Consider the following 69,068-nt stretch of genomic DNA (forward strand, 5'->3'; position numbering starts at 1 on the left):
GGTCCAGGGATCAAGCCCCGTATCGGGCTCTCTGCTCAGCAATGTGCCTGCTCCCCCACCAATCCCGCCTGCCTCTCTGCCTACTTGTGATCTCTCTCTGTGTCAAATAAATAAGTAAAATCTTTAAAAAATAAAAAAATAAAAATGTCTTTGAAGATATCATGCATCAAGTAGAGACTTGACTTAGGTCACTTCTACATTACCCTTACACTTTATAATCCTATGACGATCTATGATTCTATGAGAATCATTTCCTAACTTTTTTGGTCCACTGAATTCTCTCACTTTTTTGAGGTCTTTTTTTTTTTGAAATATATATTTGTATTGATATTTGAGTTTTCAAGTTCCTTCTCATTGAGGTAGTAAATTTCACAAGTACAAGTAAATTGCACAAGTACAAGGATGTCCCTTGCACTTGTGCCTTACTGCTCTCTCCCTAATGCACCCAGCATTGTGTTGGATAGTCATTGGTTGCTCAATAAAGAAGAGTAAGAGGGGAAGGGGGCATCCAGACAGGTCTTGCCTTTAGAGAGAAGAGCTCCCATGCTGAAGTGGTTGGAGCTGCAGGATTCCATCCCCTTCTCTCCTTCAAGATAAACCTCAGCTGCATAAACTGACACTTAGGAAGGAGAGAACCACAGGAACACTGGAGATCCTATGCATCACTGTTTGAAATATAAAGTGAGGCTCCATCATTTCTTAAGGTATCTTCCAGTAGAAGTCATTAAAAACAAAACAAAACAAAACAAAAAAACTCATGTGAATGAAAGATCAAGGTTAATGATCTCTGAAGAAAACTTACCTTCTCATATTAAGTAATTTTTTCACTGTAGAGCTTAAAAGGTGATAGTGTGAACAGACCGGTTTTATTTAGAATTTAAATAGGAATGAAATCCCCCATCATTATGGAGCTTGTCCCACAGTCGTAAATCTGGAGGCTAAATACATGCGTTTGTTTGGATATAAATCACCCTTGAGAACCCCCTTGTTATTAATCCCTGTGGGTTTCAGGCAGGTTGGGCAAGTCCCATAACAGTCTCTGTAAAGGAAAGCTGGAACTGCCCTTTCTATTTCATGCAAATGAACAGGCTTGAATCCAAGGGGAATGAAAACATTTGTGGTGGAGGTAGGGCCCCAGAACTTGGCATGGAACAGCTAGGTGGATGCCCCCCCCCACCAAATGTTTAACTCTCAGATTCTTCTAAACTCTCTGAGCCCGCATAATTAGCCTCCCTCTCCCTATTAAGAGCTATCACTACTGTTTCTATTCCCACTCCCACCTTGCTTGAAGACAGTTCAAAGACCTCTCCCCTCCATCTCCCCTCCTAGTATCTAGGCTTAAAACTAGGGTTAAGTCATAGCATAACCCAGCTGGGATGTTCTGGTATTGGAAGAAGTGTGTTAAAAAGCAAAAATCAACTGAATAAGTGGAAAGATCTAATTGGCTTTATTTAATGATCTATGAACCATGCAGCATCCCATCCTAGCAGGTAGAAAGGAACTCTGAGGAGTTGTACAAAATGGAAAAATTTATAGGCAGGAGGCAGGGCAATGAAGTTATTCCAGCAAAGAGTGAACTGTTTCAGGCAAGGTCACCTTCCTTTGGGGGAAGGCAGGGGTCTATCGGGCAGGCTCCCTCACTGATGCTGACCAATAATTCTAGACTGACTGATTGAAGGTCACATTCCTGGGAGAGACTGAAACTACAATTGTTAGGTAGTAAGTCTTAGTTTGTTGGTATGGGACTTAGCATAAGTGACTCCATGTTAAACCTTTGTTGTTGTTGTTAAATAAAAGAACTATACCTCAGATGAGCTGTTAAGTCCTACTCAGCAGGTACCAGCAAGAGTCAGAGGAGTTCATATGGTACTAGATTCTGAAAATGCTGGATCAAGGGAGGCTGAAACACAAGACAAGATAAGGAAGAGTGTGTTAATTTGGGCACAAATCCAGAGATACAAGTTTTAATGCCTGGCAGGGACTTCAGGAAGAGTATGACCAAGCTGTTCAAATGGCTCCTAGAAGTATGGAAAAAGTGATGACCCAAGCTATATGAAGTTGAAATGCCAGAACTGCCCTAGAAGGCAGTGGAGGAAGAAATGAAGAGGCTCAGGAAATGAGAATGCTAGAGTGGATGTACTGGAAGACTGGAAGACCTACCAGATGATTCTGATCTATAGGAAGACCCGGGCAATACATCATTCACAAAGCTAAAAGAAATGGACTGGTGAGAAGGACACCAGCATCATCAAAAACTCAACCAAGACTCTCTTCTGGAAGCCAGGGCTGAAAGCAGGAGAGGTAGGCAGAGAGTTTGGCTTAGTGATATCAATGGTGATGATAGTTCCAGATGGATGCAGTTATTATGATGAACAACAGGGTCAGAGTGGCAGCCAAAGAGGCCTGACTCACAGACAGTAATGAGGATGATTAAAAGAACAGGGTATTCCTAGAGGCAAAATGGACACTTGGCCAGCAAAGCTGTTTCTTAGCTTGTACCTTTAGAAGAAGTTAATGATGGATGACAAGGAGTCTAAAGGCAGTGGCCCAATAACATGGCGTGATCTCTTGCCTATTTCCTGGACCTGAGCCAGTTTTCAGACTCAGCCTCAGCCAGATTCCCAGGAGACAAAACCCTGCAACACTATAGCAAGCAGACACAGTAATGATTCCATAAGTCCTTTCCAAAGGAACCCACAGTCATTTATTTGGGGAAATGTGTACTGGGGAAGAGGGACTGCCAAGTGTTTGATATTAGAACACAGAGTCCAAGCTGACATGATACCCAGAGAACCAAAGCATCATCATGGCCCCTTATTCTAACTAGCGGGATATGGGGGGCGGGGCTGGTAATAAATAAAACCCTAGCCAAGGTCTGACTTAGAGTGTGCCCACTTCTAATGGCCTAATGGTAATTTCTCCAGTCCTTGAATGAATAACCGGGGTGGACATGCTTGTTAGTTGGATTGCTGGGTCTTAGGCTTCGGAAATAAGAACTGTTGTACTGAGGAAAGTCAAGTGGCCCCACCCCTCAGCCAAGATAATAAATACGAAACAATACCACAAGGTGGGGAGGATGACTGATTCTAGTATCCCACTTAAGGACCTAAAGGATACAGAGTAGTAGTTCCCATGATGTCTCATTCAGTTCAATAGTTGGTCTCTGCAGAAACCTAGCGGACCCTGGAGAATGACTATAAATTAATGCAAACCCAAACAAATACTGGCCCTAATTCCAGCCACTGTGTTCATTTATCTACTACAGCAGAGTCAACATGGCCTCGGGCCCATAGTATGTAGCCTTGACTTGGTGAATGCATCTTTTGTTACTCCCTTCAGAGAAGAGGATGAGAGACCATTTGCATTTATATAGGTAAATCACACATAATTTACAATTTTCCAAGGCTATGTTAACCCTCTTGTCCTCTGACATAATATAGTCCAGAGGGATCTGGACCATCTGGGCATTCTGTAGGAAGATTTCAATCTTCAGTGGATTTCAATCCATTAATTACTGATGATCTTATGCTAATCAGGCCATGTGAACAAGAAGACACATGTTGGCGGCCTTAGGTGTGGATGTCTCAGGGGCTGGGAGGTAAAACCTAGGAAGATCAGGGGACTGAGCACATCACATCAGTAATATTTTTCGGGGTCGAGTGATCAGGGTCCTGACAGGAAACCTCATCCCAAGTAAAAGACAAGATGCCATCTTGCACCTCCCACCACAAGGAAGGAAGCACGTACCTGGTGGGCATCTTGGGTTCTGCCACACCCACAGACACTGCCCATACACTCAGTGGCGTGAACTGCTTGGTCAACCTTGAAAATAAAATGGCAGGTTATTTTACCAGCAAAATAAGTTTATTTGGAAATAAGAGAGAAATTGCAATTCAAGCAAACTCTGTTGAACCATAAGCAAGTTCAAACGGACAAAGGGAAGGTCACTTTTTATTAGGTTTTAGGAGGAAACTGGGGAGGGTTGTTTTCAACAAAAGTTCACTGGAGAAGAAGTGTTGGACCTCGTGGCAGGCTCTCATTGCCATATGGGGTGGCTGGTGCATTATTGCTAGGCGGGGAGGGATCTTCCTTCTTTTTCTTAAAAGGAGGAGAGAAATTTCTATGTGAAACATGCCCTCCCTTGTCCAGATATTTCTTACCACCCCACCCCCAGGTAAAGCCCCTAGCAAGGCAGCTCGTTCAGCAGAGCGCCCCCTTCAGGGCTTCCTGGCTCCACTTTTAAATGAGTGTTTCACAGCTCCTTCCTTTGTTTTTGTTTTTGTTTTTATTAATACGTGTATTTTATTTTATTTTATTTTTTAACATTCTAATTTAATTTTATTTTTTTCAGTGTTCCAAGATTCATTGTTTATGCACCACACCCAGTGCTCCATGCAATACATGCCCTCCACAATACCTATTACCAGGCTCACCCAACCCACCACCTCCCTCCCTTCCAAAACCCTCAGTTTGTTTGAACGGGGCCCAGAGCAGGGAAAGGCTCTGCAGCAGGTCCAGCTGACGTGTCATCAGCCCTGCATTTTCATTATCAGAGGTGTAGGTGTTGGGGAGAGATACAGTATGGAGCTTATGGCAAGTCCCTCAGAGAGAATCACTACGTAGTCACATAGTCCCCTGGGGTCCTTTGGCAAAGCCATGCTGTGTGCAAGGGAAATTAATGTGTCTTTTGAAAAACGACTCCTGGTGTGATATTGGGTCCCGGCAGAGACCTAATCCCTGAACACAGAACCCCAGGGGAGTGTGCGTCTTTCAACTGCCCATCATGGGCCGAAAGCTATTATTACCTGCACGGAGTCATAAGGTCCGACCAACCAGCAGCGGTTGATGGTGAATTGGAAGGGGTATAGCTGGGTCTGAGATCACAAAGGACATGAGGGCACAAGCAAACTGCGTGAGGGAGTAGCCCAGCCCCCTCACTTCAGCTACACCATTGCACGAGTGTCCCCCCACCTCCGTTCATGAAGGGCCACATAGGAGCCTCCCTAATAAGCCACATGGCAGTGGAAGACACAACCCAAGCTTCACTTGTGGATCAGTTGGTCCGGTATGTGCGTTCACAGTGAAAGTGAACAGTAAGTGGATTACAAGAGCTGGTCTCAAAAAACAGTGGCAAGAGAAAGTCCTTCCAATAAGCAGACTTTGGGTTGATGTTCTGCTTTGTGTGGAAGGAAAAATGGCTTGACGTTAGGACAGATACAGAGGCCGGATGGAGAGAGTTGGAAAGAATGGGTGGGGACACACGGGTGGACGTGGGAGTGGGGTGAAGTGCAAAGCTCTTTAAGTCACAGGCTGATGCCCCACAGAGAGCGCCCAGCATGGAAGACGCAGCCAACCACAGGCACTGGCCACCGAAGTGCTGGCCCAAGGGACACATGAGGGACGGGGCTGTCCCCGGGCTCCCACAGACAGCACAGGCTCCTATGAACCCCGCTGAGCTCAGCCTTGTTGCTGGTGACCATCCGACTTCCCAGCAATAGAACAGAGCACCCGGCCCCCCATCTAACACCATTCCTCAGTGGCAAGTTAATTACTGGGGGTCCCTTCCATCCAGCAAGGACTCAGGACTCATTATCGCAGAACAATGTCTATTCCAAATAGCATCATCATGAAATAACTCCAACCGGTCAGAAATATGTGTGTTTCAGTCTCCAGACTTCATCACTCCAGAAAGATTATGCTAAAAGCTGTTGGTCATGATGGCCTGACTCCTATGAACTAGGAAATGATCTCCTGGGATTCTTTCGCCTATGCTTTTACCAGCGGTCTCTCCATGAACTTAAACTATCACAGCACTTACCCAACTGCCTTTGAGAGGTCTTCTGAATTTGGAGGGCTGTGAATGTCGCTGGATTGCAATCTTTACTATCAGCTAAATGATGTGGAGGTTGTAAATGCCTACTAAATGTCATTATAAAATGATTATTCATGCTATCCAAATATTTTCTCCTCTTATCCTTTGGAGGAGTGACAAGTCTCATAGTTCACCGTCCTCTATGAATTTCTAAGTGATCAAGGCCTTGTAGTGGCGATCCAGGTGTTTTTAAACAACGCTTTCATTGGCATCTGGTATTCTCACCAGGACTTGAGTTAGGGAAGGGGAGAAGGGCTGTGTCTCTCTGGCTAATAATGAGGATGGAATAAAGCTTCCAGGAGCACTTGGGGGGCTCAGTCAGTTAAGCGTCTGCCTCTTGGTTTCAGCTCAGATATGATCTCAGGGTTGTGAGATTGAGCCCCAAGTTGGGCTCTGTGCTCAGTGTGGAGTCTGCTTAAGATTCTCTCTCTCCCTTTGCACCTCCTCCCACTTTCTCTCTCTCTCTATAAAATAAACTTTAAAAATATTTTAAAAAAAGAAAAAAGCTTGCACATGTAGGTATAGCAAGCAGAAAACTTTGCAGTGATGTGCAGTGCTCTTAATTTATTCATTAGAAAACATGTTTTGGAGAGGGAAGAGATCAATACACATTGTGTTATAGCACAAGTGCCTTTCCTTGCCTTGGTTAGCTGGTTTCTGATTTTTACTTCGGTGTGTCTGTTTAGTCAATAAAAGCCTTTGCTAAAATTGGGATTAGGGGATTGGAGGTGGGGGGCAGGGAGTGGGCAAAACTCTTCCCATATCTCATATTTCGTCTCAGTACTATTATTTTTTTTTTCTGGAGTCTGAGACCTGGAATCAGAAGGTCAGCGTGTCGTAAACCTAGGTAAGGAGGCTTCCTATGGCTTTGTGCTAGGCAAAAGAATTCAGTTATACTCAAGAGGAGTAGCTAGTACAGAGTTTTCTCTCCCATAAAGCTTCAGAGAGGGAGCTACTCTGTGGCTCCGGGTCAGTCCTCTGAAAACTGGCCCAGTGCTTTACAGCTAATTGGACCTAACTATGGTTTATGTCTTTAGTATTCAGAAGTCTCCAAAATGTTCAAAAGGAGATAAACTAGAAAATATATGCTTAAGGATGAAAAATGACGGGGTGCCTGGGTGGCTCAGTGGGTTAGGGCCTCTGCCTTCGGCTCAGGTCATGATCTCAGGGTCCTGGGATTGAGCCCTGCATCGGGCTCTCTGCTCGGCAGGGAGCCTGCTTCCCTTCCTCTCTCTCTGCCTGCCTCTCTGCCTACTTGTGATCTTTGTCAAATAAATAAATAAAATTGAAAAAAAAATGACTGCATGGTTTATAAAACAATGCAATTTGACAAATATTTATTTTTAAATGTAAAACCAATCCAGACATGTTTTCAGACAAATTGATTTATTTCTAATCTTTCAAATGCCAAAATGATCAAATGCCCCCCCCAAGAAAAGAAAGAAAGAAAGAAAGAAAGGAAAAGAGAAAGAAAGTAGCAAAGCACTGAATAGATGACCTTCAAAAAGGACCTTTTCTGAGGCTTTGATCATTAAAAGATATCTGTTCTCTATTGCTGTGAGCTAAGCTATTAATATTAGGGGCTGAAACTTACTGAGAATTTGATACATGCAGGGAACTTTAAGTTACATGGACTGTCACACTTAATCTACAAAATAACTTTATGAGGTAGGTGCTATTATCTCCTGTTTTCAGATGAAGGAAACAAGGAGTAAAGCTATTAAGTAATCTGACCCATATCATTTTTCCAGTAAAAAGTAGGGCTGGGATATTAACTTGGAAGGAGTCTTAACTCCAAAGTCTATGTGATCAAAGCACTATGCTGTACTGCTCCCAAAGGAGCTAAGAATGGAGAATTTAGCCAGACCTTAATTGTTTCTACCACCATTCACTTCTGGGGATAAGTAGGCCCACCATATACAGTTCTTCAGGTTGTGCTCTGCTTAAGGTTGCCACAGCTAAAGGGATGCCATTTTCATCGTAGATGTCTTATAACTTATATGAGAGGCTGTTAGCGTTTGTGAAGATCTGGACCTTCTAACCAAGTCCTGGGATAGTGTCACATACCACTGTGCACTCAGAAACTGGCACACACACTTAAGATGACCTTGTCCCAGCCACACTCCAGACAGCTCATGGGATTGTTTCTTTTCCTCTCTTATTGCTTTCATTAACACAGTTCCTACCCATAATCTGTCTTCAAACCTGGAAGGGGGAATGCACGGACAATACACGTTGCTATCCATGGTTATTGTGCAACAATCAGCCTTGATTTTTCTGAAGAAGAAGTACCCTTTGTAACTGGCCCAAGGGTGCTGCAGTGTCCAACAGGGGCCCTGGTGAGAGTCCTTCAATCGAGTCCGCAATACCTCCATCCCTTGGAGCTCCTTAGTTGTCATTCTGATGTCCATTTAAAACCAGCAGAGGTAGGAGTTACATCTTTTATGAGGAAGAGAACCCACCCATGGCTTATTTTCCAAAGCAAAATGTTGGAGTATTTCTAAGCACGTGGTTGTCCTCCAGGATGAGCCACGCTGGTCAGGGATCTTTTTCCATGGAAATTATCTCATTTCCTGTATTGTGCTTCATGCAGAGCATGAATTAGGGACTACCAGGCATGCAGTTGACCTGGAGTCTGTGCCCTACACTGGCTCTCCTGGGAGCTGGGAGAAGGCACTGGCTGCCCAGCCAGACTATAGGGGAATTCCTCCCCTGAATTTTCTCCCCTCTCCAGATTGTTGCACCACTTATCCTGAAGGGGTCAGCTAAACTGGGGCATCCTGAGAAATCTGGGACCCAGGACAGGAGGGGAAAAAAAAGATGGAAGAATGTGGATCCTTGACGTCACTGTCACCACCCCTGGAAAAGTTCTGTAAGAGTGTCAGTGAGGACCACAAGGAACCGGGACTGGCTCCTTCCTAGGGCTAGCAGCCAGGGCCGGGGGTGCGCTGACTTGCTGCAGGGCTGGAGAGGCGAGAGGCAGAGCTCTATCTTGCACTTGGAGCTTCTTGGGGCTCCAGGTGCTTTTCAGCCCTCCAGGGCTGCCTTCTCAGTCTCAAGGTTAAAGAAAAGAAGGTAGAAGGTATTCAAACACCAGCATCGCAAAACGGGAGAGAATAAAAAGAAAAGTCCAGGTGGATATTATCTCTGGACTGAGATGGCTGGAGAAGCCTCGGCTAAGCCAGGAGAAAGACAGGTGAGACTCGGCTTTCTCCCCAGAAGCTGGGGTCTTGTCTCCCTCGGGATGGGGGGCAGGGGGTGGGGACTTGCAGTAGCAGCTCTCCAGTGTGCATTCAGGGGTCCTTCTCAGAGCAGGCTGGGCTCATGCCCAGGAGGCCAGGGAAGGACCATGGGGTTCAGGCCACAGCATTTCCCTCCTGCCTCCCCACTCTCCTGCTCCCCTGGACTCTCCCTCCCACCGGAGTGCATGATTCCTTTGAGGCCCTGAGTCATGTGAAACCAACAAATGTCAGAAAGAGAAGGAGACATGGAGATCACACAGCCAAAGCTCTTCTGCTGTAGTGGAGACAAGGCTGCCTTTGCTCGAGGTCATTCCATCAGCCACTGGTGAAGTGAAGTCCCCTGAGTCCTGGTTCTGAGCACTTCCCTCTACATCACGAAGGCTCCCTCGCTTTCGTGGCTGCTGCCCCTGGGTAGGAATAGGAGGGAAGTGGGCCTCAGGGGGGCTGTAGGGATTTGGGGAGTCATACACCAGCCTGTGCTGGAGATGAACAGATGCCCTTCCCAGTAGGATGGGGGGGACCAGAGCAGCCCCCCCAAGTGGCCTCATCCCCTAAAATGTTGTGGATTATTACAGAGGCCTGTAGCCCCAGGCTGCTGAGCTGGGGCTCTCTGTATTCTGGAGGAAGGTTTTCTGAAGGTCACTTCAGATATTGTCCTTTCAGCCTCCAATCAAGGCTGATCACTCCCGGGAGACCTTTTATCTCATACCCTGTGCTTCCTCATTGCCTCTCGGGGGTGAGGCGGCTTTTGCTCCCGAGCCTAGAGATTGCTGCACCGGTAGACTTCCGAGGAACTGGGTGGTGTGGTGCTAAGACTTTGACCTCAGCGTGGGCCGTGTCAGCACCTAGTGCCCTAGAAAAACAAGCCCCGAGGAAGCCGGGCTTGGTGGACATTAAACAAACAGCAGATTAGGCGTAGGCACACCTGGAAGAACCTCTGGGTAAAGGCAGACAGCCAGAACCCTGGACGGCAGGGGGGAGGCGGGCAGCTTAGGTGGCCATGGTGGCACCCAAGGCAGGGGCATCGCTAAGAGGGCACGAAGGAGGCATGAGGAGCCCAAGGACTCTTCCAACGTTCCCCACCCTCAGGGCTCCACCTGGTAGAGCAGGCCAAGGCTTTAGGGGCGACGGCTGGTGGAGCCAAGTTGCGGGGCCAGCTCGCAGCTATGGGGCCAAACCATGGCTTCAGTCATTCTCGGGTCCTCTACTCTCTCTTCCTTTCCTCTCCCCCGTCTCCCTCTTGCCTCCCCCATTCCCTTTTCTCCTCCTTAAGCTTATGTCCCAGCCTGGCCAGCGGCCTTGCGTGGTTTAGTCTAGCTGGGCGAGGGTGGGGGGAGGGGGTCTCCAGCCCCTGGGTCAGACCATTGATGGTCTACACCTGTGCTCAGCACTAGTGAGGTCGGGATTGGAAGGAGAAGGAGACGATGATAGCGAACTAATTTGCCCTTTCTCTCTTTCTTTCTTTCTTTGTTTCTCTTTCTTTTTTAAGTATATAGGTCCTAAGAACTGCAGGCAGTAGACAGATTTAAAGCACAGATTTTTAATCAACCCAAAAGCATCCATGAAAACACTAAGGGGGACTACAACTGCGGTATAATGTACAGTCTCAGTCTTTATCATCAGCAAGCAGTAAAAGGCTAGTGAGTGGGGATCAGTATGGCGTCTCTTCTGAGAGTGGTTGGTCCTCGCTCCAGCACCGTGCTGCATCCTGTCCTGGGGTTAGAGCAATGACACACAAAGTCCCACCAGGCCCACAGGAGAGACCAGAGTAGGGGGAGATCAGCATGCGCTGGAGGACAGGGAGAGCCTTCTAGAAGCTATGGAGAAGAAAGAGAATAGAACTCTTGTGCTGACAACTGCTTGTCCAGAGAGTCTGTGTCTAAGTCCTTGTTACTGCCAGGAGAAACCCCACTAGCTTCCCCTTGAAGGAATCAATTCTCTTTCTGCCAAAAAGAAGGGGTGAGGAGGGAAGGGGGAGGGAGCAGCTCTGTACCCAGCACACTGCCAGCACTTCTAACACAATCCAGTTTCAGTTGTGCAACAAGCCCCTGACGCATGTGTTCATTTCCCCGGGGAGGAAACTGACCCCCCGAGGCCCCACAGCTACCGCCTACGTTTCAACTTCAAGCACATGGTCTTTCCACGACCCAAGGCTCCCCCAAATTCAGAGCTCCGGGGCTGGCAAGTGGCGGGGTGGGGGGGTATGGGATCCTACAGAGGGGGTTCCAACTCTTCTGAACACAGAAACCCCAAGGGTAGAGACCTTTTCGCCTTGGTGGTCGTGACCCGGGCCAAACATGCGGGCTTGCGGGTGGGAGATGGAGTCATGTTTCTCTCAAGGAGGGCAGTTGCAATCCTGCTCTGGGTGAGACACGGCCCATCAGGCACAACACTGAACACACTGAGGTCCTCGAGTGAGAAAGGGCTCACCTCAGCCCAGGTCTCCCTGGGTTCCCCTCAGCTTCTCAGCTGCCCCCTTGGGTTTCCTCAGATACAGTGTTTTTTTGCAGGTCGCCATCCAGAGGGCAGGATGGAAAATGCCCATTCTCCTCATATTGTTGCTCTTGCAAGGTGAGTTCCAAACACCACCCGGATGTGGTGCTGGCAAAGCCAGCCCAGAGCCTCCCAGTCTGCGGGGTTTGCTGGCGGGCCTCTCAGCAATGTTCAAGGCTGCCTCGACACTTCGGACTTTCTACCCCTGGCTTTCTCTCCCGGGATCCCGGGCCATGCAGTGCATCCAGGGAAGGGTCAGGTCTGCGTCCAGGGGGAAGGAGAGAGGCAAGAGCCCATAGGAGAGGGCCAATGCCGGCCATGCTCACTTCTAGAATATTCCCTGTTCTGATAGTCCCAGTGTCTCTGCTCTCTTCCCTTCCAGTTGACTGAAAGTCGTCTGCATTTGCAAGATGAGGGTTCCAGGGCACAGAAGGGGCACTGCTGATTCTCCCTCATTCCAAAAACACTCAGTGCCAGGACCAGGACTCGGGACGAGGGCAGACCTGCCCTCCTCAAGAGTGTTCAGAGTCTACAAAGAACCCGGCTGGGTAAATAAAATTTGCATTTCTGCATCTACTGATTTAGTGGACACACGTTTATGGAGGGCTGACCACGTGCCAGTCACAAGGGACCGGCGGATGGAGGACAGAGTCCTTGCCCCATAGGTCCTGGCAGGCTGGTGGTGAGGCTGGCCAGGTATAGATCAGGCTCAGATGACGCACGGCCCATCTCCAGGCTGCGGTGTCTAGATTTTATTTTGATGGTGATGGGGAATCATTGAGAAATGTGATAAATATGTCCCCAGAGTGCCTGGTCCTAGAACCTGGTCCTGAGTAGAGACTGAGCAAATAATCATTGAATGAATGAAAATGCTCTGGTAACACCAAAAAAAAAAAAAAAAAAAAAAAGAAAGAAAAAAAAGAAAAAAGAAAGAAAAGGATGAATAATTGTGTTTGGTATATAAACAAATCAGAATCTTAATGAACCAAAAGTCCATTTTGAGCAAGAACCCTCTGTCATATAATCATTCTACCTCTTTAATTGAAAATTTTAAAAATTTTCAGTAGACGCGGGCATCTCCTGCCCCCAAGCAAAAACTCAGGCAGGCCCATGATTTTTTTGCTAACATATTAGTGTAGGTAAGAGTCCTAACTCAATTCCCTTAAGTTTTAAATGCTGAATGTATACTTTTAAGGGTGTAGTTAAAATACTTCAGTCTTCCTTCAAAGATATGTCCCCTCATTCACCCAAGGCCTGTGGTCAGGAAGGCAGTACGGGGGATGGAGGCCCTCTCCTCTGTTCCTCCCTTTCCTCTCCATGTCATGTGGGACCCCAGCAGGGTCATAGGAGCCGAAGGGAGGTGCGGTAGAAGGCAGGGAACACTTATTAGATGGGGTGGCAAGGGATTGAGAGCTGGCTCTTCCTTTTGTGGTTGTATTTGTGAACTAAGATGGTCCCCTGATGGTCCATCTCCTCCCTTTGCCCAGGTTCTGCTTTGACCCCCCCCCCACAGGAGACCCCATCTCAGATGCTGGTGGAGTGGCCCTCTCCCCTCCAGGCCCCACCTCTAGGCCAGGGAAACACTCATTCCTTTCTCACTTCTCTGCCAGATGGAGGAGGCAGCCACTGCAGGTGCAACCGCTCCCCCTCTGTCCAGCTTCAGACCTCTTGTGCTCGCTCAGACCGAGTCGGTCTCCCATCCAAAAGCCCCCTCCTTTTGCAGGCCCCCCTCGCTCCTCCCCGGGGGAAGCCAGAGCCACAGACAACTGCAGGAAAATAATGGGGTCCTCGACTCCACTGCAGGGCTGAGAATATGCATCAGGGAACCGAGGAAGACACCCCCTTTATCCTAAAATGCTAGCCCATACCCAATAGATTCTCAATTATATATAATATAATCTGTATACACCTTAAATATATGTAACTAAGAGCTACTGATTAGGTATTCACCAAATGAGTTCTCAAGGGCAAGCAAAATTTGGTATTTATGTAAGAAAAAATGTTCGTTACAAGAGCGCATTCAGGATTCTTATCAGCCTTCTCCTGAGAGGTCAGACTGCCCCATCCTGCTGATGAACAGGGCAGAGAGCCTCTCGTATGTGCCACGTGTAGACTGCAAGAATTTCTGAGAACAGGGTATGAACACCTTATCAGGGCACCATCACTGTTGTCCCGAGACGGTCCTTGTTTAAAATTGTGAATATTCTTGACGTTTAAAGAAAAGCTGCCATTTAGCTTTATTAATAGCAACATAGCTGGTGGCATATCATTTAATTAAACCTACAGTGAGCAGTGCTATAGTCATAGCATTTCCTATAATTAGACCTCAAGACATATGCAGCAGGCAGGCCGGCTTCATGAGCATGTGCCCTGGGCAAGCACAGGGCCCCATACTCAGAAGGGGCTCGGTTTAATGCTCTGCTAGCATCACAGAGAGCAGGGCTTACTAGCCTCTGAGCGGGGAGTTCTGGACTTTCATTTTGCACCGGGCTTTGCAATTCTATAGCCAGTTCTGGCAATGGGATATTAAACCTGGATACTGAACTGAACCTTCTTGGGGCACCAGGGTGGCTCAGTCGGTTGAATGTCTGCCTTCAGCTCAGGTCATGATCTCTGGGGTCCTGAAATCGAGCCCTGCATCGGGTTCCCTGCTCGGTGGGAAGTCAGTTTCTCCCTCTCCCTCTGCCCCTCTCCTGCTTGTGTGTGCTCACAGGCGCTCTCTCTCTCTCTCTCTCTCTCTGTCAAATAAATAAATAAAATCTTTAGAAACAAACAAGCAACAAAAACTGAACCTTCTCAGCTTCAGATGGCCCTAGAGACATAGAGCAGATCGATCGAGGCCAGGCAGCCACATCTGAAAGCCAGATGTTTAAGCACCTGTGCAGGACCGTGGAGAGACTGCCGAGTGGGCTGTGCCAGCGACAGCCCCTCACGTAGCCATCTGAGGAATCAGGGGAGGGTAGCGAGCTCACCGAAGAAGTGCTGTGGAGAGAGGTGTCAGGGTTGGGCTCGTCTCCACCTGTCCCGGGGGGCAGGAGGGATCACTTCCCCCTCACGTTCTCTCAAATAAGAGAAGGAACTTAACAGAATGCCATTCGCCAAGCTGTCCCACATCCTAGCTGCTCCAGACAGTAGGACGAAAGCGTGCTTCCTGTGATCAAATATGGGACCTACAGAAAGGAGCTGGCCCTGGGGAACCCTGCCACAAAGGCCACCCAGAAAGGGCTGTGACTACAGAAAGAAGGGCAGGTGGCCCAAAGTCATAGGTGTGGTTTTAGAGGAGGCACAAGAGGCCCCAGGAGAGGCAGTTCTTACAAGGAAGGAACTGCGGCCAGAGGGCCTGGAACAGTCTGGGAGGCCAAAGATCTAGGAAGAGCTCTGGATATCCTTTGTGCCCGGAGAGTGTGCGCACAGACCGCAGCTCTCCCGGTCACCCTCCCTTCTGCCCCGCCACAGGCAATCCCCGCGGGGCCTGACCTGCAGTTTTGAACAGAGGAAGGAGCAGAGCAAAGAGACTGGAGTTGCAGTCAGTCCCGGAACTGGGCTGCATATATAGGTGTTGACCATACTGGACTTTTTCCAGTCTCAGTGAGACTGTGAAAGTTCCCGCACCTGAAATCGTGCCTGAGATTTATCGAGGAGCAGAGCCGGTGTGAAGAGACAGCGCGAGAACAAGCTCTGTTTCTGCCCGCGTCGGGTCAAGTTCATGTCACTCAGTAAACAGGCCGCGGACGCGTTCAGGCCTGACGTTCGCCCCTTGCCAAAGCAGACTTGTTCACGGTGCTGCTTGTCTGTGCTCTGACGGTGGTACGTGGCTGTCTGTATTTCTGCAGAAAAGTGTCAGGTGTGAATATTTTTCAACTGCCTGGTCCACTACATGGACCGCGATTCTGGTGTTCAGGGCACCCTTCCCTCTCAGGGGAACGCACACTAACCCACCCTCCCCTACTTACCTCCTCTCTTGTGTGTTCCATCAAACAAACTGTAGCCCCTTCCGTCAGATGCTGACCCGGCTCTGGAAGGACGTGTCTGAGAACGCCGGGCACGCGACGGACGCTGGCTAGATAGCTGGTGGGAGCATTCTCGCATTTCTGTCTCTCGGATGGGGCCTTAGGTGAAGCTCCACCCACACCTGGGGCCTCCTGAGCTCCCAAGCGTCCACGTGCATTCCTCTTCCCTTCACTTTCACGACGGCATTTTCTGACCTGTTCCCTGATTCCCGCAGAGTCTGGAGCTTGTAACCCGCAAACAGTGGCTATAGCCAGTGCTCCATTTCCTTTGACTTTTTTCTCCCCTGCGCTCTGCCCACAGCTGCAAATGCACTGAAAGGCCCGAGGCTGGTGTCTGGGGGACCTGGGGGAGCTGTCACCATCCGCTGCCGCTACAGCCCCTTGTCCATCAACAAGCACGCGAGGAAGTACTGGTGCCGCATAAGCCCGGTGACACGGGTCTGCCACACCGTCGTGTCCACCACCAACTACACTCATCTCAGCTACCGCGGCCGCGTGGCCCTAGCAGACTACCCGCAGGGCGGCTTGTTTGTGGTGACGCTGTCCCAGCTGTCCCCGGAAGACGTGGGGCGCTATCGCTGTGGCATTGGCAACAGAAACAACATGTTCTTCTTCAGCATGAATCTGACCGTCTCCACAGGTACGGGCTGGTGGGTCAAGTTTGGCGAAGGGAATGCGGGGCGGGGGGCGGGGGGGGAGGTGCGGGAGCAGATCGACAGGTCCAAGAGGGCTTTAAGCTTGAGGAGGGGCGGTGATGAGGAAAAGCTGGGGGTGAAGCAGGGACTTTAGGAAGTCGGCTTTCATTTCAGAAAGCAATCACTTTCAGAAGGAAAGCAGGTATTTGGAAAACTACCTAAATGAATGCAAGCCAGCTGTCCTGCCCACATTCCCCCAAATTCTGTGGCCTGGACGCTTGGAGAGGACTCCAAGAAGGGGGCAAATTGAAAAATGCAGCTTCTCAGGCTCACGAAGTCTCTTTGTTTAGACAAGCAGATGTGAGATACTCAGGAGAGAAGTGGTTTTTCCTGAGACCGAGCCTCTTGGCAGACATCCCACAAGTTACCAAGACCATGCTCTGCCTGGCAGGTTCCAGAGACGTGACCTGGAGTTGGGCACCCGGAGTCCACAGAAGGGGGCCCAGGCAGTGGCCGGCAAGGACAGGTGGCATGGCAGGGAGCAGGCAGAGCCTGGGTTTGCATGTGTCCGGTGAGATGTTGCTACACATCTGCTGAGATGGCCTGCTGTGTCTGAGAAGCAGTACGGGGCAGGCTGCGGAAAAGGGGCCACGTGGGAGTATGGGACGACTCAGTAGAGAGTATGTGGGCATAAAACAAGGAGAAAGGACCACAGAATGTCAATACGTGCAACAGGCTAGAGGACACGCCTGGTTTTCCCTAATTTTTATTTTTTCCAACATGTTAACCAAAGACTGTGTGGCTTAGTGAGGACACAGTCCTTGGAGCAGGCACACTAGCCTGGCATCCTCTGCTAAATCCTGCAGGCAACCAGGGTAGCCTTCCCATGTGGTCTCCCTCTGCCATTCACAGATCCTTCCAGCACCAGCCCCTTGGCCAGTCTGGCTACAGGTGAGCGCATCACGAGATCCTCTGAAACAGCATCACCAGCGGCCAACAGACAGACCTCAGGAACCACCCAGACTGTAGAAAGACAGGGGACAGGATGGGACAGAATTGCTCTGCCTCCAGGAACCAACAAAACAAGAGCATCAGCTGAGGGAAGGCAGACCCCAGGGACAACTGTGGCCATAGCTGTAGGAACAGCCAGCCAGGGAGAGGGCTCTGTCTGGGCAACAACAGTCCCCATTCTAGAGAGTCTGGCTTCAACAATCCGAGGCGTGTCCAGAACGACAGAAGGTATTTGGGTGTGGGACACCAGAGGCTCAGCAGTAAATACAGGTAGGCCCAGTGAGGAAAGGAAGGAGACAGCCACTGAGGCCGATGGACCACCAGAAGATACAGACTGGGTCAGAACAGCTCTGGATGTCACGGGGAAAGTCCCAGGGACCGGTAGGCCATCGACTCTGGTCTCAGGAAAATGGGTGCAGGAAATCCTGTCAGAAACAGTGACAACTGCTGCTCAGCCACAAGCCCTGGGCTCCAATGAAGGAAGCACCCCAGCTGCGAGTGTGTGGACCCAGGGACCCACCAGCATAGAGATGGCGTCTGAGCAGGAAGCCACCAAAGGGGACCTAGACATGCCTGTTGGAGACAGCGATCCCCAAGCCACACCAAGCCAGGCCCCAGCTGCTGGGTCCGTGATGCCCATGGGCAAGAGGTCCTCCATGATGAGGTAAACTCCCAGACCCTCGTCTTGGCCCGGGCTCTGTATCTGCCCCACTCCCGGCATGCTCCCCCGTGGGCTGACGTCTGTACCCCCCAGTCCGTGTGCTCACTTCTCTCTTTGTAACCCCGGGACAACGAAGGGCAAGAACCATAAAAATCACAGACCCTCCCTTGTTCAAGAGTCCTTGCTAAGAAACCCAGAGTATTATCACGTGGTTTTCAAGTAAAAATCTAAACATTAGGAAAACAGAATATTTAGGTGGAACCTTTGGGACTTTTTTTTTTTTTAAGATGAGGAACGAAAGCTCTAGAGAGGGGAGGTACTTGCCGAAGCCACAAGGAAAGATTGTGGCAGAGCCAAATGCCCAGGGCGGGTGACATGACTCACTTGGTCCTCTTTCCCACAGGCCCCCAGGGGGGGCCCACACCTGGGCAGTGCAGTGGGGACCAGGATTCAGGGCTTGGAAACCTGAAGACAAGGGTTCTGGTCCCAGCCCTGCTACTAACCCGCTGTGGGAATGAAGGTGGCCAACTTCCCCCACCTTAGCCTCTCACCTGTAAGCGAGGGGCGAGGACCATATGCCCTTCAGTCTCCTGTCCAGCTCCAACCGCCCCCCCCCCCCCCCCCCCCCCCCGTGCTCTTTCCCTCCCACTTCACTCCAGCGCTTCTCCAGGAGAGAAAAACATCTCTCGGATCCTGATTCCCGTCTCCACGGTGCTGTGCCCCCTGACCCTTGTGGCTTTTGGCCTATTGCAAAAGAAGCTGCGGACAAAGGAGATGAGTGAGTGCAGTTGGAGTAGCCCCGAGGCTGGGGAGGGAGTGTTTGTTCTGCTCAGACACTCTCAGGACTGGGTCGGAGTCGGGGCCAAGACCTCTGGAGAGGGAAATGCTAAGTTCTAGCTTGAGTCATTTCACCGCTCCTGGCCTTGGTTTATCGATGAAATGGGGGAACCTTCTCTGTACTTATGCCTCAGTGACGTCCCAGAGCTGGAGCAGAGGCTGAGGAGAGAGGAGAGAGCTGAGGAGCCTCTCCTTGGAGGAAGGCAAGACAGACATTCCCCACAGGCATGCGAACGGCAGGACCAGTCCCCCGTGGAGGTCCCAGATGTGGGAGCGAACTACGCTTGTGCCCTCTCCGCGGCCTGCCTGAAAGTCTCTTGAGCCCACGTTTAAATGCTCCCCGAATGAGTGCTCCACAGTGGTTAGCTCTGATGAAGAGAGGGTGAGATTTGTGGGAGCAGGTGGAAGAGACTACGGTGATCACAGCCGGGACCCCAAAGGCCCAGCCCCATCCTCTTCAGTCAAAGGGCTCCACTGCGTTCTTGTGTGTCAGGAAGTTCCCAGAAGGGGCAGGGGTTTGGGGTTCTCAGGGAATCAAATTCAGTCCCCAGTCCCCTCACAGTCTGCTCTGTGTCTGTGCAGCTCAGGAGACAGAGAGGGCAGCAGCGGTCACCTTGATTCAGATGACATATCTCCTGGATCCGAGCCTGCAGCCAGACCAGCTGTCCCACATGGAAAGGAACATGCTCCGGGATGACTGTCCTCCCCAGGTCAGTCTGACTGTCCCAGAGACACACCCTGGACCCCGACGAATGGAAGCATAAGCTCTCTTTCCATCACCAGGGAAAGAGAACCAGGATGAAGGACCATAGCTTCAGCCTTTCCTCGTCTTTCCTCTGCCTGTACGAAGCAGAGCGAATGGAGTGGGCACTCCTTCTGGGGAAGCAGAGGCTTCCCTTGGGCCACCCTTGGGCCCAAGAAGGTCAAGCATTTCCCCCAGCCAAAGGGGATGCATGACTCAGAGAAGGCTTCAAGAAAGGTTTGATTGAACCCTGGTGGAGGTCACCTAGGAAAGTGTGAAATTTCCTTTCCTGGGATTTTGAAAATACATGAGTCCTCCAACTGCTGTAACTTCTTAGCCACCATCCTTCGCCCTTGCTAGCCGCCTTCTTTTCTGAAGTCCGTTAGCGCTCAGCCTGCTGCACACATTTCATCAGATTCGCGTACATGACGCTTGCCTTCTCAAGTGCACTCTGAGCTCCTGTGGGGCAGTAATCATGTTAGACCCACCTCACTAAGTCCCCAGAGGACCTCCAGCTCTGTGGGGCCCCCAGTAAGTATTTGTGGTTGAAAGGCTGTACTGGAGGGCATGGGCTCAGTGGCCTCTGAGATGCTGAGTCCCCTTTATTTGGGAGTTCCCCTGGTTTACTCCAGTGGCAGGTGCCTTCTCCATAGAAACCAAAAAAAAAAAAACAACAACCCCCATTCTTCAAATCACCCCTTCCCATTTGAGCCCATACTCATTATGCCACAGACCTTTTGAACCAGGCAAGATTTTCTGGGGTTTTCCTAAATGCATGGATGAGGAGGGAATTTTTCAGTAGATTCTCACCTTCTTCATAAAGCTCCTCTTGTTCCGCTGTTTATAAATCTTTACTATCCAAAGGACTATTGATGAAGCTGGGAAATGGTCATTTTAAGGGGAGGGTGGTGTTCACAGAGAAGGTGGCCAGAAGGAATTTTATGTGGATTCTGCTTCATAAACACTTCATTCCATGTCTATCGGAAAACTTTCACTCCACCCTTGGTCCCACTGCCTTTTCCGGGGTCACATCTGCTTTTTTATTCTGCCAAATCTGTTAGCCAGCTGTCTGAACTTTGCGTCTGGGCAAAGCAGCCTTTGAACAATGGGAGAGAAAGAAAGGAAGGACTCCGGTGTCAGGTTGAGAACTGTCAGGTCGACATTTCCAGAAGGATCAGCCCTGCCTCCATTGCTGTCAACAGCGCCAGAAACCCTCCGTTAATACTGCCTCACAGCTGGTGCCCAGCACAGGCGCTGTCCTCCCAAAATCACAGAGATTTAGTCTTCCAACTTGGTGAGGGAGACCCCATTGTTTTGGAGAAGTAGGGAAGTTGGATGTGTCTAGCCGAATGGAATCATAGGCTTTCAGAGCTAACAGAGCCTTACAGTCCTGGGTGAAATAACTGAGGCCCTATGGGGAGAAGTAATCTGGTTGAAGCTAGTGAGTAATAGAGTAAGGATCCGAAAAGGGAACCCCTAACTTTGATCTAGTGCTTTCTCCTCTTCGCCATTGCTAAACAATGTTTCAAAGCAAAACTAATACCATCAATGACGTTGCTGTTTCTTGCCCCAGATCATTTTTGTGAACACTCTCTCAGTTCTCAGTGACCCTCCTGCACGGTCTGTAAGAGGGACAGGGAAGCCAGAAGAGCCACATTACCCCATTCAACCAATGAGGAAGCAGGCGCGGGGGCAGAGGCTGTCCAGCCAAGGTCACTCGGCCCATTAGAGACAGGGTCAGGCTGAGAACTCAGGCGGTAAAGGATCATTCCACCTACCCAGTGTTTACCAGGGGCGTCCACAGAAGGCAAGCTTCTCAAGATCGTTAAGAGGTGTTCTGAAGGAAGAAAAAAAGTTGAGGTGGTAGATCAAACAAGTTTGGGAAATGCTGGTTAAACAATAAATGGGTTCTTACGCATACGACTTTTTGGAGTCTTTGATACACTAAGATACCTTGTGAATAGCCCTGGGGTGTGGGGACGTTAGGAGTGTTTCCCCAGCATTTTGGACTCTGGTATCTTGGTGAGGCAATCTCCCTGGACTGGGTTCCTCAGATCGCTGTTTGGGAAAGCTGGGTGCGCTAAAGTCGGGGTCTGCAAACCTTTTCCGTCAAGGGCCTGAGAGTAAATACTTTACACTTTGTAGGACACGTAGGCTCTGCTGCAACTAGGCAGCTCTGCTGTTGTGGCCCCAAAGCGACCAAGGACAATACTTAAAGGAATGGCACTGGCTGTGAGCCAACACAATTTTATTTACAGAAACAGGTGTCAGGTTGGATCTGGCTCTAGAGCCAGGATTTGCCAACCCCTGAGCTAAGCCATACAAACATACCAGACTGTCCTGTTACCACTCTGATGTCAAGGATCAGACCCCACTCTTCTTCATAAGCTTCCCTGCCTCCCCCCTGCCTCCCCCTAAATAACCCTCTCAGGGACCTCTCCTTCCTCCAACCTCCTGTAACAGTGTCTGCTTGGTGTTCAGCAGGGAAGAAGCCCAGTCTGACAATGCCATCTTGGGGAAAGAGGGGAGCAGCCCGGCAAGGGTGTTCGCCAAGTGGCTGGAGGCAGGGGTGACTTCCGGAAGTAGAACCGGTTGGCGCGTCCGGGTGCATTAGGGAAAGCTGAGGTCTGCCAGGAGGAGGGCCAGCAATAGTTCAAAGTGTCAGAGCAGAGTCAAGATCAGAGTCTCAGGGCCTACCGTTTATTGCTGGGCAGAGATAAGATCAGAAGGAAACTCTCACCTGGAAAGAAATGGGGCAACCCCAAGTCTCTATAACTTTCATCTATGGGCTAACTAATGCCTGCAGTGGCGCAGGAGTCAAACAGACAAAGTGGGCCAACTCCACCACGTGGCATGGTCAGTGGCTTGGCTTTTATCTTCTATCCCCAGCTAGTGTGGTAGTCACATCACTGGGATGAGCGGCAGGGAAACATCCATCACTAGGCTAGAATCAGGGAAGTCTCCGTGGAGATTTAAATTCAAGATGCAGGGAGCGCCGACTTTCCCGTAATCAAGCAGGTTCCCCCTCGAGAGGGCAGAGCTCTTGTTGTGGATGCTCCTTGCCTTGGTATCTCTACGTAGCAGGCACCACCCTTGGTTTTCACCTTGCATTTGATGCAACAGTTCTGTAAGGCAGGCATGAGACTTCTCGCTCTCCAGATATAAAAGCTGAGGCCAGAGAAATGAAGAAGTTAGACCCCTAGGGAAAGGGCAAGTGGAGAATTGAACACAAAGCAGTCTACCCTCATGGTTAAATCCTTGATCCATACCCCCCCATGCCTTCCTCCTCACTTGGGTTTATGCCCTGGAATCTATTCAGGTCCTTTCCTGTTTAACCTTCGAGAGCTTTCTTTGTTTTCCTGTCAGGCCCGTGTGTAGAAGGTTTTATAATTATTTCCAGTGATTTGTTTTCTTTGGTCACCCAGCAGTGGATTTCCAGCCTGGCTAAGCGAAGCGTACAAGTTCATGGAGCTGGAACAGAGAGCTGAAATTTCAGTCACTGCCCCGAGGTCCTTCCCGGCATTATAGAGCCGAGACTTTCACTCCCTGTGGGGATGTCCATCCATCTTGGGTAACCCAGGGCAAATGCTTGACGACCCAGGAAACTTGTCACTGTTCTCCACTAAGGTTTTGGGGCTTTCTTCCCCTCCTCCAGTAGCCAGTGTGGTCTGGGAACTCCGGAATCAGCTTAAACACAGCTTTAGTCAGACACAAAAAGGAAGGTATTTCCACGGAATGATCTCTAATGTACTTAAGCCGAGTGGACATGAATTGTGTGATTATTTTCCAAGGGTACAGATACCCCAGGACTAAGGGATTGACAAGTGTTCGATGAAAATGCAGATTCTACACAAAAGGCAACAGACCCTCTGGCAGGGTCCAGCCCACCAAGTTCTTCCCTTCCCATTAAGGGATGCCACTTGGCTCGCGGGCTACTCCCCGCACCCCCGGGACCAGCCTGCTCCCTTCACTCTAAGCAGGAGGACAAATTGTCATCCCCCTGCCTGCTCCCCAAGGGGTCAGCAGAAACCCAGAAGGACAGCAGAGGGGTAGGGGAGGACACTATCCCACACTTCTGGAGGCATGTAGAAATCATGAACACTGGGGCACTGTCCAGTCAGCCACTCTTTGTCCCCTGGTCCCATTTTGTTGAAGACACACATTCCCTGGTTAGCATCCAGAGCCTTCTCTGTTCCGCCTTTTCCAACCTCTGGCGGAGTTCCCAACCTTTGCTTATTTGCTGACTTGGTCTAGATCTACCAGTTCTGCTCTGAGAGAAGAAGGTCAAAGAAAGGCCACTCTTTTCCCTAATGTTACAAATTCCTGACTCCCCCGAGGATCTTAGTTAAGAGAGGAAATGCCAAGACTATCATAACCAAAGGTGTTTTCCATGTTGCCCAGAAAGGTCAGTTGTTGCCCTTGAGACGAGGGTTCAGGAAAAGAGCATTGGGGAGCTTTGCTTCTGTAGAGCCTGGCATGGGAAAGGGCAGATGGTTAGTGAATGCAACGGCCTAAACTTCATTTTGCCAGCGCACGACTCCACCCGCACAGCACAGACAACTAAAAATTAATTACAGTACCTATCCCCAGAAAAAAGTGGATTGTATACCATTGCACAGATGGGAATGTTGAGGCTCAGAGGGGCGTGGGCCACAGGGGATCACAGGGGATGTTTTTCCAGTGGCCGTCCGACAGGCAAACTGTGGGCTGAAGGCCAGGCTCCGATCAGGAACAAGGAAACAGCACTTCTGCAGAAGGACCCCAGTGGCTTATGAGAGGGGCTGGGCCCTGTTACCTGACGCTCTGCCTGTTGACTTTGGATGTCTACTCTGAAAATCTTCCTCCTTCCGCCCCTCCCTGTACAGGGTATGGAGGTAGGAGAGGGAAAGAGAGCAGTTTGGAAACTTCAGAAGAGGTGGTTCATTTGTTCCTGCCTCTCAAACCAAGAGACCAAAAGTCTCCGGGGCTCTGGGATTGGCCCAGGGAAACTGAGAGCGCCTCCGGACCAAGGCCAACTCTCCAGCCCAGCGTCACTCCTCCCTGCTCTGCACAACCAGCTCTTTGGGACAAGACCCCGCCAGTCTCAGGAGGCTCCCACCGCCGTCTTGGCCTTCATCGCTCCGTCACCCAAATGACGAAGGCAACCCCCACCCCACCCCAGGACCCCCCCAAGGAATGTTGTTTTTCACTCTCTGATTCAGAGTGAACAGAGCTAGGAAAACAGGAGAGGAGTAGGACGTGTGGACAATGACACAGGGAGGCAGGTAATCAGGGAGAAGGAGGCGGCTCAGTGAGTTCATGGGGAAGAAGAGCGCCCAGCTCTCATACGTCCTTTGTCCAGCAAGCCGCCCTCCCCGACACTCTGCGGTGACCAGAACCACCTTCTATCCACTCTCCACGCATCCACCACCCAGATGGCCATTGTCCGACTTTTCACTCCTTCAGGTTGTTCTTGACATGGACGTGACACTGCCAGTCCCAGTCCCAGATATCAGGCTCTGAGCTCCTTGAGAAGGGCCTGGAGAGCCTCTATGAAATCACTCCACAGCCAGGCAAATACAGACTATTAATAGCTCCCTAACAGGGAGGCTCACCTCGAAAAAGGCTCGGGCCTCCAAACATATGTGGGCGCTCAGGAGCTGCCCAAAGGCCTACCTGAGCTCAGCCAACTAGACTACGGCAGGGCCCGCTTTCACGGTGGGGTCCCAGGCGGCGAGCACGCTACGGCCTGCCTTCCCAGCCTGCAGCACTCAGCTGAGCACCAGCGGCGCTAGTCCCCGTCCCGTGGCTCTCTCCAGCCCAGAGCAGGAAGTGTCCCTGCTGTATTCCTGCCAGTGCAAGACAGCTAGGGGCAGGGATGACTAGAGTATTACCTGCTGATGACCAGGGTAGGGCTGCTTGGACATGATAATCCCACATAGTCAATATCCTTAAAGACGGTTGGGGGGGGCCAGAGAGGATTTGATACTTAGTTTTGGTAGATTCACAGTCATGATTCTACTTTCCCAGTGATGGACACTGACATGACTGTATGACCAGTTTGCTGAGGGATGCTGGGTTTGGGGGCCGGCTGGCCTGGGATTAAACATTGACTCTACATGAGGTTAAACATTGACTCAGCCCAAGATCTGCACTTGGGAGCAGAGAACTGGCAGTAAACAGCCGCGATAGGCTGTTTCATGTGTCCGCTCTTATCTCCCTCGGCTGGCGAAAGCCACACTCATAGGAGCCATCTGCGGGGAGGGATGCCAGGATGCCAGAAGGACAGGGGAGGTCTGGGAAAGGACCCTGCAGCTCAGGCCTCCCCTTCTCTCTCTGGGTGGCTGGGTCAACCCAAGGTCTTGGAGCGCCCAGCTGGTGATGCCTGCCTGCAGGGTCGGACCTGCACAGGCCTGTATGTTTGGTCCTCTCCAGTCTTCCCTAAATTGACAGGAAGTGCAGATTGAAGCCTGTTGCTGCCCATGCAAACATGATTCAAAAGACTCTTCTGGAGAGTGAAGGCTCTGGGAAGTAGAAGAAACTTCCTAATGCTAGAAAACCTTGGTTCTCGACCCATCTCTGCCATGACCTCATTGTGTGACCTTGGGCAAGTCATTCCCCTTCTCTGCCCTTGGTTCCTCACTGATCAGTGGGAATTACCCCTGGTTCTGAAAGCCTGTAAGATGCCAGCCTCTGCACATATCATACTTTGTAACAAACACACAGGCTAAGTCTAATTAGGCCCATTTTGTAAAGGAGAATACTGAGGTCCAGAGACCCTAAGAAACTTATCAAGGGTCCCCTGGCCCAGCAGGTGGCAGGGCTTGGATGTGAACCCAGGCATTCTGGGTCTGGAGCTTGTGACCTTTCCCCAAGGCTGCCTCAGCGCACTGGCTACTGCTCAGCTGGTGTTGCCCCTTGGCAGTGGTGTGTGGGGTGACGGCTCCTCAGGTAGACCAGATGCTCTTGGGGAGCAGAGAGGCGCACAGCTAATGTCTGGACTCTCCCTGGACCTCACTCAGACTACTATGCCCTCACTCATGGGCATAGTAGATGCTTACAGTTGGCTACAAAATGTACCCCCAAAGACATGCTCACCTCCTGATCCCTGGGATCTGTAAATGTTACCTTACTTGGGAAAAGGGTCTTTGCAGATTTGATTCAGTCCAGGCACTTGAGATGAAGAGATCATCCTGGATTATCTGAATGGGCCCTAAATGCCCTTGTAGGAGAGAGTGGAGAAACATTTGAGGCACACACGGAAGGCAACATGAGCACAGGGACAAGACGGGCATGATGAAGCCACAGGCGAAAAAATGCCCGGGGATCCAGCAGCCGCTGGAAGCCAGAAAAGACAAGGAAAAGATTCCCTCCTTGAGCCTCCAATGGGAGCACGGCTCTGTCCACTCCTGATTCAGACTCTCGGCCTCCAGAACTGAGAGCATGTTTCTGTTCTTTTAAGCCAGCAAAATTACAGTGATGTGTTACAGCAACCATAGGAGTCAAAGGCAGAGCTCACTCAAAACACGGAAGCCTAGGCCTGGAAAAGCCTTGGAGACCGCGTGGCCCAGGCCTCCCATTGAACAGAAGAATCAACCACAGCCCTAAAGGAGGAATCGATTTGGCAAAGGTCACTCAGCAAGTGAGAGGCAGAGCCAAGACCAGGACACGTGTTCCGAGTCCAGACTGGTGCTCATGTTGAGTCCCAGGGTCACGAAAGTCAAATGAGAAGCCCTAGTTCTTATTATTAGTATATTCTTCTCCTATTATTATTTCAAGATGGAGGGGAGAGCTTTAAAGCACGTGATGGGATGTCAGTTTCAGAGGGTATGGTTACCGCTCTCATCATCGTTGTGGCTGTGCTGGGCAGTTGGACCCTCCTGGCCAGGCCCCCGCCCCCAGGACTGAGAGGCAGGGGCCATGCTTTAGGGCCACTAAGTTCCCTATAGGGAAGCCACAGTGAGAGAGGGGAAGTTGGGTGGCTTCAATCACACCACTAGCATGTGGCTGAGCCCAAAATAAGATGCAGGGTTTTGACTTTCCAACTCTTCCCTACGTCTTACTTCTTGTTTTCCCTTTCCCCTAAGCTGGATCAGTAGGCCCTATGGGTTGTGCTTATGTGCATGTATGCTAAGACAGTTTGGGGGGTCCCTGGGAGCACACACCACAGGAAATTCTCCTCCATGCAGAATAAGGAAATGGAGTGGGAGATCTTGGGTTCCCGAGACAGCCTGACAAGCAACCATTCTATGGGTGTTCTTCCCTCCCTCCCTGCAAACATTTATCAGGCTTCTGTTCTTGGACTCAGTGGGGCTCCCTTAACTCCTATTCTAGCCCAGACCACTAGATCCAAGTTATCCCCTGCCTTGGAGAAAGTGAGTTAATGCAAAATAAGAGAAGAAAACCTACAGATATCTGACGATTGGGTTTGAAAAGAGAGAAGCATAAGAAGGAAAACCTTTGAAAGGCGTTGTAACCTGGCAGAACCAGGCTTGTCCTATCCCCATCCGCACACCGTCTCCATCTCCCCTCCCACCCTCCCATGGATAGCCACCCTGGGCCAGGGCAGGAGAACGACTGCTTAGCTGTTGATGCGCCTGTGTGCCCTTCCACTCACCACGGTGGAGCTTACTCCAGGTTACAGGTGGGAAGTGGAGATGGCAACGGTGGAGCTATCCAGAACAATTTGGAGGTGCCAGACCTGGGGCAACCGTACCTTGCTTGTCCCGAATTGTACTTCAGTGGGCGATGGTCTTGTCGACACTCACTGCAACTCCAGTTACATGGGAACAATGGAGCTCAGAAGGCTACAAGGGGCCTTGTAAGGGAGAATGGGTTCTGCTGCCCAGGATCTCCCAAAGGCGTCGGGAGGAGGAAGATGAGCCCAGCTTAGCCTGCGTCCATAAGAAAGGCAACGAAAGGCTGAGAGATCACAAAAGTCCTAACTGAAGGAGCCCTGAAGTAGGGACAAGAAGAGCATAGAGTAGATCATACAGTCTCAGGATGGGCAGAGACAAGGGCCACTGACTGGCCACTGACCAGCAGAACAAGTCACATCTCAGAAGACAAAGCTATTTCCTGCCCCAGGATGAAGCCAACATAGAACCATGACAAAGTAAGGTCAAAATAATAGGGCATTCCTTCTTACTGCCTCGACAGTAATGTTGACATAAGCCACCCCTTTGTGCATGCCCCGTTCCCCCAGACTTAATATAAAACCAGAAGGGAGAAGAGAGACAAAAAGGAAAGTAAGTCCTGAATGAGGCTGAGTTTTAACTCGGGAGCGAGGTGCCGGAGAGCTCGTTGAATGGCACCGAGGTTGCCCGGAAGTAGCTAGGTAATTTTGTTTTCTAACATTAGTCAAATTGTGCTTTTGGAGTCTGAAATGAAGTTCCATGCTAGAAAATGCAATTTCTTTTCCTGCCATGCAAACCTATAGCTGCAGGTTGATACTCACTCCTGAGTGAGTGGTGAGCTAAAATAAGACTCAGGGCTCTGACCATCTTGCGCTTTCCAAGGCTCTATTTCTCCTTTTCTCCTTCCCCTTCTGGGCTTGGCCTGAAGGACGCTGTAAGGGAGAGCTTGGATCTGTCCCGCACAGGTAGGTTGGGGCAGGATTCTGTGGGAGCGGGTGTGTGGTGAGGGGTGGAGGATCATATGAGTGTGTGTTGCGGAGTAGGCTTCACTTGTGTGACACGGGACTGCTGAGAGCATTTGGGGCACCTCTGGGAGTCCTAACCGGATCATGGCCGGGAGACCACCAACTACCTCCTGAGAAAGGGAAGGAGGTCCCCCACCCCGCTCGGCAGATAAGCGCCGACTTTGCTATGGCGTCGAGCCCAGGTCCCAACATGGCTCTCAGGTCCGCCATTTTCAGGAGAGCCTGGAAGAAGCCTTTCTTTAATCCCAGGAGGGAGTAAAATAGGAGAGTGACAGTTCCCCTAAGTTCCTGGAAGCCCCGGGGCTGGTGAAAGGGGGGGTCCTCAGAAGATGTGTAAAGAGCGTACTTTATCCAGGCTGTTTCCTAGAAAGTAGCGGGTTCCCGAGTGAGTGGGGAAGATGAGACCAAGGACTGAGAGCTCCTCCTGCCACCTGTGTTCCATCAAACGCATATGAACCTCATACCATACCTGGACCAGGGTTTTATATCTAATAACTGGCTCTACCCTCAACCTGTAGGTTTGGGATTACTATCCCTATCTGTCCGATGAAAAGAAATATAAAGAAGACTTGCCTAGGATCTTGTAGCTAGAAAAAGTCAGAGTAGGTTCTTCGTGCTTTACTCTCTCATCCTGCTGCTGAAATGATGGAGGGTTCCCTGGTCACAGTCTCCCCAAGGTCAAGGGGAGCAAATGGAACCAGTCAGAAAAACGGAAAGGAAAGGAAAGCAAGGGATCCGTGAGAGTCACGTGCCCCTGGCCGGCCGCCAGGCCTACGGGAGAGTGTCCCTTTAAGAGCCCAGGTGTGGGTCAAGCATTGCACAGTTTCAGTTTTGGCAGCAACATCCAGTGTCCTGCTGGCAACTTTTGGAAAACCCCAGGCTGTGGACCAGCCAGCAGGCTGTGCCCCCGAATCTGAGTTGCTGGGAGAGAAGAAAGTGGCTTAAAGTAAGTGTGGCTGCTCTGGGATCTGCAGCAGGATGCCGTCTGGGAAGGGCCTGGGATGGGGGCTCAGGCAAACTTCCACATTCACAGCTCGCAGCCTGCAGATGGCGGGATGAGGAGGACAGGGGCCGCAGCGTGGGCAGCTGAGTATGTGGCCGGAGAGCAGATGTCCATGGCCCAGAGATGAGCAAGGGTGCATGTGGGTGGGGGACGCCTTGCCTCTTTTCTGAGAAATATCAGCTGGGGGGGTGGGGAGGAGAAGGAATGTCTGCGGTCAGCATGTGCAGGTTTTCTCTAAGTTCATCCCATGAATTCCCAACTAAGGCCTCCATAGTTAAACTGCGTGACCTTAGGCAAGTCACCTCATGGCTCTCCAAGCCTCCGTTTCTTAATCTGTAAAATGGAGATCCAAATCATGCCTATCGCTCAGGTATGTGGGGTTCCAATGGAAAAATATGTGTGAAGTTGCTTTGTAACCTTCAGAGCAAAATAGCAATGGTTTGGTGTTTTTCAAATGGGTTCAGTTACTCGAGGACTTAACTGAGCACCAGACTGACCTGGATAAGATCATGCATAGCAGTCCTCCAGTCTTGGAAGCTTTCCAGCTCCAGCTTGCTGGAGAGGGCACCTGCAGCCCCCTTTTCCCGGTCTTGGAGAGGCTCTGGGATCCTTTCCTGTTAGAACCTCGTTTTGATCCCATTGATTCCTGCCGTACGGAGGCATGATCTATATGGTCATATCACCCTGCCCTTGCTACAGTGGGGAAAAGGACGTCTTCCCCGGGTCAGTAGGGTGGGAAGAGCCCCCTCCCGGGCGTAGACAGCATTCCAAGTCCTGGTTCTTCCCCTAGCTCTGCAGCCAGGACTCCCTTTTCCCTCCGTGTTCTCGCCTTGCCCACCCTGACAGCACCCCCAGCCAGCCACGGGACCCTCGTCCATAAGCACAGTGGCTGCACTGGCTCCATTCCCAGGGCCCCCAGTGCCACTTGTGCAACTGTCCTAGGCCTGGGGCCAACCGAGCTGCTGGTGGTTTTGCACCCAAACCCACGCCATTACTCCCCCCTTCACTAGAGGAATTACAGGTTCTCGAACATCTGGAGAGGGGATGCGCCCGTTCATGGGTTATGGTGGAAGGCAGCGATCTGCCCACCCAGAGCCAGCTCAGGAAGTCTTCATCCATCCATCCTTCAGCTCGGTCCTGGATGTGGGGATGTAGCCGAAAGAGCGATGAGCCAGGAGTCAGGAGAGCCACTAGCTCTGTAGTTGTTCCTGTCTCTCGGCGCCTCTAGACCTCGGCAGCTTTATTTTATCAATAGTGTGAAGACAGCAAAGTCCATGTCAAGAATTCACTTACCCCGGGCTTTCAGAGAATCCTCTCACTCCCGCCAGAACTAAATCTAGCAGGCGGGCATGGTAGGTACAGAATCCCACCTGTCGGTGAGGAAGCTAGTTCTCCACGAGTAACATAAACTCACCCAGCAAGTATGAACAAGGATGGTTTGGTACCGACATTTTGTCAGGGTCATGGGGACCTTTTGAGATCACCTATAAAACAAAATACCCAACTTTTTAAAAACGGAGATTATCCATGCAAAATTGAGATTATCCATATGTTGTTTTATTTAATCCTTAGAGCGATCTCTCTACTAAATGCTCGGCCAAGGCCCTCCTCAGTGACGTCTTGCCCTCACTCTGTGTGGGCCAGGGCTCGGATCCCAAAGTCCCTGGCACTGACCACGTGGAAAAGGCTTTGGAGGCAATGTGTCCAGTTACAGGAAACAAACCTAACGTGCCTAACACGTGGTAGGGGCTACATCAATAGCAGCTATTATTATTTTTCAGGAAGAATTTCTCTGTTGGCACCTACCTCTGGGTTCAGGCATCTCTTTACAGGAACTATCTTTCCTGTGAATAGTCAAGAGGAGAGAACTGGACTGACTTCTCTAAAAGTGGCTTTCCTGCTCCCTCCTCTCCTGACTGCTTCCTGTAAATTTCAAGACCCGCCTAGGACAGCTTAGCCTCTGTTCTTGGTCCAAAGCACCTGAACTTGAATCCCATGGCAGTCACTTACCAGCTTTGTGACCCCGGGCAGATTTCTTACTTCTCTGTACCTCGGTTTTCTCATCGGTGAAATGGGTTTGCCCATTTTATTCTCCCTCCTAGGGTCGCTGCGAAGATTAAGTGAGATGAACACATGGAAAGCCCTTGAGAAAAACTCCCTATGTGCTAGCTATAATTCTATCTCCCACTTCTAACCTACTCTCCTCCTTCAGACCATGCCGGTCCAATCTGAGTAGCTCACTCCTGGTCTCCAAGGGATGCCTAGTGAACAGACTTCTATTGTCCTCTCACTCTAGGACAGGAAAAAGAGAGGACTGCTGACTTGAGAGAGGAGATGGGAAAGGAACTAACACTTTTTAAGCTGACACCATACTAAGGACTTTACATATGTTGTTTTATTTAATCCTTAGAGCGATTCTCTCTACTACATGCAATTGTCTCTAGTTTATAAGTGAGGACTCGAGGCTCGAAGAGTTTAAATATCCTTCCCCCGAATTACACAGCCCCCAAGTGAGAGAGCTGAAAACCAAGCGGTGGAGCTCATACTCTGTGCCACTCTCCAAGTGCTCAGCAATCATGAAAGTCAAGTGCAGAGACCCTCACGGCCTTGTGCTTGAGAGTGGTTATAAGCTCCTACTTTGGAAGGGCACTTTATACTGTTTAAAGTACTTCCATATGCATATCTCGTTATCCCCTCCCTATTCCCCCATCCCACAGAAGTGTGTCTCTCTAGAAGACTCAGGGACTATGATGCTCATTTTACAGGTGAAGGAGTTGGGCCAGCGTAATTTGCCCAAGTGCTAGAGCTCTTCCGCTAGCCTGTGACACAGAAGGACTTGGGACCTCTGGGTTCTCTTCCATCCGCTGGGCTCCTCTTCACGCAACTCTCCCTTGCGTGCCCCAAACTAAGAAGGCATTTGGCAAAATGTAAGAAATCATCCCTGACTTGGCCCTTCCCATACAGAGGATAGAGATGGAACCCTTTCCAATCCCATTCAACTTCGCTGAGCAGCTGGTCCTCGCCAGATGTTCTCACGCAAGCCCCTCTGGGTTGTAGAGACTGATCCCAGTTGGCCCCTGCCTTCCAGGAGCAAGCCATTTGGTTGAGTGGACGAGATGAGTATCTATACATTAAGGCAGAATGTGGTGGAATTAATAACAAGGTTCTAAGTTTTTACAGAAAGGTCTTCTAGACATCCACGAAGCTTATTCCCAGAGTTTCATGGAGCTGGTATTTCAAATGTTTAATTCTGCTTAAATTTTGCATTCATGCGGGTCACTTTTGACAGGGATGGGATTAGAAAGTCTTCAGTATTTCTAGGTCGTACGTTCTTCAGACCCCTTTGTTCTCTCTCCATCTTCTTGTCCTCTAGAATTCTTACTCCCTTCCCCCAAATGTTGCCTTTACATGGAGACTGTCCCACACGCCAGGACTTATATAAACTATATAAACTCTCCTAAGCTCCTACTTGTCATTTCATGTCTGAGGCCCTTCCAAACCACACAGTGATCATGCAGTTTCCGGGATCACTCTAGTATGCGCTCTGCTCCTGCATCCAAGGGAGACAGAAGGGATAGCCCCACATGGACTCAGGCGGTGCCTCTTCTAGAAGTAGGGGAAAGCGCTGCTCAGGTCTGGCCAAGGAAAGCCCCGTCCCCAGCCAGGCCAGCTGCTCCAAGCTTCTTGCTCCTCCAAGTTCACACTCACAGGAAGATGTCAGAAACTGCCAACTTGGCTTCGAGTCCCTGTCGTGCACACTCTCCCTCCTCTCTGAAGCCCCTGGGGCTGAGAGCCCTGACTGGCCCTGTGCGATATACCAAACAGAGGAAGAGTTCAGAGAGGCTGAAGGTCAAATGGTACACCAGCAGCTGTGCTAGGACCTGGTCTGTCTGGGAGATCCCTCTCCCTCTGAATAAAAAAAAAGGAAACTATAGATTTGGTGGACAAAGATTTGGATTCCAACCTAGTAGAGCTGAAGTTCAGTCACTCTATCCAAAGGGGAGCCGGGTAGATTAATTTTACAAGGTAATAAACTTTATTCTCCGGCACAGCCAACAACCCTGCCCCAATCCACAATGTGTAGACATGTTATAAATGTGTCAGGGGTAGTAATTTGGTAACACGAGAGTGATTGAGAATACCCCAGCCTAGCTGGGGAAAAGAACAAGTCCTGTTCTAAGGACAAGAAAAAGTGCCTTCATGCCGGGTATCCCAGCCTATGTAGATTCCAAAAGGACAGGTCCCTCTGCTCATGTAAGGAATGATAATCCGGTAGTGATCTAATTCTGCTGTGAGTCTTGGAGCCAAGAATCTTGCTAACCTTTTGCTCTCTCATCCACAACATGAAGGTAATTTTATCTGTCTCTTGGGTTCCGGTGATGATGGAAGGGTTCACGTAAGGAAAGCAGTTAGCAAAGCATCTGCTGTCCTAGTAAGTGCCCAGTAAATAGTATGCTCTTTCCTTAAGCAAATTGTTGAAGCCAGTTCTAACCACCATGGCCTGGGGCCTCCCAGACACCTGAATTTCCCAGGTTTGGGAAAAAAGTCTGGTTTGGAGAAGAAGGGATCTCTAACGATCGTCAAAGCCCAGGGTCACGTCAGCAGCTAGCAGAGAAACGGTGCTTCAAGTTTATCTTTGGACAAAGATTTCCTGCCTCCCAGAGTGGGGGTGCCTTTGCCCTCGCATCATCTCCCCTGTGGTTCTCACCAAGGTCACTCTCTGCCAAGTTTGCCCTTCCAGCTGTGCACACCTGATGCTCTCATCCCTGCCCCAAGGCTGTGCAAAGGCTGGTGGGTCCATGTGCATGTCATCTCCCCAGGTGGAGAGTCACAGCGACGTAAGCATGTCACAAACGAGAGGAAGCCTGAGCCCAAAATTGGGACTTCCACTTGGGAAGAGCAGGCACCTGCCTCTCTGTAACCCAGAGCAAGTCCCTTTTAGCCGTCCAGGAAGGTACCCATTCCTGGCATACAGAAATGTTAGAGAGCTTGCTTGTCTGAAGGTGAGCGTAGGAACCAGCACCGAGGGAAGCACGGCTGGTTTGGTGCTTCAAAGCACACGCGGCATTTTGTCAGTGCACCCAAGGCCCGATTTACCCAAGGTCATTTCCCTGGGGCTCTGCACCCAGTCCACGCTAAGTCTTCCAGAAGAGAGAGACTTGCCAGTCTTCTGAGGCCTGGTCCTCTCTGGAAGTCTGTCTTATGGTGACCTGTAGTGACCATTCAGACAGTTCCTCAAGCCAGCATCCCCTGAATGCATCCAGTTTGGGGCTGATGCTGGCATTCGGCTGAGAACCCACCCCAGGAGTTAATCATTGGCCTGGCGTGAAAAGTCTGGGGCAATTATCTGGCATCAAGAAAACCTCAAGCTGCCACCTGGCACCATATCTGTCCCCTCCTTCCCAAACCCACTCCCCTGACTCTCCCAAAGAACTGGAGAAACAGAATACCTTTATCTGCACAAGGAAATAAAAAGGTTCCTTGCTGGGGAATTCCCCACGCCCCCCCCCCCCCCCGCCCCCGGAAAAGAAATAACCAAGACAAACAGCTCTATTGCCTTTGGCTCAAGCTAATGAAGGGAGTCTCTGAGGGCGAGACCAGGGGCCGGAGTGGTAAGGGGAGCCTGGGGCTTCACTCTCTGGGCTCCCGAGGGCTTAGGGCTTCCTAATCTTTATAGGTGCTCATTATTGCACCGGGCTTCTTGACAAGGTTTTCTCCCTTAAAGCTCTCATCCATCGTTAAATCCACTCCAAAGGCTAAAGCCTGCCGAAGTTCATGGGAAAGTGGGGCTCCTCTGTCCACCTCTCTCCTCCTCTGGGCTCAGTTTGGGATCCTAAGGATAGCGGTGGTAAGGCTGAGCCCTGGGACCCTCAAGCTGCACCCACCCCACCCCAGCCCAAATCTACATCCACAGACATGGCAAGATTTACCCACACCAGACCCTCCAAGGGGCCTTATTTTGGATTCTCCAGCTTCCTCTGCCCTGAATGACGAGGCAAGGTAATAAGCCACAATACCTACGCTTGAAACTCTGACCCCATAACCGAATCTCTGGGAAATCTTGGGCCTATCCCTCAGCATCTCAAGATCTTGATTTTCTTATCCATAAAACAGTTGTAATTATATCCATTCTGTCTTAGCTAAAGGGAAGTGATGAAGCTCCAGGAAGGCATGAATGACAATACTTTGATAAGCAACGGGGGCTCTACAATGGACAAGAATGAGCACAGGGCCAAGCCTCCTCCTGTGTTTGAGGTGTGACCCAGTGCATCGGGAGAAGGCAAAGAGCTTGGACTGTGGAGTCAGACAAGTTTGGGTTCAAATCTTGCCCATCTCCCCCACTCCCAGCCTGCCCACCCACACACTTAAGTCTTATACGACCTTGAGGGAAGCACTTAGTTTTAAGCTTCCGTTTCTTCCTATGTAAAATGTGGGGAAGAACCACCACTTCTGAAGGTGATATTGAGTTTAAATGAGATAATACATGTACATTATTTAACACAGTGCCTGGAAGGAGCTAATGTAAGAGACCATCATTGTGACATTTAAACTTTAATCCCTATCAGGCCTTCTCAAGGGGTCCCAGTTTGCTCATATGAACACACCATAAAGTATGCCAGGGCTGTACGGAGGGCAGCCGAAACAGAGAGACGGGACCACTGGTCAGTATAACCCATGATCCAGTGAGCTGTTCTGAGACCTTACAGAGCTAACCCTAGGACCATGCCACCCAGACAGGGACACAGGAAAAAATGGCACCTGTGTCCCTACTCCGAAGGAACATGCAGTTTAGTTGAGAAGACAAGTAACTACTTAGAACTATTAAGAAACAAAAAGCTCTGTGGAATAATGGGACTTTGAAATATAATGGGAAAGGCGGAGCCATTCATTCTTTCAACAGGCTTTCTGTCCGTTACTGGAACTACAAAACCAAATAGGTGTTACAGAAACTGCAAAGCCAACTGGCCTTGGAAAACACAAGAGCTTCATTTTTTCTGCTACTCTCTTTCAGCTTCCCACAAAGAAGTCGGCCTGGGTGGCACAGCCCCTTGAGAACCACAAGCCATGGGGCTCCTCTTCCTCGCCTGCCTGCTGGCTGTCTTCCCAGGTGTGTCTGTCAGACCCCAGTCCATCCCTCCAGGACCCAGGGTGCTGGGAACACTGAAACCTGGCCTGTCCCCAGGGATGCCACTCTCAAAACTTGTACTGACTCAAGAAGGAGTCACACAGACGGTGCTGAAAGGTCACGTCTGAAAAAAAGATATGGTGACCAGTGTAGGGGATCCAGAACAGGAGTGGCAATTACTTGTTTCAAGGCCAGGAGTCTGGTTAAGATTCTTTACCAGGAAAAAAAAAAAAAGACCTAGACCTCAAATCAGACCTCTCAGGAGTTGCTATGGGATTTGGAGAAAATGACTTTTCCTTCTTGGCTCCCAATATTTTTATCTGGAAAAAAAAAAGAGAAAAGAATCCACCAAGTGTTTCTAGAAATATAAGAAAGTAATAGATAACAAATGCAATGGTGTTGCACCCCACAAAGTGGCTTTTTATTAATGGAAAGGGATATGAAGTAAGTTTGCTGTTCCATTGTCCTTAAAATGGCGATCCTTAGTGAGATACAGTTAGAATGTAATAATGATTAATCAATCATTTTACCCAATCACAGCAAGTCATGTAGAATTGTCCAGCAGCAGTTGTCCTGCTGTCATGCATAGCAAATAATCTACAGGAGGCACATGTGTCGGGGGACAATTCCATCTCCTCAGGGAGGCTGTTGGGATCATTTGAGCAGGCTTTACCTGCCAGGACCTCGGAAAACCTCTGCCTTTTGTCCCCACAGTGATCTCCATGAAGAGTCCCATATTCGGTCCCCAGGAAGTGAGCAGTGTGGAAGGGCGCTCAGTATCTATCACGTGTTACTACCCAGACTCCTCTGTCAACCGGCATACCCGGAAGTACTGGTGCCGACAGGGGGCCCAGGGCCGCTGCACGACACTCGTCTCTTCAGAAGGCTACATCTCCAGGGACTATGAGGGCAGAGCCAACCTTACCAACTTCCCAGAGAACAACACATTTGTGGTGAACATTGACCATCTCACTCCGGGCGACTCTGGGCGCTATAAGTGTGGTCTGGGCATTAACAGCCGAGGCCTGTCCTTTGATGTGAACCTGGAGGTCCTCCGGGGTAAGAACACAGGCTCCTTGGGTTGTGAGAGTGGACAAGTGAGAGGGACTCATCTCAGTTGCTGTGGGAGGGCTGGAGGAAGCATTTCCTGAGACGAAAGGTCCAGCATGGGGCGGGGAAGACTGTGAGTTCTCTTTCCAGAGGCAAGGACTTTTCATAATAGAATATGGAAATGAGACAGATGGCACACCCTTGGGGATGGTGAGTACAACTTTCTAGGTCTTCAGGGCCTATGACATTTGAGGGTTTTACTAAAGCTGTAGCTTAGAAGAGCATCAGGAGGACAAGTTCTCTTACTGTGTTTGTTCCAGGGTGGGGCAAGAAGTCTTTGAACTGAGGGAGACAGAAAAAGCAGGGAGAGGTTTCTAGGGATCCTTAAACTCCTGCCATTAGTGCACTCTACAGATCAGGACCTTAAGGTCACCAGAAGGCTTCTTTCAAAATGCATTTTTGATCTGGGATCCGTTAGTCCATCAACAACTTTAGCATAAATGAAATGATCAGTTGTTGCCCAAAGACCAGGGCCCTGCAAGAGTGGGCCACTGAATAAGGCTGTTCTAGTTAAGAGAAGAGAAAAATAGGAAAGATCTTTCTGACAACTGTTCAACAACAAAGGGCATTTCAGATAATCAAGGGAAATTAAGAGAGAAAGAAGTCTTAGGGGAGAAAAATTGGAGGGGTTCTCAAAGATATGTCTCAAAGATATTCCCCTGGGATGTGCCTGGGGGTTATCTGTGAACTGAATAAAGAGTTCATTCAGGTGGTCATGGAGAGTCATAAAATGGAAGAATTTTAAGAGCTGAGGAGAACTTGGAGTTGACAGGTTTCAGGATGTCTGAAAGAATCCTGGAGACAATGGGTATACAGCCTCTGATTAAACACTTGAAATGGCAGACATTCACTACTTTACAAAGCAGATCCTTCCATATTTGGACTGTTGTAAATTTTAGAAACTTCCATCACATGCACTGAAATCCATCACCCTATCCTTACATTCATTCTGTTTATTTCGACACACGTTACTTTGGGTTCCTACCACGTATAGTCATCGTGGTGGGGGCACTGCGGGGGGGAGTCACACATGGGTAAAGTATGTCTTTGCTCTCAAGGGACTTCCGGGCTATGGAGAACATAATTAGCTCTAGGCAAGATCAGATGTAATAAGAGATAACAGATGGAAGTGTCAAGAGCACGGAGGAGGAAAAGATTAGCGCCAGCTTGGGGAGGGCTTCATGGAGGAGACAGCAGTAAGGCTGGTCCTTGGAAGACATTCTGGTAGAGTCCTCCTTGGAAGGAAGGCAGTGAAGGTGATAGGTATACCCAGACCCTCACTGGGAATACTAAACAGCTCTCAATTGCAAGAAAGTGAAATCACAACTGGCCACCTTCCCGTTATCCTGCAGGTCCTGGGTTTCAAAATGACGTTGACGTCTATGTTGCTGACTTGCATGGAATAGTGACCATCAATTGCTCTTTCAAGCGTGTGAATTCTGAGAGGAAGTCTGTGTGCAAGATGAGAGGCCAGGCCTGTCTTACAGTCATTGACTCCAATGGCTATGTGAGCTCTAACTATAAAGACAGAGCAGAGATCAATATTATGGGTACCAGCCAATTAATGTTCAGTTTCATTATCAAGCAAGTCCAGCTCGATGATGCTGGGACGTACGTCTGCCAGATTGGGAATGGCCCCAGTGCTGAGAAGAGTAAGGCTGACCTCCAGGTGCTGAAGCCTAAGACTGAACTGCTTTATGGAGATCTGAGAGGCTCCGTGACCTTTGACTGTGCCCTGGGCTCCGAGGTGAAAGATACAGCCAGATTTCTGTGCCGAAAACGCAACGGGAAAGACTGCGACGTGGTCATCAACACCCTGGGGCAGAAGGCTCAGGCTTTTGAGGGCAGGATCCTGCTTATTCCCAAGGAGAAGGGCTCTTTCAGTGTGCATATCACCAACCTAAAGAAAGAAGATGCCGGGAACTACCTGTGTGGAACCCACTCTGATGGTCAGCTTCACGAAGGCTACCCCACCCAGCCCTGGCAACTCTTTGTCAATGAAGGTGAGACCTGAGATGGGGAAGGGAAGAAGAGTGTCAGCGCGGCAGGTGGGCACCTGTCTCGTGCCCTGGGAGTCTATCTATTATCCATCAGTCAGTCAACGTCGTCCTCTCCCCATCGAGCCCTGAACTATGTGCTATGTAGGCAGCTGGACAGGAGTGTTAGAAAACACAGCCTCAGCCTTGCATTATCTACCAATTTTTCTCTGTCAAAGGCCTTCTGATGGCTGTCCCTGATTAACAAGGAGAGCGAAGCTCCTCATTGAGTCAAGACCCTCCAAATGTCTGGGTCTCAGAGAGCCATGGAGAGGACCTAGCATGGAACCCCAGTGCCATGGCAAGGCTTACAAGGTCCACCGGCCCCTTCTCCCTAGTCTTTCAAGCAGGATAGCATCTCATCCCTTAATCTGTAATGGGAGGTTTATCTTGGTCTTTTCTTGGTCTTATCTTGGTCTCCGCGCTGTCCCAGGAAAACAATACCCCAGCCTCTGAGTTTCCCCCTCAACATCTCATAAGGGTATTTGTGATTCCACCACCTGGCCTGCATAGTTCTAGTTTGGCAGGCCAGCAAGGTGGTGAAATCATTAAATTCCTGCTCCCCCTCACCCAGGAGCACTTCAGAGAGTTACCCTCATGAGAAACAGCAAACCAGTACTTGCAGTTCAATGTCACCTGTGGCTTTTCCTTAAGGGGCTCACATTCCCTGGGTAGTACTTTTATATCCAGCTTGGCCCTCACTACATTCCTCAGCATCTTCATATGATGTCCATCTTCGCACTGGGACATCAGCTTTAGTTTTTGAAGAACGGCCATCTTTTTTTTCCTGAGATGGCCCTCAGAGTCATCAACTAGTAAACCTTCTGTGCTAGGTAGCTTATATTTTAAAGCATACCATCCTAAATATATTTTCTTAATTTGGAGAAAAACCATCTGGCCATTTGAAAGGGATGAGCTAATAAACAGACAACAACTTGTATATAGCGAGATTTTATAAGAAGCCCAAGGAGAACTGAGAGTCATTCCTTAAACTCCTTCCATTCTCTGCCAAGAATAAAGTGGGGAAAGGAAACAAAAGGCCCAGACTAGTGATGAAGGTCACTGGAGTCTGGCTGGACGTCTTCAGCTACAGGCTCTGTATATTAGGAAAGTCTCATTTTCTGAGGAGAGTGAGGTAAATGATCTAAACTTCACTCTCTGCCCTAGCAGAGACCGTGGGGAAGATCTACCCAGACCGTGTTGCTGATGTTCCGTTCCATTTCTGTACTTCCAGAGACCGTAATGCCCCAGATTCCCTCTGTGGTGAAAGGTGTGGTTGGTGGCTCTGTGGCAGTGCTCTGCCCCTACAACCCTAAAAAAGCAGACAGCCTGAAGTACTGGTGTCGCTGGGAAGACACTCAAAATGGCCACTGTCAGCCGCTGGTGCAGAGTACGGGGCGGGTTGAGGAGCAGTACAATGGCAGGCTCACACTGCACAGAGAGCCAGGCAATGGCACCTACACGGTCATACTCAACCAGCTCACCCCCGAGGATGCTGGCTTCTACTGGTGTTTGACCAATGGCGATAATCGCTGGATGTACACGGTGGAGCTCAAGATTGTCGAAGGTAAGAGCTGAACGGGGACAAGAGGGAGGGGAGGCAGCCCCAGGACCCTTCAGTCAGCAGTGACATCCCCCTCAACCACTCTTCCTCTTATCTCATCCCGTGGATGGGACAAACCTCAGGAGAGAGCCCAAGGATCGAGACATCATGCTTTCATAACTCTAACAAGCACCCTTTCCTGCACATACTCCACACTCACCAAACCACCACGTGTAGCCCCTTTTAGTATCAAAAGCAGTGGCCCCTTTTACAATATCTATGCCAACAGCTGAAGTAGAGTGCAGCTCTTTGTATTTAGTCTAGAAGAGAAGATCAAGGAAAGCAAACTGAGGCCAATGGGTAAGACCCTGTGTTTAATGATAGACTCGATTAATGCATGAGGGTCATCAATAGTAATTCTTACATAAGCACATAATCACATTCCTTATGTGCTCAGTATAATGTATTTATTTATAATGCTCTCCAGAGAGGAAATGGGCCGTGGACAAAGGTCCGCACCACAGTTACTTCCTCGCAGTCTCACCAATGCCAACCTGCATGCCTCTCTCTCCCTCCTGCCCTGCTCCAGGAGAACCAGGCCTCAAGGCACCCAAGAATGCCGTTGCTCAGGTGGGGGAGACCTTCAAGCTCTCCTGTCACTTCCCATGCAAATACTACTCCTTCCAGAAATACTGGTGCAAGTGGAGTAAGAAAGGCTGCAAAACTCTGCCCAGCCAAGATGAAGGGCCCAGCCAGGCCTTCGTGAACTGTGACCAGAAGAGCCAGATCATTTCCATGACCCTGAACCCAGTCTCCAAGGCAGATGAAGGCTGGTACTGGTGCGGGGTGAAGGATGGGCCCCGATACGGAGAGACCGTGGCTGTCTATTTGTCAGTCGAGGAGAGGGTAAAGGGTAAGTCTCTGAGGTCAAGGTCTATGTCCCCGGGGGTTACCAGAGAAGGTTCCTGCCTACCAGCTCGTCCATCAGAGGTGGCCCCCCAGTCTGGCTATAAGCAACTAGAGGCAGGGGGAGAGTAAGCCTCTGTTGAGTCTCATTTAGCCCTCTACAAGGAGCATCTGAAAAAAGCATACAAACCGGAAAAAAAAAAGTAGGTTTGCCATATAACCACAGGTTCAAGACAAGCCCTATAGTTGCCCCTTCAGGGTATTTTGAAGCCCTTTCTATAAGGGAGATCGTCTACATCATGAAATTTCAAAGTCACTATCACATGTGATACATTCTGCCAAAGCCTGCTCTCGAAAGAGGCCAGATATCTTCATGTGTAAGATATAACAAAGAAAATTAAGGCAAATTATTTGAGCATGTTTGCATTTTAAGGCTCTTTTTTAAAATGTCACATGAAGTGTTTTGTCCCTAGTGAGGGTATTATAAGAATCTCTAGAAATCCTACTATACCTGGGTCCCCACTGGTCTTGTTCACTAAGGGAACCATTGCCAAGCTACCACCAGGGGGCAGCACAACCGAACCCAGCAGACCTGGGGCAGTGTTATTCTGGACTCGACTCTAATAGCCTTGAGATCTCACCCTGACCCCGTGATTGCTACTGAAGTCCCACTCCTTGCATTCCCTGATATCAAAGATGGAAAATAGAGAAAGAACAAATAATCCAGCCCTGCCTGTCTTTCCCCAGAGTCCCAAGACATCAGCCAAGTGGATTCAGCTCCCGGTGAAGAAGTGGTAGAGTCGAGCGTCAGGGAGGTTGAGAGCAAAGTCATTCAGAATCCCAGGCTTTTTGTGGATGACAAAACAGTGAAGGATGTCGGAGACCCTGCAGATGGGAGCAGAGGGTCCGCAGACGCCAGCAGGTGAGGGAGAATATCCCAGAGGATGAGGACCTGATCTTGGGCTGTGGGGAGCATAGAGGAGGGCATGTCCTCCTCTCGCTGGTGGGGCAGCCCTCTCTGCCTCGTTTTGTGCTCAGGAGGGGCCCGTGGTTCTCTTTGCCCTTCTCCTGAGGCCGGGGGGGTGGGGGGCGTGTCCACCATTCAGTTCAATTTCCTAGACCTGGGATGCAGAGAAGGTTCTGTCCTTGCCTTTGCCATGTCTGGGGAGTCTCCCTAGGAGAGCTAAGGGGCTGTACCAAGAGGAGGAAAAGAAAGAGCTGGGGGGACCCAAACTGCTGGGATGTCCTGGAACCCCAGACTTCCCTTCCGGCGACTAACTCAGCCCTTCTTCCAGCTCTGCAGGACAAAGCGGGAGCTCCACAGTGCTTGTCTCCACCCTGGTGCCCCTGGGCCTGGTGCTGGCAGTGGGGGCCGTCGTCGTGGCAGTGCTCAGGGCACGGCATAGGAAGAACGTTGGTGAGTGCCCGGGAGACCCCTGCCCTGCATCTCCAGTCCTGAGCCCTTGGACCTCAGTCGGGGGGCTTAGCTGCCCTTCGTGTGGGGCTGCCACGGTCTCTTCTCTTTCACAGGCTCTGAGAAAGGGTTCTGGGAAAGCAGGGTGGGGAAAGAGAAACTCATACCCAAAACTCATATTGAGTGCTGCTGTCCCAGGAAGGTCACCTGTAATGGCTCTGGGTCCAAGTTCACAGGCAGGACCTGCAGGATGAGGAGCTTAGGAGGCAAGGGGAGCTACTTTGAGAACTGGCTGGCTGTGTGACTTTGGGTGTCCCAATTTCATGCCTCCATTTCCTCAGGGTTCAAGGTGGGGATAATAATAAGTGCCTCACAGGGCTGATGTGAGGACAGAACGAGGCACTGTGCCTTGAAAGGTCAGGGGTTCTTGGAGTGCTTGGGAGGCTCAGTCGGTTGAGCCTCTGACTCTTGGTTTGGGCTCAGTTCCTGATCTCAGGGTAGTGAGATCGAGCCCCACATCAGACTCTGCGCTCAGTGGGGAAATCTGCTTCTTTCCCATTCTCTCCCTCACCCTGTGTCCCTTCCCCTACTCCCTCTCTCTCTCACACACACAAATAAATAATCTTTAAAAAAAAAAAAGGGGGGGGTCAGGGGTTATTGGGTCTTGATTCTCCTTGAGAAGGGACGGGGAAGGAGCCTCTGACCATCTCCATTCTGCTCCGGGTCAGAGTCAGAGATGAGCAATGTGCCACACTGTCCTCTCCAGCTATCCTGTGGGGCTCCCTCAGAGGCAGCATGTCCTGCTCGCACAGGTCCTCTGTCCCTACACCAACTCCTCTTTCTCCTGGACAGACCGGGTTTCAATTAGAAGCTATAGGACAGACATCAGCATGTCGGACTTTGAGAACTCCAAGGATTTTGGTGCCAATGACAACATGGGAGCCTCGCCAGTCACTCAGGAGACAACGCTCGGAGGAAAAGATGGTACGCCCCTCACTCAAAGGGAATGCCCAGCCCCCTCGGGGAGCGAGAATGAGACCTGACCCTGCCTCTGGGGTGGTGATATAAGGCCAGTGAAGGCTAAGAACCCCCCCCTTGCTCCTCACACAGAGTGCGGCACCGCCACCGAGGGCACCGCCACCGAGAACACCGCGGAGACCGAAGAACCCAAGAAGGCAAAACGGGTGAGAATGAGGAGGGAGAGGGAGGTCTCACTTTTGTGACAAGGAAGGGCAGCATGGGGGGGTGATGGGGGGGACAGCAGTTAGACCTCAGGAGAAGCTACCTCAGTGTTGGGGCTGATGTCAGAAGAGGGAAGGCAATGAAAATAGTTTTCAGGAGAACTTTCTGAGGGCAAGGTCTGCCTTCCTGGCTGTGCTGTTGATGTGACTGAGGCAGAGGCAGGAGGTCAGCGGACGGGCTGTGAACATGTCAGAGGCAGGGAGAACGAGAGATGAGAAGGAAGGACAACGAAACTGCAGACACAGGGTAGGCAAGGTCAAATGTCAAATGCCGGTGATTAGGTGGATCCCCTTCGTGGGCTGTGGAACCTGTGGACTTCAGGCCACCCAGCCTCCCTTGAGAGTTTGCTCAGGACCAGCCTTCCAGTTGGGTCTGAAAGACATCTGCTGGCCACGGGCACTTTGGTAGTCACCAGAAGCCCTTCCCCACCCCAGTCAGGTGCCATGTTGCTTACAACCCTACCAGAGGTGATTCCTGGCTTTGGGTCACGTATTACCTTCCTCCCATCCCCTGGGCCTCCTAGTCCAGGGTTTTAATGCTTGCTTTCATATCTACTCTCCCTGGAAGCAGCAGAGACCCCGAATCTGGAACAAGTAGGGGAGGAAGCTCGTCTGGAGACAGCCTTCCCCTCTAGCCCTGTGGTGTTGCTGAGCTCCATCTCTGAGCAGGTAGTGAAAGAAAAACGTGAAGCACTGTGGCTGACATCAGTCTAGACCACCTTGCCCATGGACTGTGTGGGCAGAGCTTCCTGGGACAGGCCCAAGCAACAGAGGTGGTTCCACTCCACGTGTCGGAAGGAGGTAGTGAGACAGAGGGAGGCATTTTTAGAAACTGCAACTTTCCGTTTCTCAAAATTAGTCCTTGGCGAGCCTGAGGAGCTAGAATAAGAGCAGCAGGTCAACACAGGCTTGGGTTGCTTAGGCCAAGATTATGAAGTGCCGACACTCCCTCTGATCCCCACCTGCTGAGCCAGTGCCCCAAACATTGACTCCTGTCCTCTTGCCCCCTTAGTCCTCCAAGGAGGAAGCTGACATGGCCTACACTGCCTTCTTGCTCCAGACCAACAACATGGCTGCCAAAGTCCAGGAGGACCCTGAGAAAGTCTAGGCGCCAGTGGCTCTCTCCGCTCCCACCACTCATGACAATCGCCTTCAAAATCATGTTGATCCTCAGGGGACCTCGGCTCCAGGGGGCTTCGATGCGTGCACTCACATCCCACTTTCCCTTCCTCAGAGGGTTTGCTGGTCCCTCTTCAGTGGTATCCCAGCCTGGCCTAACTATTGGGGTGGAGGGACCAAGAGGGGTCCCCTTTGCAGCTTATTTTAATGAAGGAACCCAAGACGGTGAAGGAGAATTAAGATCTCAGAGGCATCTGTCAGAAAGAAGAGAGATCCCGTGGGTGGGAAGATCGTTTCAAAATGGCAGCTTTTCCGCATCCTTCTCATGGTATCCTCCATGGAATTCTCCTCTCCCCTTAACCCTTCCTTCTCTTCATCTCCCCTCCCTTCCATCTTCTCTTCTTTCCTTCATTGAAAATACATATTTGGATACTCACTAGAATCCAGGCTCTTCTAGACGCTGGGACAGAGAGGCCACAGACCTAGCCAGTAGCCTTTTTGTAAACCTCCCTAAATTCTTGGAACCTGCAGCTCCTCTCAGTGCAGTCACCCTCACCGAGACCTGAAATCCTCACCAGGAACACTCATCTCCACCCACAGTAGGACAAATCATAACCTGCCCGGAGTCCTGGGCCTGAGCGATCAGGTTACATGGGCATACATACAAGGAATCGTAAACACACATGCTAACCATTTCACAGGAGAGAAAACTGAGATCCTGAGAGATGACGAGGTTTGCTCAAGGGGACCATGTAGCATAAACTAGTATCAAAACCAGAGGATGCATCTCCTGTCCTCCTGACCAGGTGTCTCTCTACAAAAGCCCCTGCACTCCTGATGGAGGCAGAGTTCTAGAATAAAGAGGAGGTAAAGGAGGAGAAAAACGTAATGGAGACTGATCTTCCATAAACCCCACCTCAGGGAAGAGGACTCTTTCCCTTTCTGCCACTCAGATGGACCCAAGAGGATAAACGCGTGGTCAAACCCTCATACACCACTTATGTGAAAAGTTCCCAACCAAAGGAAAGTTAAGAAGGTGTTTGATGATGCCAGAGAGGGGCTGATCTTCCAAGAGCTAAGGTTTAAGGTCTTTTTCCCTCTGAGCTCTGTACTTCAACCAGCACCTACCAGCTGACACTCGCTTACAAATCAAAAATGCGACTTCATTAATAATTAAAGACCATGATTGCCACCAAGGAGGCTCAGGCTGCATTTGTCCCCATACCTTCTATTTCCCAGACAGCCCTTTTTGCTTTGGTCCCACTCTTAGGCACTCCAGCCTCTGGGCCCAAGCCAAAGTTCCCTCTCCCTCCAAGACTGGGCTGAGAGTAGGGGTAGAAGACTGCCTACGAGTGGGACCAAGATGATCTGCAGAAGAAGAATAGTTTGGGGTCTACACCAATGGTCAATATCTCAAAGCTCTGTGTTATAGAATGTGATTAGGACATTTGTAATGGAACAAACTGAAAGCAAGTATAACCACACTTCTCTTTGGCATTGAAAAAATATCTTGGGTAGGCATCCATGGAACACTTGACCTTGAATCTCATACCTTTCTGGGATATCGTCCCACATGGAGAGGCTATTAATAAAAAATCAAATAACCAAATGAGTAAACTCCCTCCACAGAAATATCAACCAGAATCCAGGTAATTGATAACTTAGCTTTTAGAGTAGTTAACCCAGAGTGTCTTGGGGTACAGCAATTAGATAAAGGACCCCTTTGTCTGCCAAGGCCATTCCTAGGTTCTGGCACTAAACCTTGTCATCTCCTATCAGCCCCCAGTACATGCTGGACTCATCCCCAGGGCCTCTGTGTATGAGAGTTCTCTCTAGGAGAAAGTTCTTTCCAGGCTTCCATCCTGCCTGATGTGGGGCAGAACCTTTGCTTCCACATCGACCTTGAACATACTGTTTGTGATACTTCACGCTTCTAAGCCTGCCCTTGACAAGACTCAGACTTCAGTCCTCCTTGGTCTCCTCTCCTGCTTTACCAGCTGCAGTGCCCAAGCTTGATTTCCAGGCCATGACCTAGGTCAGAGCCTGGGGCTCCACCCTGGCCTGGAGAGGTGGTCATCAGGAATGTTTATTTCTCTGTTCTCTATAATGGAGTGGTATATCTAGCTTCTTCTGGCATGATGGCCCATCTTGCCAGAAGAACCAAAACTACAAAGTCCATCAGAACCTATCAATCTTCTCCCCCTGGAAGGGGCTCCCTGACCTCCAGAGCATCATCCTAGGGCAGAAGGACTAAGACACAGCTTCCGTATTAATACCAATAACCCACAAGCCAATCCTGACCTCAGATAGCCTATCCTGGTCCTTAGAATCAAAGGCCAAGAAATGCCACTAAAGCCACAGACAACCTTACATTATTTTTAACTGATAGTATAAATAGGTGATAGCTGATATAAAAATGGACTCCCCAAAGTCCACTTTAAATCTTTCCATGAATAAGGAAGTTGGTCTGTAGCCGAAATGGGATATCTAATTAAGTTAAAAATTCACCAATTTGGTCCAGTATATTAATTTCCCAGGGCCACTGTAACAAAGTACCATAAACTGGGTGACTTAAAATAACGATAATTTAGTCTCTCACCATTCTAGAGGTTTGAAGTCTGAAATCAAGATGTCCACAGGGTTGGTTCCTTCGGGAGGCTGTGAGGGGAGATCTGTGAAGGGGGTTGTGCCTTTCTTTTCACTGCCAGGGGCTTCCAGGCACCTACAGCAATGCTCAGGGATCCTTGGCCCACAGCTGCATGGCTCCGACCTCTGCCCATCCTCCCTTGACCTTCTCCCACTGTGTCTCTCTGTGTCTTCACAGGGCCTTCCTACAAGGACACTTGTCATTGGGTTTAGGGCCTACATTGATCCAGTGTGGCCTCACATTAATGAATTGCATCAGCAAAGTGCCCATTTCTAAGTAAGGTCATACTCCGAGGTTCCAGGTGGACATAAATTTTGGAAGGACATTATTCAGCCCAGGACTGGGGAGTAACAATCAACTGTGGGGTTAATGATAAACCAAATGCAACGATAAGTGTCCAGCGATCACTCAAAGAACTATTTAAATATTTCTAATGACAAAGAATCTTCCTCAAGTCCTTGAATTACCTTGATTTTTTTTTCTTTTAAAAAAATCTATTACATAATAATGATTACATATTACTGAGGTCCAGTAGTGCCTGCGAATCTGCTTATAGCAGTTGATTTTAATGTGTGAAGATATATTTATATATCTCGTTTGTCCAAGACTTTCCCAAGAGTCAGGACAGAACATGTCTCCCAAGAACAGTAGACAGCAGATAGAAGCTGACTGGCAAAAGGTCTTGAAACTGGTCCCCAAGGCAGGGAAACAAGGACTGTCCCTTGACCCCACAAGCTTCTCTGAAATGATGAACTCTACCAAGGAGTCTATATGATAAAAATAATAAGAGATAACCTCAGAAAGACTACATATCTAAGTAGACAGGGGAGGAGATGGTGAGACCATTGGCCCCCAGCTGGCTAGGGAGCTGAAATGGGGAAGGAAGAGGGAGGGGAAGGAAAATGGTCCTGTAAGGCTCCAGGAATTTCTCGGGCTTGGTAAGCCCCTCCTAAGGCTGACAAGGAAATGGGCAGCCAATCTGCGCTCACTAGAGTCAAAGTCTTTGACTAAATGTGTGGAGGTGATTACTCTAAATTTCAGATTTTTGCTCTTAAGTCACATTAAAATTCATGCAAAATTCTATGTATACAGTTTCTAACCTTAGAGTACTAGCAGAAGTATAGCCATATTCAGCTAAGAAGTCTTAACCATTTCTTGTAGCAGGAAGCCATGAGTAGGCTTATAGTAAAGGTTAACACTCCCAAAGCCCCGTTCCTGTGGACTGGCTCACTCTGGTCTAGGTTGTTAGAAGGTGGAAACTACAGGATGCCTGAGGCAGGTACCTCTACCTGAGTGGGACCCCCACTGAATCCAGCAGGTGGGGGGATTCTCAGGGTCTGTCTTTGGGGAGGACAGTGCTGGGTCATGGCAAGGACCACCTAGGATCTCAGCTCTTGGTCTGGAAAGGCCCAGGAGATGGCTCTTCGGAGACTGGAGACATGGGAGGTCAAAGTGGGATGATGCTATGACAGAGCCCAACCCATAAGTACAACTTCCACCTCAGTGACAAGGGCTGACAGCCATGGCACTTACACTGTACTTCAGGCATCGTGCTAAACCCTCTGTAATGCTCTCCTCAGGCAATCCTCACAGCAACCTGATGAGAATTATCTTTCTTACCCCATCTATAACATAGGGAGGATAATAAAACCCAAGTTTTTATGAGGACTAAGTGAATTTTCCTGAAGACTTAGAACACTTCCTGGTGTACCTGGTATTATTTATTCTAGCCACCTGCCTGTCATGAGACTTGCGATTTTTTCCCTGGGCTTCATCTCTCTGGTCAAGCACTGGCCCCAGAGGATAGTAGGCCCTCAGGTCCCTGCATGTCAGTGGGCTTCAGCTTCTTATCCCTTCCCCTGGGAGTGGGAACTCCAGGACACTGCAGCTGCCTGAGGGGCAGAAAGGAGTGAGAAAATACAGTTGGAGGAAACAAGAGAGGGAGAAGAGAATGAAGACAGTAAACTTCTCCCACTTTGAGTTTAGCCAGGGTTTGGCCTTCCCCTGGGGACCCCGTCCGCGAGACCCCGGTGCAACATCTGGAGGTAGAGATGGACAGCCAAGGTTTGGGAGTTTGGGTTCCTCAGACTCCCAGCATTCCCTTCCTGCCTGTCGTGGCAGTCCCATTCCTTCCTGGCAGTCGTGAGACCCCTAATTCTTGCTCTTAACCCCAGTGTGATATCTCTAAGGGTTTTATCTGGGCCACACATCTCCAGGCACTGCCTAGCAGGAGGCCACCATAGTGCATCCAACCTGCATCTTCATACACACACATGTTCACACACGTAACCTGTTCACACACACACCCCATACATTCTGCACACATTTGCACACTCACAGACGTATGCCACACGTTCACACATCACATCACACACCACCATTCACACATCACATCACACATGTTCACACATGCAACCTGTTAACACCCACCTTCCACACACCCACACACCCTGCACACATTCACACACTCACAACCACACATTCACACATCACACATGTTCACACACACGTGTTCACACCCACACATCACACTCAGACACCCCACACATATTTGCATACTCACAACCACACATCACTTATGCCACACACACAACACATACATTCACATACTCACAACCATATGCTACACATTCATACATCACATCACACACATTTACACACTCAGTCATGCATCTCATAATCACACCTCACATGCCACACACACATTTTACGCCACACATCATATACTCACACACTAACCTGTCACACATGACACGTTCCCATGCCATTCCTCCCACTGTCCCACATGGTGTGTACGTCACACACAGTCACACATCAGTCATAGAGCACTCATTGCTCACATACCACACACCCACATCTACACACAATCACAGCACACAAACACTACACATTCACACACACACACACAAACACACACACAAACCCTGTTAGGCCCACTGTCACACACATGTCACATTCTTTCTCTCCAAGGCAGTCTCAGGCCTTGAGCCCAGTGAATGGCAGAGCCCAGGAGTGGGACAGCTGTGGGAAACTGGGAAGAGTCCTCTGAGTAGGCTAGGGTGGAGGCCAACCCGAACCAAGACCTCTGGTGGTCATTCACTGACTAGAGTCCTTAGGCCTGTCCTCTGCCACCTTGGCCCAGTTCGTGGTTGGAGGAAGTCAGAACCACAGTAGCTCTGTGCTGGTGGAAATCCACGTAGGGGCGGGGAGGGCAGGCTGCCCGCCCACACACCCATTTCCTCTGCACCTGCTCTGGGCCTCCCATGCAAATTCTACCGAGGATGTTTTCTTTTTGTGTTTTGGAGAGCATGTGACAAATAGGGGGTGTGGGTCCAGGGAAGAGCAGTGTGCACAGGACCACTGAGAAGCCTTCCCAGAAAAGAGGTGAGAAGCCTCAGTCCTCCATGGGCTCTAAAAGCTGTAGCACCTGGAGGTGGGAATGTTGGGAAGCCACCTATAATGTCACCACCAGGAATGAAGCCCTGGGGATACCCTCTTAAGGATCAGTCCCATGCATCTCCACAACAAAAGATTCTTCAACCACCCCTATGACCATGGCTCCTGCTGGGCCTTGTGAAAGCCCTGTGATATACACAGGGCAGGGACCATCCCTATTTATCAATGAGAAAACTGAGGCCAGATGCTAGTAAGCACCAAGCCAGGACCAGAAACCACATCTTCTGACTGGAATCCAAGGCTCTGTCTGTGACACCTTGTGACCAAGGGCCTCAACATTTTGTTCTTCTCCATCAGTCACTGGGCCTCCCCCGATGGTCTGTTGGGTGCTTGAAGGACAGCTCTGCTAGGCTGTATGACTTTCGGCACTGTCACATCATCTCCTGGCAGTCCAACCTTCATTTTCTAGATAAAGAGATCAAGGCTTAGAGAAAGGGAGTGATTCCTCAAAACCTATGGTTAGGAGTCCCACATAGTAGGTGCTCAAAATTATTTCTCATATAAGTTCAAGGTCTACAACCAGAATCTTCTGACTTCAGGCCGAAGCTTCTATCCATATGGTCTTCTGCAGGTGGAGAAAATTGGTGATAAGTCTCTTTTGTCCCAAAGGCAGGGATAAAGCAAGTGACTGTGGTTCCGAAGTTAACGAACAGACATAAAGCGTGAGGACCTCCAAGAGAAAGTCCCCAAGGCAAAGAAATAGTATACCTGAGCATTTCTAGTAGCATTCAGGAGCTGCCTTGAAGCTCTTTGAACCCTGGTGACCCATTCGCCCTCAACATAACATGTTTTCTTAATTCCTAACTTCCTCTGTGGTTTGCTGGTATTTTCTTTTTTAGTCTAAGACTAGTTAGCAAACAAGACAAGTTGTCATTTCCTCATTTTCAAGCCTTGCTCCTCGTGGGGCCAGAAATCTCTTTCAAGCTCCAGATTGTAAAGGTTTCCTGGGTGAGCAGTGGGTCTCTGCTCTGGTCTTCAGGGGCTCTTGGATGGGACCTTGCTCTGGAAGGAGCCATGGACCTCTGGCTTTGGTCACTTTGCTTCCTGCCAGGTAAGTGCCATGGGAAAACACCTCGCATATCTTAGGAGGTTCAAATTGGCCACAGGTAGGGGAGTTGTGGGCCATCTCTAGCTCTGCTATTCCTGGATGGGTTTAGTTGCAGACCAGTACCTAGGGCAGAATAAGGATGGAGACCATGTGAGGGCCTCTTGGGAGGCCCTCCCCACTCTCTGCTAGTGCTCCTCTCTCCACTCCAGACACAACTCTTGTGGGGCTCAGGTGTTGACTCATGAGAGCTGAAGGTGTCACCCCTCCTAGACACATTAGCCTGATAATGGGGGATTTTAAAGCAAGTGCCTCCAAATTCCTTTCTTCCTACCTCTACATTCTCTTTCTTTGGGTCTCTTTCACTGCTCATTTTCAACTTCAACTTTATTTGTTTATTTTTTAAGATTTTATTTATTTATTTGACAGAGAGAGAGATCACAAATAGGCAGAGAGACAGACAGAGAGATGAGGAGAAGCAGGCTCCCCGCTGAGCAGAGAGCCCAATGCGGGACTCAATCCCAGGCCCCTGGGATCATGACCTGAGCCAATGGCAGAGGCTTAACCCACTGAGCCACCCAGGTGCCCCTCAACTTCAACTTTAAATGAAGCCTCCCTGATCCATTCAGTAACCCTAGTCCATTGCCCAAATTCCATGTATTAATTTACAGCTACCTTCTAGGAACCCCCACTTCAATATCCCACGAAGATCTGAAATGCAACATGCCTAATACCTTACTTCAGGTTCCTCATTGGTCTCCAACAAACCGACCAATCTATCCATCTTAACTATCTCTGATATCAGCTACAGAATGCAGAATGGTTTTTTTGCCACCTCTTCCCATTTATCCCGACGCAGACTTTGACTCAGTCAATGGCCAATTCATGTAGTTTCTGGATTAGTATTACCAGAAGGAGCATCAGTGGCAGTCTCTATAAAAAGGTAACAGAGGGAATGGAAGGAAGAGAACACACAGTCATCCCATAACTGTCTTTCCCACTTCTTTCAACCTGGCTCGCCCACAGCACCAGATTCCTCTTCCTAATGCTTGACTCTAATTCTAGGAGTGCCCTTCCCAGCAACCTTCAATGGTTCCCACCTCCTACAAACTCATCCCTTGCACTCCCCTTTTACTCTCTGAGCTTACCACAACCCCCTGAACTTTCTAACCTCCAGCCAAAGAGGAGTCCTTCTTGAACATGTGCTAGACATTCTTGCCGCCATGTCCTTCCTCATGCCATTCCTTCTGCTGGGAACACCCCTCCTCTCAGCTTCACCTTTTATCCTTCAAAGTCTACCTCATCCTCCTCCTCCTATTCCTTTTAATAACCCTTTTCAGACCCCATCTTCTGAATCTCCATAACTGACCTCATTCTGTTTTATATTGTGACTTGGCATATATTCACTTCATTTTGTTGATGAAACAGTAGACTCCTGGAGGGTCAACATTATTTTCTTATTCATATTTTCTTCCTTCCTGATAGCTTGAATATGGAAGAAAGTCAAATATTTGTTGAGTTGAAGATTAAAAACCCCTAAAAATCTAAGGAAATGCAATTTTAATGAAATGTCAGACTCTGTACATGGTAAGCAAAATGTCAGACTCTGTGGGAGATAGTAGGACTTAGGTGAACCAGTTGATGGTTAACTAAACTTAGGCCTGAGAGGAGAGAGGGGTTGGTTGGAAGTAGAAGATCTCTAACAGTGAAGGGTACTTCAATTGTACCACTGCAGTCTGCCCCAAGAAATACCACCATTCTAGCTGGGCCAGAGTGATCCCTGCTCTGGGTCCAGAACATCTTTCTTTTGTGCCCTTCCCCAAAGGGTGAGGAGTTCACAGACCCAAGGAGATTGTCCACCTCAAGCCCCATTCATGTCCCCTCTTCTAAACCTCAAGTTTCCTGTCCAAATGACTCTGGGCCCACTTTTCATGACTGTGTGAGCCTCTATCCTGGGTCTTCTATCCTAGTATTCTAATTCTATAGAAGAGTCACCACAGGTGGCCATTCGGAATGAGATGGGTGGAACTAATACACATAAGCTGGGTTATCCGTCATGTCCATACCAGGACCTTTGTGGTGTGAACAGGAGCCAGGCATGAGAAAAGAAGGGAGATGGGACAGAGGTGAGGAATGTGGGGAACATTATTCCCAAACAGAAGTGGTTTAGAATGGACATCTAAGGAGCATGTAAATTTGCCAAGATGAGGTATAGAACACACTTTTTTCAACAGTTCATTAGCTTTATTTATAACTCTAAAATACTTAGACATTATTTGCACTTCTGTCCCAGGTTGTATAAATGTTGGGGTGGTCCTGGTTCCCAGGAACCAGGTCTAGGTCCCAAGCCATAGGCCATCGTGCCTGGAGCCCTAAATGTATTTCTGTAATAAAGCAAGGCAGTATTACATGTTGGAGGCGTTCAAATCTTTTTTTACCTTGACCCCCAAAATAATAATACATACACTTGATGTTGTGGCTGGGTCCATGCTTGTGCACACACACACGCACACGCACGCACACACACACACACACACATACACCCTTAAATTTATTCTTGATTTTTTAATATAGTATGAGAATGAGTTTTGGACTTCTGCTGCTGGATAGATGCTGGTGTATCTTCTGAAACAGGAAGCGCTTAGAAGAAATAGGTTTTGAAAGAGAAATCAAGAATTATTTTTGTTGTTGTTGTTTGTTTTGCCATTCTAAGTTTGAAATACATCTCAGATATTCAAGTAGTTCCAAGTGGAGATATCAGAAAGGTGAGTCTAGGGAAGACAAGCCTGGAGGTCAAGGTTCTGGAGAAATCTACAGAGAGCTGGCGTTAGAAGCCATGGGCCTAAATGAGCTTGTGGGGTGGGGGGAGTAAGGGAAGACCAAGTAAAGAACCGGCCCAAGTTCCAGGCCCTGGGGGAACCCAACCCTGAGAGGTGGGTAGAGATGGAGAAGAATGTAGGGCAATTGGAAAGGAGCAGTCATTCAGAACGTGGTGTCAGGGAAGCCACAAGACATAAGTGTTTCCAAGTAGAAGGGCTCAGTTCCCTCAAATGCTGCCAAGAGGCAAGTAAAACAAAAACACCAAATGTAAGGAAAACTTGGGGAAAAAGGAAATTTGGGGAAAAAAGGAAACTTTTGCTGAACTTGACCAGCAGTTCTAGTGGACTCTTGGAGACAGACTCTGACAGGTGTGGGTGGAAGAGGAAGTAGTAGGAGGCGTGGAGATGGAGTCCGTGAGTGTGACGACTCGTCTGAGGAAGAGAACAGAAGAGGGGTAGCAAACAAGTAAACGGAGGGTTTTTTCAGCACAGACATTATCAGAGCAGGTGTGTAAGCCACGGCAGTGAGGGCGGAGAGGAGACCAACGGTACCGGGAGGAGGGAGGGACAGCAGCCCCGGACAAGTTCTAAAGAAAGTGAGCAGGACAGACTCGGGACGGGCTCATGGGAGGAGAGAGGGCACTCCACTCCTCGTGACAGGACAAAGAGCAGACCGCCGGCCTGGACACACATGTTGGGTATGCAGGGACGGGAAACTGTCAGACATTTCTCATTCTTTTTTAAAAATTCACACCCCATCTGACAAACATAAAAATCTCAGGCCAGCTTCCTTCTTCCAGACGTAATTCTGCTGTGACTTGAGTTGACAGGGTTCTCATCACCTGCAAAACCGTGGCTACAGAACCCGAAGTCTACCTCCAGAGCACCACCCCAGCCAAGGCCCTGTGGGCATTCACCGTGTTTCTCATCATGGAAATAATGTGTTTTGCCCCATACTCCAAATACACACACACACACACACACACACACACCACGCACACACACACAAATATGTACAAATATACACACACACACACTTATATCCAATTATATGTTGAGAGGGACTTTTCAAAGCACGTATATCCCTGTCCCCTACCATCACCATGAAAACCAAGTCACCAACTTAGAGATCAATGCCACTGACTGAGGAGTCCCTCTAAAATACCAATATTTTGCAGGGTGGGCCTTAGGCACCTCTTCCACCCCTCCCATTAGTCCCCAGAATCTGTACTTGGAAATATAGCCATATAGTTTGGAATTGCAAAATTCAAGGGCTCTTAGGATGCTTATTTTAAAATGCAGGTGCACAGGCCCCGCCATAGATAAACGTAACCACCGCGCTGAAGGGGGGGATCAGGTCGACTGTAACCCTAGTAAGTTTCTCCAACACGAATCTGATGCACATGGAGCATAAGTTCTATTTTTTTAAAAAATATTTTATCTCTTTATTAGAAAGAGAGAGAAAGAATAAGCAGGGGATGGGTAGGGGCAGAGGGAGAAGCAGACTCCCGGCTAAGCAGGCAGCCCGACGTAGGACCCCATCCCAGGACCCTGCGATCATGACCCAAGCCAAAGGCAGATGCTTAACCAACTGAGCCATCCAGGTGCCCCTTTGCATAAGTTCAAAGCCAGGATGTTCTATCTGTCTTTTCTCTCTTTGGGGAAATCTGCTTTACTAAGCCTTGGGTGTGGGCTAGGAGCTCCTATGAACTCCACAGAGATCTGGGCTCTGGCCATTTCACATGTCACTGACTCGTGCTTCCTTGGGACCAGAGATCATTGTAGCCAGCAGCTTTTCCTGTGTTTCATCCATTCAGAGTTCACACAGTAAGGATGCCTTAGTCTGTTCTGGCCGATTCAATAAAATACCATAGACCGTGCGGCTTTAACAACAGATATTTATTTCTCGCAGTCCTGGAAACTAGAAGCCCAAGATCAAGGTGCCGGCAAATATTGTCCTTGGTGACAGTCGTCTCCCTGGCTTACAGACCGCCCCCATCTCCTTGGATATCCACATGGCCTCTTCTGGTGTCCTTGGAGGGAACGAGAACACTAATCCCATTATGAGGGCTTCACTAACCTCGTCTAACTCTGATTACTTCCCAAAGGCCCCACCTCCTAGGACTGTCACATTGAAGGTTAGGGCTTCAAACCGTTAATTCTAAAGGGACATAAGCATACAGCCCCTAACCGAGGATCTGGGTAAGCCAAGGCTTTACCCGAAGCTCATCCCTGAGCAGAGGGAGGCCACTGGAAGTGTCTGCGTAGGTGGAGGTCCCCCTCTGGTCTGTCTTGCCCCTGCCCACCCTACAGCATCTTGCTCTTAGGAAAGCAGCATTCTCTCCCCTTTCTGGCTGGGTTGGTCCAAAAATACATGTTCACCCGCAGGTGCTGAACCTCACACACAGGTGCAGGCTGTCTGGTCACACAGGGTAATTCCCCCACCCCTTGACTGGGTCTTTGTCTTTTGAATGGGTCACCCTTCCATCGCCATGTTCCAGTCATGAGGCTGCCTCACACACCTTAGTTTCCGGCAGGCTGGAAGCAGGGTTGGATTACTCGTGTGAGGGCCACGGCCGATATCACGTGTCTGGCTGGCCCCTGTGCTTCTCCCTGCCCCGTGGGCACCAGCTATGATGCTCTCAGACTTGAACAGGCTCCTGTCAATAGTCCCCGCCCAGCACCTCGCCCCCACTCACACCCCCATGCTGGTTTCAACCTCTTCACTGTTATCCACGCCCTCCGGTCTCTCCAGAATGTCCTCCTCGGCTCTCTCTCCGCCCACCCGGAAACCTCAAGCCCTGCTTCTTTCCTTGACTTCCCTTCTTGCCTTTCCTCGCCTTACTAAACTCATCGGAGCTATTCTTAATGGGGTCGGCGGATGAATTTCCAGAAATTCATCAACCCCTCTGTGCCTCCACGAACACGCCATGTTCTCTCTGCGACCCTCGCCGCTTTGGGGGCTGCACTCACTGCCTGGAAGAGTCTCTCCTCCTCCACGCAAGACCCCTGACCCCTCTCCCATCCCCCCCCAACTCGCACATTCCTATTCCTACTCCTATTCCCTCTTCCCAGAAATACGTGGACATTCATCGGCTGGTAATTCATCATACTTGGACTTAGCCTCCTCTCCAGCTGACCCAACAGCATGAGGCCTGCCTTCTCTCACCCCGAGCATAAGCGCTTTGATTTCAGGGACTCGTGAGCCATGATGTATCCCTCCCTGCGTCACCCCCTCCCTGCACGCACAAGGCGCATACGCCTGGGCGCATATGCACGCACATTGACACACTCCCTTGTGCTCTGCCCGTGTTCCCTGCTTCAGGGAAGGTGCTCATCCCTCTCTCGGCCATCCTTCATGCCCAGTCTTCCAGGTCACCATGGAGACATCACTTCTTTTTTTTTTTTTTTTTAGGAATAAAAACATTTTATCTTGTGTATTCAGAATCACACACAAATTACCTTTACAGTTCAATTTACTATATAGCAGTCATTCGGGTTTTATATTTTCAGTTAAATTCTGAACTGAGATTACAATATTATAAAAAAAAAGAAAAGGATTATTACATTAATTCGTACTTTTTAGCACACCAAATTGAAATACATAAGTTCAAACTTCAGATTTATGTGAACAGTCTTCAAATACAACAGGGACATTTCTTAAGGTTACCATCTCATTCACATGTGAAATTTACAACTCTGAGCTGTTAGACATAGAACAACTCTCCTATGAATATGGCAGAGCTGACATGCCACGAAGCCCAAAGCTGTATAGTCAAGCCAAGGACTCAAAGTCGTACCATCTTCTAAAAGGTCTGCCATGTCTGGACCACAAAACACAACATGTAAAGAAGGCTGGGAATAATTCCTCCTCTTTATTACGGTTAAAAAAAGTTCCATGTAGCTTGTAACTTTGCATAAAACCCCATATTATACCTTGGCAAAGTCCAAGGGTAATTATAGATGACAATGGATTAGGGTCTTAAATTTAATTATTAGAACCCATGAAATTCAAATGGACATCAATCAAATCAAAAAATATTAAGCACCTACTGGTTTAGATTAAAATTTATTAGAGATTCATGATCAATTACTTTCCACCTTGAAATCAAGGTATAAAAACCAGCTATTAAGTGCATTCCAAACTTCTCCTTGTGATTTCAGACTTTAGTAGGAGTTTGTTTTGTTTTAGTTACGCTTAGTTTCTTGTTTCCCATTTGTTCAGCTTAGTAATTTTAATTCTTTTCATACTAAAATTTTGTGACTGGGGGAAGGGAGTTAGTGTTACTGACCTGACGGTTGTCGCCAGGAGTTTGCGTTGTTCACTGCTAGTGTATTAGTAATCCTAGATCTCAGAATCACAATCACAATTAGTAATCCTAGATCTCAGAATCACAATAGTAATAAAATAACTTACTCTATGTTCACATGTGGAATTTCTGTCTCCCAAGAGGAAATGTGACTTCACTTTGGTGCCAATGGACAGAAAATTCTACCTGTGGAGACATCACTTCTTCCAGAATCCCTCCCTCATGCTACACCAGCCCTCCGCATGCCCTCACTGCTTCCTTCCTCATAGGGCACGCTGCGTATTTCCGGCGTGGGCTTTACCCCGCTGTGCTGGTGCTATAGTGACTGGCCGTTTGTATCGCCCACCAAAGGAGTCACTCTGTGCATGGAGGGAGGCCAGCAGGCTTCCTGCCACATGAAAGGCATTCGATAAATGTTCTGGTTTTGTTTTGTTTTGTTTTTTAATGATTTAACAAATGAAACTGAGGGTGAACAGTTCTTTTGGCTGAGTGGATCTGAGCAAAACAGAATTGTCAGGAAACCTCCTGCAGCAAAATCGCACTGTGCCTCCCAGCTCCACACGAAGTCACTGCAGCACTACGGGCTGTGTAGGGTCGCCGTGGGAGAGCCTCTCTCCTGGGAGTAGGGCAGTACTTTGACTATATTCTTAGGGGGTTGGTGTCTGGGAACTTATGGGTTTGGGTTTGAATGAGGTTGAAGGTTATGTTAAGGCTTAGGCTGGGAGAGATCTGCTTGGAAGCCAGGCTTGGGTCAAAGGGACCAGGGCATAGAGCCAGGCTGAGGACATACATAGGGTTAGGGATGAGGCCAGGGCTAGAGATCAGAAGAGGGCTGGGGCTAAGGACCAGCTGAGGCTTGGGCTGATGATGAGATGTGGCTGGAGCTAGGGATGAGTGCGAGGCTGGGCAGGGGCCTGGTTTGGAAATAGGGATGGGGTTGGAGTTGTGGTTGGGAACGGGGCTTCCTCTACGTTAACTCTCTCTCCCTGCAGTGGCTGGGGCTCTGAAGATCCTCCCGGAAGTAAAGATGGAGGGAGTGCTGGGTGGATCCATTACCATCGAGTGCCCGCTTCCCCAGATGCATCTAAGGCTCTATCTGTGCCGGGAAATGGCCAAGACTAGAGGCTGTGCCACCGTGGTGTCCAGCAAGAACTTTGTCAAGGAAGAATACAAGGAACGAGTCACCCTGAAGCCTTGTCCAGATAAGAACCTGTTCCTCGTAGAGGTGACAGAGCTGACCAAGAGCGATAGTGGGGTCTATGCCTGTGGGACAGGCATGAACACAGACCAAGGCAAGACCCAGCTAGTCACCCTGACTGTCTTCAGTGGTAGGTGTCCCAGGCTCAGTGCACCCAGAAAATGTCTTCACATGTGACGGCTGAGACAGCCACCGGTCCCCCAGACTCCTGCTATTGCCATGTTAGCCAGTCCAAAGATACCGGTTGAAACCTCACAGTCCCCCCAATTTCTGGTCCAAACCATATGAAAGGAACAAGACCAGCACTCTTCTTACAACACTTACTGTGCTGTACTGTATCCATCCCACCCAAGGCCTAAGAGGAGTGGGGATTTAAGATTGAGGAGGGGCTCTGAGACAGGAAGAAGTTAGAAGCGAAAGGACATAATTGGCCTACACAGTTGCCCCATAAGAAATATCAGGGACAACTATTAAGGAAAGACAGTCATTTTTCAAGCCACATTTGTAAGCCAAACTTGGTACTTTATAATCGGATCCTTTCCATATGTCTTCTGACTCCCACGTTCTTCCATTCCTCCACTGATTTCCTAATCAAATGCAGCCTCGAATCCCAGTGGTGGTTAGTGCAAAAGTTGGCTGAGTGAAGGCGAAAGAGAATTTCTTTTGGGGAAGTCTCTAGTCCGCTTCTTTTTGTGCTCTTCTTGGTGGATTCTGCCGTCCTCCGCTTGCTGCCATCCACCCTGGCTTGGTCAGCTTCAACTCCTACTGACATCCCCTTCCCCAGGTCTCAGTCTGGTCTTAGAGCCCACAGGTGTGTTCCGCTTGCCTCCATAGAGTATGAGCCATTCTGGGAAGAGGAGCCGATGCCTGAGCCCCCACCTTGGCTTCACAGATTTCTACACATGCCGGTGCCCCCTTGGCTCCAGATGCCTGCACGTGACAATTCTTTTGAATTTGTACCTAAAGGTCAGTTCGTCAAAGCTAAGGTGGGAGAGGAGGTGGGAGAGATGATGTGGCATTGTGACAGTGGAGGAGGGGGGATGCGTTCAGTTCATCGAATGGTTGGCAGAGTACAGCTGAGTCTCAGATGTGTATTTCCCTGTCTTGGGAGAGGGTACCTCCGTAAGATCAGCATCCTATGTCCTTCAAGCCCAACCTAAAGCCTTGTCCACTTGGCACTAACTGCAGGACTTACACATCACCACCAGGTGGCACCACAAGTAATGAAGTCTGTGCTCCATTCACAAAATCTTCGTTCTTTTATGAATGACTTACAGAAGCCAAGACTGGGCAGAACTTTTCCAGCCAGAGGTCCTGATGCCTCCTGTTCCCCAAAGGGCCATCTACATTTGCTGGAATACAGTGATTTTAACGATTCCATTTTGCAATAAAAGACTGATGATTATACTAATTATACTATAATTATATACTGATGATTATACTAATGATATCTTACATTCCTATATCCTTTTCCTGTTTTAAATGCATTTTGACATGCAATATTTCCACCACATATTCACATATATCTTGTGAGGTAGATACATGAATTGAACAATTGATACCCTGGAGGACTTTGCTAGAGAGATAATATAATTGAGTGTACCACATACCCAAGGTTGTGACTGATAGGTGTAGGATGGAGAACAGGCAAGCACACAAATACAGCATAGGGTAGAGTGGGGATGGAACTACAAACAGGATTTTCCCCATGCTCAGAGGAGAGCAAGCTCTTCTGCCTGGGAACTCCAAGAAGTCTTCCTGGAGGAAATGGCATTTGAAGCAAATATATTTAGAAAAATATATAGAATAGCAAATATACTAGGTGTAGAGGACATGCTAAGAAGGCATTTTAGCCATGAAGACTTCAAGTACAGAGTCTAAGTAAAGAGAAGGAGTGTGTTCAGGAAAGAGAGGGTGACCTAATCCTGCTGGAGACTAGAGTGTGTATAGGGAAAATCACTTATTTCTGCTATCTCCTGCAGTTACCACACCAGCTGAAGGGACAGAGGCCCCTCCAGAAATCCACTCCTCCCCGACCACCCCAACCTCTCACTACCTTCGAGTTTCCAGAGCGTCTTCAGTAGCAGCTGCCAACCCACCAACCTTCCTGCCATCTACCAGAGCCTCAGAGACCTCAGCTCCGGAGGGGCTGCTTAAGCCCCAGACAGCCAGCTACAATTACCACACCAGGCTTCACAGGCACAGGTAAGAGGTCTCCACCACCCAGAATGGGCTAGAGGTCGGGCAAAGTAGTCAAGAGGTAGGAGACCCACTGAACTCTTCTCACAACATCTGCCAACAGAGACCCTTCTTGTCTTTAGGCCCCTGTGGGCCATACTACCTATGAGTGTAGCACATTAGCTCATTAGTCCAATGACAAGAATACAGTTGGCAATGCCCCAGCAGGAGATCCTGTAGGAAGGAGACCCAAATCTTTAAGTTGCTCAGCATTCATTCAGATCTGCTTTGATGCGGAACTGAATAAGAAAAAAAAACTAATGATGAAAATATTAACTATTCAATTGATTTCATCTGTTTTCTTTTGCTTTTTCAGTGTGGCTAGGATATTTAAAATTACATGTGTAATTTTAACGTAGTATTTCTACTGGAGGGCACTGGTCAAAGACTGGGGCACACCCAGGAAAGTGCTGCAATGGATCACTAGGGGGCAGCATTAGAGCAGCCTCCAAAGAAAACCTGTAAGAATTGGAATTATTTTTGCCTAAGCAAAGACAAGCATGTTGGTGAGGAAAGGGACCTCCAGCATCATTTGTGTTTTATAGATGAGGAACTGAGGTCATCAGAACTACGTGTTTTCAAATAGAACCAGGACTCCTGATTCCTAGTTCAGTAGACTCCACCAGCCGGCCAGTGGAGAACTCAAGTCAGTTCAACCAACATTTTCTTTCTTTATTTCCTTTTTTTTTTTTTTTTTTTAAGATTTATTTATTTGAGAGAGAGAGAGAAAGCACAAATGGGAGGGGAAGAGAGAGAGGGAGAGACAATCTCAAGCAGACTCTGTGCTCAACACTGAGCCATCTGGGGGCTCACTCTCACGACCCTGAGGTCATGACCTGAGCTGAAACCAAGAGTCAGAAGCTCAACTGACTGCGCCACCCAGGTGTCCCTCAACCAACATTTTCTCAGTTTCTACTATCTGCCAGGCATTGTGCTCTGTCCTGAAAAATGTAAGAACGATGAAAACATGAAATATCCAGGTCTTCTCTTACTAACGCCATTCTGACTGTAATAAGTGTTGTAATCCGTACAAACACAAGAGCTGAGGACAGTGAGAAAAAAATAATTCTAGTTTTCCATGGTTGCAAGAGAAAATAGAACTGATGTACTCACCCTTTAAGGAAAGTAAAATTTCAATCTGTAAACAACATGGAGGGAAGACCTTTTAAGCAGAGGGCACCCCATGTGAGAAACAACTTTTCCACTGTTATAAGAAACTTAATTTGCTTAGTATTTGCACTAATCTTGTAAAGAAACTGAGATGCAAACAGAGGGGAACTGACATTTACTGATTGCTGCTTGGACCAGGTGCTTTCCCTTCTTTATACCTACAATTTTGTTTCATCCTTGAACTTCCGTGAAATAGGCTTTACTCTACCCATTTCTCTGGAAATGAGGCTCAGCGAGGTTCGGAGACTGATTCAAGATCACACGGCCAGTAGAAAGCTGAACCTGAATTTATATCCGGGTTTCATGACTCCAATAGACAAGGCTCTTTGAGGGTGGGGTGGGGAGAAGGCTTTTTTAAAGAAAGGGGCCATTTCCCAAAAAGCCATTTCCCAAAAAGTTGGCTATTTGGGAATGCTGCCTTAAACCTCCCTCCCTCCCAGACCTCTTCCTTCCCTCTCCCTCTCCTTTCTTCCTCAGAGCCTTCCACCAGGACCCCTTGCCTGGGTTGGAAGGCCAAGGATTTCACATCCTGGTCCCCACCACCCTGGCCCTCATCCTGGTGGCACTGCTGGGGCTGTTGATGAAAAGGGTCATCCAAAGGAGAAAAGGTGAGCGGCTGGGGGCTCAGTTGGAACAAGGCGAGTTGTGAGAAAGGCCCATTCAGACTCCGCTGGAAGCCCACCCCCCACCCCCAGCTTCCCCAAGGGAAAACTCAGGAGCTTCAGATGGGCAACCTGTGGCACGAGAAACGTGGCAGGGGGTCTACGGTCTGGAAAGGGGGATGGGGACGTGGAGGGCGGCCTGGGGCCTTTGGTCTTCCGTGTTGGGCCAGGCTGTGGCTCATACATTCAGATCATCTCCACGGCAGACCCGGCCAAGCGCCCCGGGGAGGGAGACAGCCCGTAGTTTCCGGGGACCCGAGTGAGGGGGACGGTGGCTCAGGGCCCCTGACACCTTTCTCCTCTTCCCGGGCAGCCCTCTCCAGGCGGGTCCGCCGAGCGGCCGTGAGGATGCGCGCCCTGGAGGCGTCCCAGCGGCCCCCGACGCAGCGGCCCCGCGCCTCGCAGCCGCCGCGCTCCCAGAACATCTACAGCGCGTGCCCGCGGCGCGCCAGGGCGGCGGACGCTGAGGGTGAGCCGGGGGCCGGACGCCGCGGGGACAGACGGCCGGGCCGGGCGGGGGCCACGCGGAGCGAGACCCTTGAGCACCAAGCAGCCGCAGAAATTGCGTGGACTCCGAGGCTGCGCCCGAACCCCTTGCCTCCGGGAACGCCCGCACCTCCGCTCCGGCTCCGCCTCCCCAGGACTTCCGGCGGGCCGGGGGCGGAGCCGGGGCGGGCCAGGGGCGGGCCAGGGGCGGGCAGGGCCGCGGCCACGCCCTCACCTTCGTCTCCTGGTCTCCTTAGGTGAGGGGGAGGTACCTCTCCCAGGCCTCCGAGCGTCGGCGCCCCCTGCCACTCCGCAGGTAAGCTCTGCCCCGCCCCTGCTTGGCATCTGCGGCCGGAAGCCGGCTCTAGACCTGGGCTGGACCCTGCGGGGAGGCGGCTCCCGAAGCTGCGCGTTAGCCGGAGGGCACGGCTTTCCCAGCAGCTCCTGGGCCCCGAGTCTGGGAAGAAGTTGTGTCAGTTTCCTCCTTTGAGGGTGTCGGTGGACTGAGAGTCCAACGATCGTGGTAGACTCCGTTACCTGGCTTCTAGCCATGGGGTAAATTGGGGGTTAGTAGAGGCGAGGGATGGCAATTCTACACACGAAGGGCTTTCATGTGAAAGAGCTGCGATTTCCAGGAGGTCTTAGGGATTGGAATCTACCCGTTTTACTTCAATATGAGGGAGAACTTTCTAGTAAACTCTTGTCGATGAGAGGAGGCACTTTGCCCATCACTAGAGGTACTAAGCCTGGCCTAGAGGATGACTTGGCGGACAGATGTCAAGACGTAGAGGATTCAACCCTTGGCTGAGGCGGAGTCCTCTGGAAATCTATGAATGGCCATAGAGAACTCCTGTGTCTGTGGATACCCATTGGTAGACAGGTAACAAGTATTTGAACTGTCCATTCATTTTTGCTTATCCAAATTAAGAAGAGAAACTATTTTATTCTCTGAAGTAGCCCAGAGTAGTTAAAAACTAGTACTACTATTGCCCCAGGAACCAGGAAAAAACTAAGCTTGGTGAATGTCCTAGTTTTAATTGGAGTGTTGACAAAGCTAATGCAACAGACCCTAAACCACAGGGCTTACGAGATGGAAGCCTGTTTTCCTCCCAAGTTAAGGCAGGGGACCAGGAAGTGGTGGCCAAAGCCACCAGGTCATCCAGGGACTCAAACAATTTCTGTCTTGTTGCTCGACTATCCTCTGGAGTCTCGTCTGGTCCACCATCAGTGCTCAGTCACAGCCTTATGTCTCCATTCCAGCCCCAAAGAGACAGCAAAAGGTGTTTCTTTAAGACCATGACCCTGAGGTTTCATGCATCCCATCCAGTCACATCCCATTGTCCATAGCCTAGTCATGCAGCCACACCTATCTTCAAGGGAGACTGAGACATGGACCCCCTAACTGGACAATTGTGTGCCTTGCTAAAAAGGTACAGTGATGCCCAGTAACCAGTAACAGCTCTGCCATAGTCACCTCCAGCTTCCTGACCTTGCCCTTACCCACCCCTGCTAGAGAAGGTTCGTAGTAGCATAGGTATGGCCCAGCAGCACCATCTACCATGACACCAGCCCTTTCCTCTTGAACTTCCCTGCTGCCACACACACCCTCACCCAAGCCTGTACTTTGCTCCCATCTTACACTTCCTCCCTGCTTGAAACTCTCATTCCCACTATTAGGGATAAAACTCTTGACCAAACCAGTCCACCACAAGGTGTGTATGGTTAATGGCTCAATATTTTAGCTTTCATAGGGAGCATCTTGATTTTTCAAGCAGAATAAATTAATCTTAGGTGAAGGACGGTGACAAGCAGTGGGAGATATATCTTTGAAACACGTTGCAGCTCATTCTTTCTCTGCTAACGTTCACAAAGTAGTAGTTGCTTTCCATGACTGAGCACTTCCTGAGTGCCACCATGCTCATGGGCCCGAACTTGCAGTTCTCAGCACTTGTATTTCAATACGTGACTCTCCCTCCTGAAGCCTTGTTGGGTGGATGTTATAATAATTGTGCAGTGTTGGAATCAATGCACAGTGCTATCTTCCCCCAAGCTGACCCATCCTGAAAGCAGATGACCCTGAAGTTTCTTTCCGGGGAAGAGGAGTACCACTGTGCCCAAGTAGCCTACGGCCTTCCTCCTCTTCCCTACCCAGCCCCTTCCTGGAATGTACTGTTATGCCACATCACAGCCTCTCTTAGTCCTTACAGAGGTGCAAGGGATGACTCACCGTGCTTCTGAATAACTCCCTAAGAAGATGCATATTTATTCCACAAGTCACACTGTCTAATCCCAGAGGGGAAACTCCTCTGGCAGCTGAGTCTCCTTCAGACCCATGCTTAGCCAGGTGACTTGAGCCCAAACCCCATTTAAGGCATTTCCTGCCCACATTAGATTTA

The 69,068-nt window shown here is 49.6% G+C and overlaps 3 protein-coding genes and 2 long non-coding RNA genes across 8 annotated transcripts in view; 3 read left to right on the top strand and 2 right to left on the bottom strand.

The window, feature by feature from the left end:
* The first annotated feature begins 8,779 nt into the window (after positions 1-8,779).
* Positions 8,780-21,420, top strand: FCAMR (Fc fragment of IgA and IgM receptor). The gene is made up of 7 exons (XM_032317377.1): positions 8,780-9,068; positions 11,625-11,685; positions 15,919-16,257; positions 17,165-17,927; positions 18,584-18,702; positions 19,344-19,471; positions 20,556-21,420. The coding sequence occupies exons 1-7, from the start codon at positions 9,030-9,032 to the stop codon at positions 20,562-20,564; spliced, it is 1,458 nt and encodes a 485-aa protein (XP_032173268.1). The 5' UTR covers positions 8,780-9,029; the 3' UTR covers positions 20,565-21,420.
* A 321-nt stretch (positions 21,421-21,741) lies between these two features.
* LOC116575823 lies at positions 21,742-25,387 on the bottom strand. Its single transcript, XR_004279962.1, has 3 exons — positions 25,159-25,387; positions 24,113-24,210; positions 21,742-22,974 (listed from the first exon to the last, which is right to left on the bottom strand). It is a non-coding gene; the product is annotated as an uncharacterized LOC116575823 (long non-coding RNA).
* Positions 25,388-29,937: 4,550 nt separating this feature from the next.
* PIGR (polymeric immunoglobulin receptor) lies at positions 29,938-47,837 on the top strand. Its single transcript, XM_032317376.1, has 11 exons — positions 29,938-30,089; positions 37,159-37,254; positions 37,987-38,331; positions 39,735-40,385; positions 41,653-41,985; positions 42,551-42,874; positions 43,615-43,789; positions 44,163-44,284; positions 45,134-45,265; positions 45,392-45,465; positions 46,535-47,837. Exons 2-11 carry the CDS (start codon positions 37,212-37,214, stop codon positions 46,628-46,630), a joined length of 2,295 nt encoding a protein of 764 aa, XP_032173267.1. The 5' UTR covers positions 29,938-30,089; positions 37,159-37,211; the 3' UTR covers positions 46,631-47,837.
* Positions 30,452-32,276, bottom strand: LOC116575824. The gene is made up of 3 exons (XR_004279963.1): positions 32,157-32,276; positions 31,440-31,630; positions 30,452-30,792 (listed from the first exon to the last, which is right to left on the bottom strand). It is a non-coding gene; the product is annotated as an uncharacterized LOC116575824 (long non-coding RNA).
* A 5,757-nt stretch (positions 47,838-53,594) lies between the features above and the next one.
* FCMR (Fc fragment of IgM receptor) overlaps positions 53,595-69,068 on the top strand; it is a 17,345-nt gene continuing 1,871 nt past the window's right edge. The window contains exons 1-8 of one of the 4 annotated variants that reach the window (XM_032317379.1): positions 53,608-53,795; positions 55,275-55,376; positions 61,911-62,246; positions 62,951-63,082; positions 64,099-64,321; positions 66,002-66,132; positions 66,500-66,655; positions 66,930-66,988. In XM_032317379.1, coding sequence (XP_032173270.1) covers positions 55,358-55,376; positions 61,911-62,246; positions 62,951-63,082; positions 64,099-64,321; positions 66,002-66,132; positions 66,500-66,655; positions 66,930-66,988 — 1,056 coding nt within the window. In that variant the 5' untranslated portion in view covers positions 53,608-53,795; positions 55,275-55,357. Of the gene's footprint in view, positions 53,796-55,274; positions 55,377-58,716; positions 58,811-61,910; positions 62,247-62,950; positions 63,083-64,098; positions 64,322-66,001; positions 66,133-66,499; positions 66,656-66,929; positions 66,989-69,068 lie in introns of those variants that run through there. The other 3 variants (XM_032317380.1, XM_032317378.1, XM_032317381.1) reach the window with 3 other exon arrangements.

The sequence above is a fragment of the Mustela erminea genome, chromosome 17 (genome assembly GCF_009829155.1).
Source record: "Mustela erminea isolate mMusErm1 chromosome 17, mMusErm1.Pri, whole genome shotgun sequence".
Lineage (NCBI taxonomy): Eukaryota > Metazoa > Chordata > Mammalia > Carnivora > Mustelidae > Mustela > Mustela erminea.

What these genes read in the sequence shown, in the direction of transcription:
- FCAMR (XM_032317377.1), top strand. Translation starts at nt 9,030, where the DNA reads ATGGCTGGAGAAGCCTCGGCTAAGCCAGGAGAAAGACAG. An exon ending in CTAAGCCAGGAGAAAGACAG is followed by an intron (nt 9,069 to 11,624) that starts GTGAGACTCGGC and finishes GTTTTTTTGCAG; the next exon opens with GTCGCCATCCAGAGGGCAGG. An exon ending in GCTGCGGACAAAGGAGATGA is followed by an intron (nt 18,703 to 19,343) that starts GTGAGTGCAGTT and finishes GTGTCTGTGCAG; the next exon opens with CTCAGGAGACAGAGAGGGCA.
- PIGR (XM_032317376.1), top strand. Translation starts at nt 37,212, where the DNA reads ATGGGGCTCCTCTTCCTCGCCTGCCTGCTGGCTGTCTTCCCAG. An exon ending in GAACCTGGAGGTCCTCCGGG is followed by an intron (nt 38,332 to 39,734) that starts GTAAGAACACAG and finishes GTTATCCTGCAG; the next exon opens with GTCCTGGGTTTCAAAATGAC. An exon ending in ACGGCATAGGAAGAACGTTG is followed by an intron (nt 44,285 to 45,133) that starts GTGAGTGCCCGG and finishes TCTCCTGGACAG; the next exon opens with ACCGGGTTTCAATTAGAAGC.